The 50,573-nt window shown below is 39.9% G+C and overlaps 6 protein-coding genes across 16 annotated transcripts; 2 read left to right on the top strand and 4 right to left on the bottom strand.

Annotated features, from left to right (window-relative positions):
- Positions 1-2,163: 2,163 nt before the first annotated feature.
- Positions 2,164-12,309, bottom strand: cyst (rho guanine nucleotide exchange factor 18 cysts). Of its 7 annotated transcripts, XM_026819844.1 has the most exons (20): positions 12,154-12,309; positions 11,990-12,033; positions 11,719-11,812; positions 10,013-10,369; positions 9,520-9,908; positions 9,228-9,377; positions 8,947-9,140; positions 8,407-8,535; positions 8,053-8,128; positions 7,850-7,976; positions 7,575-7,764; positions 6,685-6,756; positions 5,827-5,880; positions 5,208-5,760; positions 4,899-5,128; positions 4,289-4,830; positions 4,025-4,230; positions 3,767-3,946; positions 2,988-3,694; positions 2,164-2,915 (listed from the first exon to the last, which is right to left on the bottom strand). In XM_026819844.1, exons 3-20 carry the CDS (start codon positions 11,756-11,758, stop codon positions 2,630-2,632), a joined length of 4,482 nt encoding a protein of 1,493 aa, XP_026675645.1. In that variant the 5' UTR covers positions 11,759-11,812; positions 11,990-12,033; positions 12,154-12,309; the 3' UTR covers positions 2,164-2,629. The 7 variants fall into 7 exon arrangements, with proteins under 7 accessions (XP_026675645.1, XP_017892881.1, XP_026675644.1 ...); XM_018037392.2 differs by lacking the exon at positions 11,990-12,033 and having other exon boundaries at positions 12,056-12,309; XM_026819843.1 differs by having other exon boundaries at positions 11,719-12,033.
- Positions 12,310-12,433: 124 nt separating this feature from the next.
- On the top strand, positions 12,434-16,254 carry Uvrag (UV-resistance associated gene). Of its 2 annotated transcripts, none has more exons than XM_018037398.2 (10): positions 12,434-12,675; positions 12,757-13,007; positions 13,072-13,267; positions 13,388-13,975; positions 14,051-14,223; positions 14,297-14,523; positions 14,592-14,762; positions 14,850-15,740; positions 15,811-15,862; positions 15,921-16,254. In XM_018037398.2, exons 2-10 carry the CDS (start codon positions 12,903-12,905, stop codon positions 16,104-16,106), a joined length of 2,589 nt encoding a protein of 862 aa, XP_017892887.1. In that variant the 5' UTR covers positions 12,434-12,675; positions 12,757-12,902; the 3' UTR covers positions 16,107-16,254. The 2 variants fall into 2 exon arrangements, with proteins under 2 accessions (XP_017892887.1, XP_017892885.1); XM_018037396.2 differs by having other exon boundaries at positions 12,754-13,007.
- Positions 16,255-16,559: 305 nt separating this feature from the next.
- On the bottom strand, positions 16,560-24,059 carry LOC108632698 (putative ATP-dependent RNA helicase DHX35). Of its 2 annotated transcripts, XM_018037424.2 has the most exons (12): positions 23,522-23,552; positions 23,072-23,286; positions 18,889-19,068; positions 18,676-18,816; positions 18,442-18,604; positions 18,209-18,370; positions 17,999-18,145; positions 17,775-17,916; positions 17,408-17,694; positions 17,023-17,331; positions 16,809-16,962; positions 16,607-16,733 (listed from the first exon to the last, which is right to left on the bottom strand). In XM_018037424.2, the coding sequence occupies exons 1-12, from the start codon at positions 23,550-23,552 to the stop codon at positions 16,607-16,609; spliced, it is 2,058 nt and encodes a 685-aa protein (XP_017892913.1). The 2 variants fall into 2 exon arrangements, with proteins under 2 accessions (XP_026675646.1, XP_017892913.1); XM_026819845.1 differs by having other exon boundaries at positions 16,560-16,962; positions 23,522-24,059.
- Positions 19,173-23,003, bottom strand: LOC108632699 (Ceramide phosphoethanolamine synthase). 2 transcript variants are annotated; one of them, XM_018037425.2, is made up of 2 exons: positions 21,349-23,003; positions 19,173-21,258 (listed from the first exon to the last, which is right to left on the bottom strand). In XM_018037425.2, exons 1-2 carry the CDS (start codon positions 21,630-21,632, stop codon positions 20,553-20,555), a joined length of 990 nt encoding a protein of 329 aa, XP_017892914.1. In that variant the 5' UTR covers positions 21,633-23,003; the 3' UTR covers positions 19,173-20,552. The 2 variants fall into 2 exon arrangements, with proteins under 2 accessions (XP_017892914.1, XP_026675647.1); XM_026819846.1 differs by having other exon boundaries at positions 19,173-21,534; positions 21,612-22,991.
- Positions 24,060-24,406: 347 nt separating the features above from the next.
- LOC108632658 (hepatoma-derived growth factor-related protein 2) lies at positions 24,407-27,300 on the bottom strand. 2 transcript variants are annotated; one of them, XM_018037350.2, is made up of 4 exons: positions 26,012-26,037; positions 25,736-25,795; positions 25,110-25,303; positions 24,407-25,032 (listed from the first exon to the last, which is right to left on the bottom strand). In XM_018037350.2, exons 1-4 carry the CDS (start codon positions 26,020-26,022, stop codon positions 24,866-24,868), a joined length of 432 nt encoding a protein of 143 aa, XP_017892839.1. In that variant the 5' UTR covers positions 26,023-26,037; the 3' UTR covers positions 24,407-24,865. The 2 variants fall into 2 exon arrangements, with proteins under 2 accessions (XP_017892839.1, XP_017892840.1); XM_018037351.2 differs by lacking the exons at positions 25,736-25,795; positions 26,012-26,037 and adding an exon at positions 26,980-27,300.
- A 3,071-nt stretch (positions 27,301-30,371) lies between these two features.
- Pka-C1 (Protein kinase, cAMP-dependent, catalytic subunit 1) lies at positions 30,372-34,466 on the top strand. The gene has a single exon (XM_018037399.2). The coding sequence runs from the start codon at positions 31,939-31,941 to the stop codon at positions 32,998-33,000; it is 1,062 nt and encodes a 353-aa protein (XP_017892888.1). The 5' UTR covers positions 30,372-31,938; the 3' UTR covers positions 33,001-34,466.
- The last annotated feature ends 16,107 nt before the right edge of the window (positions 34,467-50,573 follow it).

Raw genomic sequence — 50,573 nt, 5'->3', positions numbered from 1 at the left:
TAAATAGATATTATTTCTTTTATGCGGTTAATGATTTAACGGCGATTCCATGATTCGAAAAAAGGATGTAGCACATGTGTATACAAACGTTTCAGAAATGTAGATCACATATCAGCGTGTATTAGAATTGAAGTGGGGAAAAGAATGTTCTCTTTCTCTGGATCTGTTAAAATAGGAGCTTACGACGTGCATTTGTTATAAAATGGACCGCGTTCAGCGTACCGTGAATAAAAACCGCGAAATTTTTGAAAAGTAAGTAACGTAACGATCGATTATCATTGCCGATTCAAGTAACGGCTCTCAATTTTTAATCATTTAAACCCTAAAGAGAATTATTGTAAATGCCGGCGCATTCAACGCGGAACGCGTCTATAAAACAAACACGCGACCGCTTATTTAGACATATCATATAATTTTACATTAACGTTTTCCAAAGACGATCGCAGTAGCGAGTATCACAATGATAACAGTAGATATATTTATATAATATAGTTTTTAGAGTAAAATAGTATAGGTACAGAGTAAACGTACAAAAATACTTCCCGTGAGCATATCAGGGACGTAAAGATTCGCTAAAATATGGAAAACCGCGTCGCTAGTAATTCCATTAATAATCCCTCCTTAAATTTACGACGTCGAATTTAGAGACGTCCCGAAGACGCGTATAGGCCGACGCACTACTTCTTATATAAGTTGTTACGTATTTCCTTCAAATTTGATTATATGATTCGTGGTTTTTCTTTCTTTCACCTTGTAGATGGTGTGCGACTTCATTACACAAGGATTATAATATTTAGTAACTATAAATTTTTTTTAAAATTGTAACAAGCTACATTTGACATAGTGCAACGTTCTTAATGTATATAAAGAATATGTTCTTTAATATATATATCTATGTATATATATATATATATATTTATATACGTGTTTGCATTTAAATATCTATCTGGAATGATTCTTGGAATTACGTTCCAGCGTTAAAACTTATTTCTCTCGTATGTTTCATGTTTTCCTTATCGATAATGAGCATTATTATATGTATTAAAGAATGCATCTTTTCATAAAGTGTTCTTGAAATGAAGTCGAACACCCATCTGTAAAGGCTGCTAATAGATTGATATAATATGGTTTACGAGTTGACATACGCTGTGCATTAATTACTTCTCTTTTTCTTTCTGCCGCGTATCTTACGGAAATACTTTTGGAGAGCTATTGTCATCACGATTGATTGAGACGAGTCGATATATTGTACATACAATAACATTACTTGTTATCCTTATCAAGAAGAATTAATCGATTAGTCACGCGCTTAGTAGTCATCGTGCATCGACAACGCATTTTACGCCCTTGCGACATTTTCATCCTATCATTATTACTCGATCATATTGCACGTTGCAGCATCTTACGAAGCGAAAGGAGTCCGACACACGTTTTTACGTTACTACAGCCGTATTGTTAAAGGATAACGATTTAGACGTGCAGTATGATCATTCTTTGCGTACTTAATACTTTCTCTGGAAGAGCTTACATTACCGCGGAAAACCAGACGAGAAATATCAATAAATAAAACAGGTTGTAAATCGTTAAAAAGAAGAGGTGGCAGTGAATAATCTCTGAGAAGAAAAAAAATGATCGAATGTAAAATACATGTACGTTGGATCACGATCTAGATCCGAAAATATAATACAAACTGATTCGCACGTTCGTTTAAACGGAATGTTAATAGAAGGTGAACTTCGTGGCTTGGCACACGTAAAATAGCAATGCGTTATAGTTAATTAATGATAAATCTTACCATGTCGTTTTAGCACGTATTAAAATACTTTTAAAGTTACGGTGTGTTAAGAATAGTTACCACGATCATCCCTTCATTCACACGTAGCGCATGCATGCATGCACGCACGGGCGCATACACACAGTTTCCACGAGGTTTACGTATGCGCGATTTCGCACGTACGTAATGAAAAAGAGTAGTTTCTTTCTATACACGTACGTCCGTCGTGTATACGCAGTCTCAACGCGATCATATTTCCTTCAGCAAGCTAAAACATTTGTTTAAAAGATTCATCTAAAATCGTGTCTCTAAAACTGTTCAGTCGGCTTGATAACGGTAGCGAGTAAAAGATTTTTAAGATCGGCTGATCTATAACTAAAATCTAATTCTTTTTTTTTGTTCTTTATTTGTCTACGATATTCTTATATATTCCTCTATAATAGGTTCTGATCGATGAAATTTCGCGTAAAAATGATATATTATTGCCCTCGGTAGCAGTTAAAAAGTAACGTTATTCATTCAGTGATTTTTATCGATCGGCAACGTGTATGCATTCTTTCTTTTCTTACTTATAGTCACGTTTTTTATTGTTGACGACCTTGAAAATGAGCACGTATGGGAAAGTGAAAACAGAATATAATTTGGAGAGTACCTGGAAGTACGCAGTACTTGCTTAATCGCGTGGAAGCTGTTTCCTTATCGAGAGAACGTTGAAAGTCAAAACGACTTGACCCGACTTCTGGGTTGAGCATCTTTCGATTGAGTACGCGATGGGGTCAGCATGGAGTTTGGAGTGGCATCGCCGGTACTGGGACGAGAAGATCGCGAATGCTTCCGGCCGAAACGAAAGAAACGTCAGAAAAAAATGACTTCCTCTTCCAACGGTTGCTGCTGCTGCTGCTGTTGCTGCTGCTGTTGATGATGCTCAACACGTTGATGCTGCTGCTGCTGTTGCTGGTGCGAATACTCCGGTGGTGATCGCGTGATCCGTAAGGAACGGTTCGACGAATGAGTCTGACTCGTGCCAGCATGATTATTTCCCAATTCGGGTGAGGAATACGTGGAGCCGGTGGTCACGATCGCTGGGCTGCTTCCAGTTCGCGAATGTCGATCGGGACTGTTGTTACTCGTGCTTCCACTCCTTTTTTAAACGAGAAGGTTTTTCGGTTAATATCGACCACACGGCTATGAAATTACACTCTTTTACATTTACCTAGTATTATTGTTGCTTCCGCTAGCGAGTTTCAAAGGCAATTGCTGTTTCACCGGAAGGTTACTTTGCACTTTTCGCTGACTGGTAGCACTGATTACATTCAACGGTATTCTCTTGGCGTCTGGTTGCGATTTTCGCGCTTGCACCGTGTCAGTCCCAGTCTGTGTCATATGAGAAAGATGAATGGTAGTGGAAGTAGGGGCGGAACCCGTAACTAACGTGACTCCTTGACGCTCCAAAGCTTCCAATCGTCGGTACAATTGATCGCGTTGCTGCGCTATATCATTCTTCTCCGCTGCCAATTGCTCGCGTTGCTTCGCCAGTTCGGCGCGTTCCTCCTCTAGCTGCTTCTGTTCTTGCTGGGATTGAGCTCGAAACGCCGCCTTCTCTCGGCTTAATTGATCTTGTAAGTTTCGCAATTCTTCCAGCTGACGATTCGGATTCGGCCTGTTGTTAGATTTACCCATGCTACCTTCTTTGCACGCGGCTAATTGAGCTTGCAGGCTGTCGATCGTCGTCATCTGATTGCTGATTATACAGACCAGCCTGTAAATGTGATGAGACAAACGTATCGCGGCCCACTGTTGATCTTTATTCGTCTCTAACTCCTGGTTATCCTTTTCTTCGGGACTATCCTTTGTAAACTCGCCGACTTTCGGAAGGGATATCACGGAGTGCATCGTGGATTCTCGTAACGGATACTTCTCCTAAAAAAAAATCGCGATTAGTGTAATATAACAAGTGACGCGTATGACTCAACAAAACGACTATACACTTACTTTGTTGTGATCGAAACCGGCGAACGTTTCGGCTCTTCGCGGAACGCAGAGAGAAGGCGGAACATAGGCTTCGCTGTGTCGCTCTCCTGCGGAACTCAAACTTCTCGACAGCGTAGCACCACCCGCGGTGAACGACAGCGAACTTGCGAGTTTCGTAGCCTCTTGAATGACCGTGATCACCTGAAAACAAAAGATTATTTCGTTTCAATTGTTTTTAGTAATAATGTTCATGTAAAAGAAGAAAATAAAGATGCAGACCTCTTGCCGTAGTTGCGTAGTATCCGTTCCCTCATTATGAACCAATCTCGTGTAATCTGGAATCTCTTTATCGGTTTTTTCTACTCTCTCGTTGTCGCTGCTCTCGTTCCCGCTCCAAATGTTCGCGGCGTGCAAAAGCTGCATCTGCAGATTGATCTTCTCTTCCAAGAGCATCGCGTGTTCTGCATCCTTCTTACGTAGTTCACCTATAGCGTCAATACAATGAGCAAGATGGTATATGTAATTATAAAACGTTCTACGTACCGATTATCTTTAAAACGTGCGATTCTTTAGTCTTGATTAAACGTTGCCTCACTTCGACAGAAAGTAAAGATATGGAGGATGAACGCGTATCTCTCAGCTCGCTATTGTTGTTCTCTGTTAACGCATCCATCTCGTTCTCCGATTCCTGCGGACACGCTTCGACAGCCGATCGGATCGCCTGTATCCACAGATGTTTGTCCTTCGGTTTCTGGATCTTCAACTCGAACATCTCAGGCTCGGCCGGATTGCTGCTTATCAGATAGATTCCTCTAGACTCTTGACCGGCCTTCTCGCGTACCAGCAGCTTCTGCAGCGACACGATGCCGGCCTTATTGTCAGGAACGAAGAACGTATATTTCTGGTCTCTTTCGGCGAGGAAAAACAGTATGTCGGAGAGAACGACCACCACGATGGCAGTCATTTTTCCGCGACCCTGCATTAGATACGCGGTACCCTCGAATTTCAGGATCCTGTTGAACGCCATGATGTCGGATTTCTTGAATTTTACGCCACGATACGTTGCGAAAGACTTTGCATCGATTCTGAATCAAACGTTAGTCGTTATCAATAACTTTAAGAAGATAGAAATGAAAGATAAACGATTTCTTACTTGTGGTAGATTTCCAGCTTCCTATCTTCCCTTTCCTTGTCGGCCACGCACGCGTCCACGTCGGCCAAGATCTCTTTAACAAGTACCAAGGCTTTCCGTAGATCCTCGCTCTCGTCCTGCGCGATACCCGTTTTTATCAACGGCTCGACCAACAGTGGATACTTGGTTAAACGTTGAGTAACGAACAATATACACTCAGGTATTCCTTTTTTCTTGAGCAGAGGATGCGACTGTAGGAACATCGTCGATCGTTAGATCGATCAGGCAAAATTAAGAGGAAAGCACGAGACAGATAATCGATGTAGCTACCTGGCATTGACGAACGAACCGCGCGAATCGAGGATCGTGGCGCAGATAATATTTGTAAGCCTCGACGGCGTCGCGGTGACGACTGCAGAATTCCCCGTAGGCACTTTTCATGCGTTGCGCGTTCTCCCCGGCGAATTGATCGACGAGTATATCGGCGATCGTAGGAACAACGGGGTGCGCGTTCTGTCGCCTGCGCAGCTTTTGTAGAAATCGTAAGTGGATGTCGATGAGATCACGCAGCCTTGGAAACATCCGTTCCAAATCTGGTTGACCCAGACGAAAATGACGACGTAAACCTTCCGCGAAGATCCTTTCCATAGCGAGCAGCACCAGACAGTGGTGTTTCTCCGTAAGTACGAACTCGTATATGTGTTCCTGTCTTTTGACTTTCCGTTCGCAATTGTCGACGAGCCGCAATGCGATGCTGTGACCGATCGTGGCACTCCAGGAGTCCGGTTCCTCTTTGGCCAAGCCCAACTCGGGATCCAAACCTTCTAGATCACCGACGGTGAATTGATACGAGTCATCGCCGACATCGTACCCGTCCAGTCCGCTATAACGCCGTATTTCGATCAGAGTTTGCCTAATTTTGTCGAAAGAATCGCAAGCGTCCACGAACCTGGATATATCGCGATGCTGTCCGTCTCCGTCTTTCTCCTCGTTTATCGTTTGACTGAAAGAAAAAGATGATTTCGCTTTCAAAAAGAATTATCCTTTCCTATGAAAATCAACTTGTTTGCATATTCTTTTCGTATCGACCTTTAAGTCGTTACGATTGTTACCTTCAATATAAAAATGATCAGGAAAACAGCACCTATGTTCTGTTTATATAAGTATATGGCGATAATTACTTAGAATTCAGGTTCTTGTGATCGATGCTATCGATGAGTTTACAAATACAAATGATAAATACTTGATCGCTTGCAATGTAACAAAGAAGAGAATGGATACTCGACCCAAAATTCTCGAACAACAATCATGAGTGGTCTATAGCAGTATGAAAGCGAAAGAGAAAGAGAAAGACAAGGCTACGAGTTTATGTCGTGAACAGAGGAGAGTCAAAGATGAAAGAAGAATGTGGATCAATGATATTCAGTTTTGAATAAAATACTTAACAAAGTGGGTATTCGATCGTTTACGAGTATACAATGAAGTTTTGTGGTATGAAAGTGTAGACAAACAGTATATCGTCGAAAAAAGAGACAAAAATAGAAGCAGGCATGTCAGAAGCATAGGCAAGGGAAGGGCAAGAGGTCGATGTCTCCGTTGGTACACAAAGGAAGGCAATTTTGTCAATTGCCCTTTGTTTCAAACTCTTTTCTCAAACAATGTGCGTGATCAAAAGACAGACGCGGGCGACAACGTCCTACCATTCTGCGTAGAATTTAATTAATCGGATACAGACGAACGGAACGTTTCGACAGACAACTGATTCAGGAGGAACACATCAGAACACATTCTGTGATGGGCGACTTACTTGACTCCGAGCTTAGTGGCAACTCGCCGCCAAGGGCTGTATCTCGTCACCGCTTTCTTGCTGTTAATTTCCCTTTAATCATCGAACGGTTGCACGAGAGGGAATGCACGTAGGGAAAGGAAAAAGCACACACTGCATTAGGGCGACCCTCGTTCGTTTTTCACCGTTTTCTTTTCCTTTCCTTCTTCACTTTTCTTTAGTCTATTCACGTGTTTTCATTTTTAGTTCTTTACACCTCCTCATGTAATTCGATCGACCATTTTCAATTAAAAGTTCACGTAGATAAAGTGTTTGTAACTTTGATCGAAGATGTTTCAGCGCAGTATATTGTATGTTGAACAGCGGGGATACAGAGTATTCGCCTGTGCAGCCGAATATTCTGTTCTTTCTCTACTAGTTAGAAACGTGAGGATGAACACGCTAAAGCTTGCCATACTATTACCGGCTAAACCGCAAAATTAATTAGAAATAATAAGCCTTTCTTGAGCCAGCCAAAGCCGCCGTGTAACAAGCGAATACAATACCTCTTCTAGCTATCTCGTCCTTCTATATGTATCATAATATCAAAATAAAAACGTGAAACATAACAAATTATTTCAATCATTCTGTTTAACAATTGATCAGTATATTGTCAAATCTTTTCTCGTGAAGATCTAATAAGCCACTAAAAGAAATAGTTCGTTACTGTGCAAATTTCTCTAGAACTTGCGCTAACTGTAAGTATATGTATATAACTTGTGTTTCCTTTAGCAAACTTTCGAGTTGAAGTCAGTAAGGCCTAGCCATGCCGATTGCGTGCGAATCTTGAACCACAGACACGCAGATCCAATGCAGGAAAATTATATGAATAAAATAGGCTTCCGACTCTGATCGGAAAATAAATTATTTACCTTCCGCTTCCGGACGTCGACAGAGTCAGCGAGGCGGTGGATCCTCTCTTAATGTTGTAGCTGCTCGAAGTCGTGGATATACTCGACGCGCTTTTCACGACTACTTTCCCGGAGTGATGCTTTGACTTGACACACTCCAACACCAACTGATCCTTGCATCCTTGACTCTGATGCACTGACACTCCACAATCTATCAGATAAAATCACGTGCGATTAGTTAACGCGATCTATACAAAGACACAATTACAGTATTGTAAATTTAAGTTTGCGCTTACTATCGCAGTGTAGGAGCGGTTTGTTTGTTGACTGTTTCATGCAAACGTCGCACAGTAAGCTCCCCTGAGATCCAGCCATCGTTGACCATAGATGTTGTTGCTGACTAGTTTTCTTGCCACTTTTATCCTGAAATTTCATCGACTATTACTACGGACGTTCCTATAATACCGGGAAAATTATCAACTCTTAAGCGCTTAGGTACCTTTTTCTTACGAAAGAAAATTGAACCACGTTTTCTTCTAGTCTTCTCTGAATGATTATCGTCGTATGCAGTTCCACTAAAAAATGACATTCGCATAAATAGTATGCAAGTAAAACGATTCGCGTTGGGAAAGAATTTGGTAGCGGTCGAAGACAACTAAATAGCTATAAGCGTTACCAGGGTGTATTTACACTAAAAGAATTACTAAAAAATACGTACGCAACAGAGCATTTGTAAACGAATGAAATTCAAAGTAGTACAAACCGGGCGTTTTCCTTGCGTCTTGTTAGCGGAACGCGTGTTCGCGTAAGTGTGTGTTCGTGTACAAATGAGAAACTGAGAAAGAATACTCACTCGGTTAACAATTCATCGTGAACGTTAGGCGTTCCTTCTCGATCCTCATGAAACTCGTGGCTGTTAGGCGTGTGAAGATCCTCGGTCTCGGTCTCGCTTCCGCTACCCTTTTCATTTCTTTCGCGTCGGCTGCGTATCATGCACGAGGTGTATAATGGGAAATAGTCAAATACAAACATAAAGTATGCGACTATTTTATAAAAAATATGTATATACAAAAGGTGTATCTTTTTTCGAATTAGCCTTAGAAGAGTATGCCTTAAAAGATCGATAATTAAATGTAATGTAATAAATGGTGCGATCATGCTATTCGTCTACGAGTTGCAAGCAATTATCAAAATAGATGGAAACCTCTTGCGAATCATGCACGAACCGTTTGCGTTCGAAAAATGTTGTACATGTTTCGTTCTATGCTAACGGCTATAAAGATTGCAAGCTAGATCATAAAAGACGCATTTAAAATGCACTATATAGCTGTAATTAATCTATCTTTGTCCAGCGGTACAGTGTAAAAGTATTTTCGAGAAAAAAAAGACTTACGCTGCGAGAGACGGCGCGGTCCTGGTCACGGTCTCAGTCAAGTGAGTGTTTACTTGCGGTGTAACGATCGAGGGCGTCGATATAGATTTCTGGAGAGGTAGACGAGAGCCCGTCAGGTCGGGCATTAAACCACTACTGTCTGCTAATCGTTGACTACCTTTGAATCGTTTCGTAACTATCTTCTGATATTCGCTCTGCCGAAGAGAGAAATTTTCAATGAATATTTTACCGGGAACATCGCTTCTTTATTTGACTAACTGTTGAGCGAACTGTCGAGTTACCTGTACAAGATCGGCCTCGTTCAAGGAATGAGTACTCGCTTGGGATCTGCATGCTCGACTGCCAACCCCTACGGGTCTCGTACACGATTTCCCGTGTAACTCTATGTCCATTTCACTGTCTAGGCTACTTAAACTAATACTGCGTTGTCGCTGAAATCGTAATGAGAACACGTGTTGAATGAGTTACCGAACATGGAGAACGGAGTTCAATGGAAAGCGTTGATAAAGCGAAATGAAAAAAGCGAGGACGAAGCGGTCACGATTCATGCTACCAAGTGTATGCGATATTAACCATGTTTTGTGCTTGCAGATGATTTTGCCCGGAGTATCTTCGACGTCCGCACCGGGTGTCCTCAAGATCGGTCCAGCTGCGTCTTCTATCAATACCTTGACCGTTTTGTGAGACTCGCGGTCCTACCGACGATGGTGGGAAATGCGTCGGCGAGCTGTTCGTCGAACAGTTGGCCAAGAGGTCCGGATCGGAGCCCGTGTCGTTGTTATTAATGTTCGATCTCGCGATCTCAGATGAAGTTAAGGGGCACAGGGATGGACAAGACGACGTCAACCGTTGCGGTACGTCGTTATGAGCAGCGCGATGATTGTATCCCCAGCTGCTAAGCGTCAGATCTCTCATACGCTGTATGCAGTCGTGGATTTCATGCAACTGTTGCAGGTTGTCCTCTGCAACCGGGTGAATATAGTTAGCCACAGAAGCCACACACAAAACCTCCGCGATGTATCGTGAAACGTATAGTGCCCGAAGGTGAAGAATGAACAGGATTTACCCAGAACGGGGTAGTTCTTCGCGAGACCGGGGGAATGAGGAGTGACGCTGATAATCGGCACCAGAGGATTAGGCTGAGTTTGATTGTTAGTGCCAAGCGCCGCGAGCAGCGTTTGTTGCTGCTGCTGCTGCTGATGTTGCTGCTGCTGTTGCTGCTCGTCGTGAGAAGACATCGTGATAGCCGTTTTCTCTGTATTGTCTTTGGTGTAGTCTCTCCCGGTAATCAGATTCCCACGTAGATTCAAACTGGCGAGGTCTCCATTAATCAGAGGCACGCGATCGCAATCGGAATGCGACGACCCCAGGTAATCGGTTATTACATCCTCTTCGCTGTCTTCCCCGCTGTTTGGGCACTCATCTGTCGTAAATAATATAAAAAAATAATGTTAAGTATCGATTCTCACTCCTGGCGCAAACGGTGTCGCGTTTAAGAATAAATAATGGAAGAATCATAAGATCTTCTGTTTCCTAACAAAAGAGACGGTTCGTACTCGCGTTCGCATTTGGTAAACTGCATCGAGATATGGTGAAAACCGATATTCAAATGTCCTCGCGCCTATTGACTATGTAGAGAACAATTGTCTTGCTCTCAGGTCGACGTGAAGAGATATGTTCAATGAAAATCAGGTCAAATCGTCCTGCAACGCGCTGTCCGTGTTCCCGACGTTCGAACCATTAACGCGGAGAAGGTGAATCGTCGTTCCATCGAGAGGATTTAACGATTTTATCTCGCAGTTTTTAATATCGGTCACGGAGGATAATTCAAGGTCGCGTATCGGATATCACAATTCGGTGACAACAGCGTCCTACCGATTTAGCAGAACTGCAGCAAGCAAGAAGAAAAGGTCAAACGGTGTCGTTTAGATTTGTTCACCACCGCTCTCACGTTTAATCGAACAATTGTTAACAGGTCGACGTTCAACTCGGCAGGAAAATTTGACAGAAACCTCGTTTAGTTTAACGAGCTGCGACACTTATTTTAACGCGCAACGTTCCATTCCAATTTGTCCACGCCTCGTTTGTCATTATCCCGGGTAGAGAACGATAAATAGGGAAGAGAAAATTGTACCGAGCAGTTTTCCGGGAAGCGAGGGGCAGACAGACTGTTGCTTTTCCCCGTAGCTTCGAGGCAAGCGCGAATTGATCCGTTGGTCCGCGCGTGCCACCCCGCCTCCTCCAGGCACCCCCGATACTTAACCGACCTCCAACCTTCAATCTAATACCTTTACGGACGCGCTTTTCTACCCTCGATCCTCAACTCGTTTCGCTTCCGCGTTCAAACTCCCGTACGAACAATATTCTTCGTTTTAATCTCATCTAATTATCCTTATAATTAGATCTATCTTCATCGATCTCTGATCGAATAACATTTTCGATTTCTATTTTATGATCTAAACAACGAATCTTTGCTTTTCAACTAATTTCAAATATATTGTTCATTTGAAAACAGAAAAAAGGGTTGTGAGGTATACAACTGTTTCAGTCTAACTACGAATTTTACGCAAAAAGAAAAGTAGGAGTTAGTAAATAAAATACAGACAGGATGTTTAATTCTGAAGATGTTATATTAATTTTCTTCCAAACACTTTATTGCATACAGTGCCAGTGATAACGAGTATATGTATATAATAAGATTGACAGATAATAAAAAGGAGAAGCTGTTTAGTATACGTAGATATATGTACGTTTGTGTTAGTGGTAACTCACCCGATGAAAATGGTGCAAGTATTTCCTGTCGTTTTTCCATCTTTTCTATTTACGACGACTGGATGAATATTTTAATATTTTGCGAGGGCGTAAACTGAAACATTCCATTCCATAAGCTGTAAACGATGTTGAATGTCTACGAAAACATTTCTCAGGCGACGTGTAAACTTGGTGCATGTAGGTATATAAATTTCAACGCTCAGGTAAACTCGAATGTGAGCATCTACTTGCGAACATTACGTGAGAGGATGAAAATGCTTGATGTACGTACATCGTACAAACGGGTAACGCCAGTTATGCATGCAGTATTTTACACTGTAATAAGGGCGCGACGTACACACTTTACTGTAGCCAGAGGAAGCCGTATTGACAGGTGAACACTTGACTTGTTGTTCGAACAACGGGTGTTGTTTAAACACGTCGGAGAATACGTACCCGAAACCCGCTAATTTTTATAGATCCATTAATTTTGCCCGCGGTTTATCGTCCCTAGCTCCTTCATAGAGAAACGAAAATGTTTTAACCACCGATCCGTGTCGCGTACAGTCGACAGTCAAGGCACGTCAACCATTTTGTACTGGTCCTGGTCGAACGTCGAACTATACTATAGGCAGTGATCTGTACTTATAGATCACCAACGATCACTATAGGACAAGCTATAAAATATTTTTAAGAAATAAGAAGTATAGATCAAACAAAAGAAGATGACATTCCATAGTTTGTACGAATTTATTGTTGTGCTGCATATTGAAGATGATAATTATCACAGACACTTATTATATCAAACTCCACGTACACACATGCAAACATGTGTATATAATGTATGTATGTATATTGTCTACCACCACATAAGTCACACAAGTGTCGCTGCAAATGCAAAGAATCCAAGGAACGAAGGAACTGTCAAAACTCGAGAAATGACAACGTCTTGAAACACATTAACGTTCAATTAAAAACGTAATTATCGTTAATACTGAAAGCATTAATGGGATCCGAAGTTCGACAGTTTGTCATCGCTTATTTAAATATTATCAGCAGGTGGATGTACGCGTGTAACGTGTGCGTGAAACACGAGTGCGATCTCGATAATTAACAAACTTGCGTCGTATAATTCGAGTTTGTATCTCGTGAGACCACTGTGTCCTTTTAATGAAATTACTCGCCCGATATTATGAAGATATACAATGGAGGTTTCAGAGGCAAGAAACCTTGTTAGAGATTTGGATTTAACCCTGCAACCTCGCATCGTTCCACGATACAAGACCTGGCTTCCTCTTGCTACCCAACAAGTAATTACTGTCTAATTTTTCTGTAACATACAATTCCGATGATACTAATCCATACAACTTTCAGTTAAGGCTTAGAAATCTGATACAAGTCATAGGATGTAATCTAAAATCTAAAGAGGCTTGTTGGTACTATTACACTTTGCACAGAACAAGCATGTCCTCTCCCTTGTATACCAGTGAAATAATTGACAATGCAAATCCCAGGTGGTCAAGTCTGGAGGTACCTATTATTCATGCCACGGGTTATTCTACTGCCAGTGGTGAGCTTTATAATCTGTTAGTACCTTAAATGCGACCAAACCGATTAAATACAGCTTCCTTGTTGCATGTCATTTTCATTCCAATCGTACTTGTACTATATCAAATTTTTGTTTTAAAAGAGGTGATCGTAAGATTATGGAAAAGAACAATTGCGGAGAGTGTAACTACAGACGTGACAGTATTCACATGGGGAGTATCGTTCACTGGTTTGGTTTATATCGGACCAAAGCTGCCGAACAATGTAGACGTTGTTTTAAAGGAGAATTCTCTTGTGTTTAAATTTCCTGGTGGCTTCTTCGCGCCTCTGTACTGTTTTCTGGAACAACCCGATCTGAAAAGGTATCTGGGCATAAAGATAAACGCGTCCGAGATAAGGGACAGCTACACCGTGAGCAAACTGAGTAGCTTGAGAAATAAAATGCAAGCCCTGAAACAGCAAACGGAATCAGTGCAAGCGCTTAGGACTAGAATCGCGTCTGGTGATAATTTCAATGCACCGAAATATCCGCAATCCTCGTTGAATCGATTGTTCCAGCCTCGTAAAGTCAATAGAGAAAAAAGAACCGAGATATTGAAGATAAAAAAGGATTTGGAAATGGCCAAATTCCGAACGAAGTTGTTGGAACAAGAGAGAGCAAAGAAAATGGGAGAATTGAGGATTTTAAATCAGAAGCATTCCAATATCATGGAAGAGAATCAAGATTATGGTATTACATTGTTATATAGAATTATATGCAGCAATCAGGTGCCGATACAGCTTTGAAACATATTTCAAATGGTAGGTTCGGATTTGATGGAAATGTACCGGGAATTGAACAAGGATATCGAGAGGCTACACGAGTGGCGACAGAATCAATTGGATACGAGAGAAAATTATGTTCAATTGAGTAGCCAGCTTGCTCATAGAAGGCGACAATTAATTTCGGAGTTAAGTTTAATATACCCTATAACTCAGGTTCGTACACAGTTATCGAGTTAAATCGTTGAGTAAATAAGTAAATAAGTCAATCTGCTTATGTATGATACAGGATAGTAATGAGAAGTTTAGGATACACAACGTTCATTTACCGGACAGTGAGAATTTAGAATTATCAAACGATACCGAAGTAGCTGTAGCGTTAGGATTCGTGGCCCATACCACGCAGATGATCGCCAATTTTCTTAACATACCCGCCAGATATCCCATTGTACATTACGGATCGCGTAGCAAGGTCATAGATCATATTACAGAGAATTTACCGGATAACGAAAGACAGTAAGTAGCTTGTTTCTCGTTTCATCGTCCGATCTCTATACCTAATTGTATATTTTACAATATTTTAGATTCCCCTTGTTCGCTCGGAGTAAAGACAAGTTACAATTTCGTTATGCCGTTTATCTGTTAAATAAAAATATAGCTCAACTTAGATGGTACTGTGGCCTTCCTACAACGGATTTAAGGGCGACGCTTCCGAACCTTGCTGCGTTGATAAACATCAAACCGAATCAGTCACAGTTCGTAAAATAGTATTGATCGTAATCCGCGTAAATTATAATTTCCATTCTGTTTCTTTTGAACGAAAATCTATTAATTATTTCCAGTTTTGATAACTCGAAACGAACGTACTCCGCCTCTTCTTTGGATATCGAAGTGACCAACATCAAACAGAGCGTGACACCGCCGATACAGAAAATAATTTTTGAAAAGTGTCATCGACCTTCGCGATCTATGAGCCAACTAAAGAGTATAAAATCTACTCTGGGCTCCTCGTTGGATCAAGGATTGGACAAACCCGTTCAATCCCTCGTTTTAGGTAGTCAGTCTAAACGAATCTGCAAGTCGGAGGAAAGCGCTATAGATGATAAGACGCTGGCTCTACCGAAAGATAGATCGAGTAACAGTAGCAACGAAACTTTGAACAACGCTATTCTGTGCAATATAACCGGGCCGAGCGTCGAAGACGCCGCTCGGTTAAGTGATGAAAATGCCATAGACAGGAATATCGAGATTACGATACCGACGTCGGTGTCGAAATCGACGAACATTACGGACGGTTTGGAGGGCTCGGTCAGCGCGAGAGAGAGAAGCTCGAACTCTATAAGCAGCTGCGAAATGGCATTGAACAGTAGCCAAAACGGGGACGACAGTTTGAACGATAAGAAAGATGAAGCCGCGGAACTCACATCGGTTACAAACGATGTCGTGGATCATTTGCAAAATGGCAAGTCGTCTACCGATGACTGTGATAATTTTAAAACTACGGCTAGTGAACAAAGTGACAATGTCAGTGAACACACGGCGATAGGAACAAAGACTTTATATAATAAAGAACAGTTCGCGAAATCCTGTCTGTCTCTAGACGATATAATGTGTTGTACTTACGATGAAAATGAAAGAACAGAGAGGACAAGCTCCATTTGCAGTTATCCTGAAGGATTTTTGTCTAAGGACATTGACCTAGCATCTCGGACACGTTACAATTCCGATTCAAAGTAAGTGTGTACCACGTAAGTGTACTGTGCTAGTCACCGTTTCATCAATTGTATTTTTCGTAATATAAAGGCAAGAAATGGCGGATTCAAAAAATTGTCGCAACACTAGTAAGGAGTCAACGGTAAGATCTTTATCAAATACTATCCATTGTTCCAAGTCTGATTAGTCACTCTTTTCAGTTGGAAACAGAGCTGAAACCAAATCAGAAATCGGACTTGATATCCTACGAGGAGACGAGTAAACGCGATTTTCAAGCGTCGACCGAGTACATAGATATAATCAGACGGAGTTCCGAGAACGTTTACGCGCGGACCGAGGCGTTGGCTAACAAAAAGACCAGTTTCAAAGTCATGAAACCGCGATAGAAATGTTATCTTGTATTATTTTTAATTAATTATCCAGAGGTGCACTGATCAAATCACGTGCACGTATAGAATCATACTTACAACTAATTATGTTTCCTCGTTTCGTTGAACAGATTGTACTTTATTATGTTGAACATATTTAAACGAATTTATATCGCATTTTTCAATTCGATAAAAGAGAAGTACTATCGTTTGTATAAAATACACTTGTAGAATAAACATTAATTGCGCGTACGTACAACGTATAATTAATCGTTCAGTTAATTACCGATAACTACATTCTCTTATCAACCACGTAATTTTTAGCGTAAAAAAGATATCTACATGTACGTTAACTTGAAATGTATTTATATACATATTTTTTTATTATATCTTGCAAAAAATTGTTACGCGTAAGAGGATCAAAGAAATTGGTAAAAGGTTAAAAGGTATTCGAGTGAATTAAGTTTCAAGTTAGTCATTTTTCAGTCAACTTTATTAGAAATATATAGAAAGCATCGTTAAATAGAATCGAGCGCGGTTTTCTCGTAAAAGTGCGGTGCTAACTCTAACAACCATTCTGGTTGTATAACTGTGATATCCTTCATATACGTTTTATTCGTTTGCAAGACCTCGCAAAATAACACCCTTAGACAAAAATATAAACTTTTAATATACAGATAGTCGCCAGAGGTATTAATCGTTAAATGTGGATATACGAACCATTGAGGTTGCTGCAGAGTATATAAACAACTGTTTGGATGTACGTACAGATCCTTATTGCCTCTTACCGTTTTATATACCCCGGTATAATGTAAGTAAGCCGCTTTCGGGAAAAGTCCAGCAGTAATGCATTTCAAGATTTGTTCCACGTTTCCTGTAACCATATAATTCAGGTATCAATCGCGTTATTAAAAGAAGGTATAGCTTCACCTACCATTACAAGAAACAAGCGGTATCGCCAATCTCTTCATCATGGAGTGCATTTGAATACGAATCTCCGTAGTCCTCCTCAAAGCTTTGCTGTTTAAAAAATTTTGCTGACACCAACTGGTCGTCCTGCTGTTTTTCTCGTAAGCTGTGTAAACATTCAGTAGCGTTAACAGATCGCCTTCCTCGACCTCGAACTTCCTGTGTGCGATTCTGGCTTTTATCGAGGCTTGTCCGCCGGCTGGTCTGATAAAAACATTTTGAACTTGCAGCATGGCTAAGATCGTCGACAATTCTTCGGAACAGCTCATTTCACCTATGAGATAATCAAATAATTAAATATTCAGATAACTTGGTACCGTATCACCGGTTGTGGGCTAAAAAAATTTCACCTGACACTATCAATGATTTCGCAAAAACGGGCTCCAAAGGCATCTCGGCCATCGTTACGCCCAACGGCGTCGTCAATTCCCCATTGCTGTCGATAGCGCCAAGCGCATACAATAATTCCAGTCCAGCTAGTAGATTTTTACTTGGCGGAGCGGAAGGAAAATTAAACCGCAACACGTTATCGATTCCCAGAGCTTTCAGTTGTAAAATAGCTGGAGCTAGGTCTGATCGTTGCATCTCCGGCGGCGTTGCCTCGAACAAATCCGTATACGCTTCCTCCGTGTACAGTCTACGAGGAAACTGAATGAAAAGACATGAAAGTTTTCATCGAACGAAGTCCTGATTAAACGTAAACGCTTAGAGAGTTACCTGTAAGCTTCTCCGTTTCGAGTGCGACCAGCTCGACCGGCCCTTTGATTCGCGGAGGCTTTGGAAACGGGAACGATCACCAACGAATTTGTTTGGGTCTCTGTTTCGTACCAAGGAATCTTTACGAAGCCGCAATCAATTACTGGAAATTAAGTATCATCGAAATTCGATATATCGATCTTTAATTAAAGAATTTGAAAGCCTAATGGGAAAATTGGACCTACCATAAACGATGTTCGGTATAGTAATAGAGGTTTCCGCTATGTTGGTCGCTACGATAACTTTTCGAGTATCTTTAGCGGCTCGCCAGAATACTTTTAACTGTTCCGAATTAGGAAGGGATCCGTACATGGCCAGAGGCAAGAGTTTCACTGTTCAAAAAAGTAGCAAAGAAAATATTACACCGTTTACTTTTCGTTATCAATTCGACTCACATTTGCCTTCTTTTATTAACTTGGCATGCTCCGATAACAAAGAGACCGCCTGGTCTACCTCATCTAGGCCCGTCAGAAATGCAAGGATATCGCCGGGTTCTCCCTTTTCATGAATTTTCAATACGGTGTCGACGACACTGTTTACGTAATTAGCCACTGGTTCTGGAAATCGCATAATGAATCGATTAATAATTAATATATTTTCGTGATTCCAGAAATTCCAGCCGGAATACCTTGCACGTAAAAAATGTCCACGGGATAAAGTCTACCCTCGACCGTCAGTATAGTCGCCGTGTCCTTCGCCGAATCCTTCGTTACGTTCGTGTTAAAAAAGTCCCTTAACTGTTCGGCATCTACAGTCGCCGAACAAACAACTATTCGTAAACTTTTACGTTTCTGCAATATAAAGAAACGATCACTCACAATATCCTTATCGAACGATATCTTTCATCGGAAATGTAGATTACCCTAATAATCTTTTTCATAAGTCCCATGATAATATCTGTAAGAAGAGTTCTCTCATGTACTTCGTCCACGACGATTACAGAGTAACTCGTTAACAATGGATCATTCATCAACTCGCGAAGTAGAATACCCTCTGTCATATACTTGAAAATAATTAACAATTACTTATTGTTAGATAAATTAAAGTAGCGTCGATAATCTAAGTAACTTTATACCTTTATCTTTGTCGTCTCATCCGTAGAGTTATCGAAACGTATAGAATAACCGACTTCTGTTCCCAAGATGCAATTTCTTTCATCCGCGACACGATTAGCTAAAGAAGTCGCAGCGACCCTTCTCGGTTCTGTGATGCCGATCATTTTTCCATCCGAACACCATCCGGATTCGAGAAGATACTATAATCATTAGATTCATTCCTAATTTGTCTCTCGTCCAAAGGTGAAACAACTCGACAGAATTTTGGTATTAACTAGGTATCAGATATAAAAGTTCTAAGAAATTGTGTAGCTTATCGATTTATTAAGCTGATATGGGATGAAGGAAGCGATAACGGTAACAATCAAGTCAATTGAAGTTTTAGGATAGAATATGGGGAATAGATTCGATGCTACGTATATATGTAGATACGTTTTACGCAAAACTTTATTAGTAGGTACAGTGTTAAACAGCACTAATTCGTCTTTCAAGTTTGGTGCGAAGCCTCCACGTTGAGCTCTCCTTTCCCATTCGCTCTAGCCATCAGTTTCTAATCTTATCGGGCATAATCCATTTGGAAAGAATTTACGTCACACATGTGGATAATTCTCTTCACGTCGTATATAGTACTTTCATACATAATCGAGAAAAGCTCGTTACAACCATCGTTACAACCTCCTTCTTCCGTCCTTTTCTTAATAAATCTCTCTCACACAGAGATGACTTATAAGTACGCTTTACTGTTAATACGACAACCGGATTCACATCGTAGGTAAAAGGCAAGAATTTCAGCTGTTTATCGTTAATAAAATACGTAGAATTCAGTCACGCTCTTGGCAATAATTATTACATCGTCAACATGTTTTAAGCGTAAACAAATATGCCTTATATTCTTTACGAGATGTTCTCAAAGTTATTTTCCGTTCAAAACAAAATGAGATGAGACTTTAAATTGGAAGCGCTTCTTTTGAACCGAACAATTCAGTCGTGATATAAAAACGTGGTTAACACGTTGGATGCCACGGGGGTTACCGGTGACCGGCGCGCCCAGATTGATAAAAATATATATAATTTAAACAAATGACAATACTTCGCGAAATCGCACTCCAGCACCACGGGGGTCACCGGTGACCCCGTCGCAATTAACATGTCAAATATTGTTATCTTGTTTATTGCAGATAATATTTCAACATTATATGTATCGCATAATAGAAAATTCATCGTGGCGCCACGGACAATCCCTGTAAAATAAGCGTGGCATTCAACGCGTTAAACAAATTGATGTGAAACCAGCTACGACTTTATTAAATCATAGCTGATTGTATCCATGTTCACTATCTATATAAGCGATGATAACTTGAATCCCGCGAATGACAAAGTGGAAAACGAATAGATGGGCTATAAGGGGAGCGCAATATAATATTGCACAAAAAATAATGATTATTAATAAACAATTAATATTGTCAATATTATTTAACAACTAGCCTGACTAGAAAAACAAATATAGTTTATATCATTTAATGGGTGACGCAGAAATTCCGTCAGTCTGATGCGTCGTACAAAATACAGAAAAATAGAAAATACAAAAGACTTTATCACGACATTTTTTCAGTTCGAATGATTTGTCTTGTTATCACCGGCGACGAATAGACGTTGAAATGAAGTTATTCCAAGATTTACACTGTCATCCCTGGGTAAAAACGTCGGTCGAGGATATCTGTTCATCTATCAATGATGATACGTCCCTCACGTAAGTGTAGGCCCGTAGAAAATGAAACTCGGTGACATAGACGAGCAGCAACACGATAACGTACGAAGACCATCTCACCAATTTGACGTATTCCCTCATACGATCGAAGAATATCGCCAGAAGAAGATAGTCCATCATCGCGTGGAAATTGACGAATTTCCAGCAGAGGACTATTATCCAAAACGAGAGACTTCTGATGATAATGGTCTGACGGGCGTATAGACGCTCCCTGCTAATCGATGGAGTTCTGTAGTTAGTCTCGAGAAGATCTTGATACAGGTATATGTATCGGTTCCAGGTAGCACTGGTAAGGAACAAGTGGACGGTTATGAGCAGTATATTTCGGAGTGCTATGTTGGAATTTTTCTGGATTCCATTCCCGGGTTCTACAATCGAGGAGGATACCGGAAGTTGAAGGAGCTTGTCGTATCCTCCGCGTCTGCTTGAGTTACGGACAAGGAATTGATATAGGCCGATGATCAGGGCAAGACAACCGACAGCGTCGCAGACTCCGTCGACTATGTAACCGTTCGAGCCAACGTCCGACCTTTCTCCAGCGATATTTGCCCTCTTTCTAGCCACATGACCGTCCAGATCGTCCAGCCACGTTCTTGCTTGAAACAATATGACGCCCAATCTTCTGTAAGACAGAGAATCGCTAGAAACGCATTTACCGGCTAACACCGCTACCAGAATGTGGAAGTAGCTGATCGAATTTGGCGTCACCCACGTCCAAGAACTGCTTATATGCAACAAATTGTCCATGATGGCAGCAAGGGGACTTAGAAGGAAGTGATTTGGATGATCCAGCATTAATCCTTTTACGGTGACCGTGCACAGTGGATCGAAATCGCATGGTACGACTGATTTGTACTGCGTGCCATTCGTCGTTGGCCTCACGTCGTATCTCTGTATTCTAGAGTATAGTAGAAGGTCCATGGCCAAGAAGTATACTATCAACAGTATTAGAATCACTACAACCGACTTGCTCACCAGTGTCGTCGTACCAAACATCTTGGATTAACGATTTTTGGGCTCGTTACCGTGTTGTATGTCTTCGTTATCTAATCTTTAACCGAATTCGGATATGTATGAACACGTGTTTTCAGTATGATCAAATAAAAATAAAAGGTGAACACTCTTTCGTTATTTTAAAACATAATTACGATGTTCGATCGTCTGACAAATCAATTCGAATCACAGCCAGTGGATAAAGTCTTGAATCTCTTGAGCTCCTTACGTTGCTTCCTCTTTTCACGACACTATTCTTGTTCGAATATTTGGAGCAAGGTGCGATATTTACGATTAGCTTCTCGAGTAATATTATGCATCACTCCGTGGCAAATACATCTTCGTTGCTCCGTAATTATTTTCTCTTCGCCATTACTTGACAGTATCCATGAGGCAGCGGAAATAACGAGTGGAACGAAGCAGTTTTTGTAACATAATTATTTATTTTCGTCCGTTCGGGGTTAACTATTTGGATATACGGAAAAGCGGTACAATGATTTTTGTTCGCACCAAGCATCGTTCCGTTGAATTCGATCGAGACAACCTCGTGCCGATCCCCGTTTTACAAAAAATTTGTTCTTTGTATACGCATCGCGTTTCGAACACAGTATAGTTCAAAGTTTAGTCAACCGCTGAACATTCACCACTGACGGCTGAATGCTGAATACTGAATGCAACTGAATGCACAGCGCACAGCTCTATTTGTATGCTTCAGCGCAGAAACTCACGTACTGCTCAACTGCAGTCTACCTACAGTTTATGACGCGAAGCAACGCGGCCGCGGCGCATCCAATCAATGGCGAACGATAAAAATTTTCAGATCAATTAAGATTACAGATTAGATATTTCTATCGATTCGATATTTACTATCAATTAATGGCAGAAATAGAATCATTATCGCGTTTAGAATTCATCAGAATTTCAGACGCGATAAGAGTCTTTTTACAAGTGACTCATGAACTGTAAATGTTTCTTACGAAAAAAGATAATTATTTGTACTTGCAATCTCTGTTACTTAGATATGATTTTATGTTTGTTTTGAGTATAATTTTGTTAGTGGTTCGTGTTGTCATAGCGTCCAGTTCTTACCCACAGTAAATCGATTTTATATTATTCGTTGGGGTCAAAGGCAAGTTGGAATCAATTGAAAAAGCAATAGAATTTCCTCATGTACTAATTAACATGAAATAATCGTAAATCTTACCTACCACGTAATATAGCTTGTAAGTAACTGATATAAAAAAAGTCGTAACAAGTATTATTAAAATAAAATTATACATAAAGTAATATAACGACGATATAAGAAGTCCATTCTGAATCTAATAAATGTACAAACTGAATAACAAAGACGTAAGAATGAAATTTTGTATTCATTGTATGTAGCATGAATTACATTATTTTATATTAAAGAGTTATTGCTACTAAAGGATAAAGAAAGTTACCTGAGGTAATTGTGTACTCTTTCCACAACCAGTTTCACCAATCAGGACCAGCGTTTGATACTTCTCCAGTAAATAAATTATGTGACTTCTGTATTTGAACGTGGGTAACCTTTGGCGTTGCATATTCAATGCGAGTGAATGATTCGCATTGTAAACGAATTGTGTAGAGGAATGAGCTTCTATGTCCGGTTTATCCTCCTGCCACATGCTGTCTCCTGAAATTTTAAAGATTACGACAAATTAATAACTGGGATTGTATGAAAATTGAGGCAATAAACATCAGAAAATTTCGATACGTAGTGGAAGTTACGATACACCAATGTATGAAAATCTCTATTACAATATGCAACACAGGTGCATGTGTTTAAGGAAAAATGTAATATGTATTGCTGCAGTTAATAATTTTGCAAGATCGTATTCAGGGCAACTGTAAACAATTATCGTACGTACCGGGTTTTGAAAAGACTGGCTTTGTATTCATCCTGTCACACACTTGTTTTAATATATAAATGAACAAAATTAATTCCTCCTACACAGGCTTCACATTAATTAATGTTAAATTCGAATATTTAAGTAAATATCACATAATTCGAACGATGAAAACACAACTACACACTCCACGTGGTTTTCACTTGAAGTTGCATGCGATTCGAAACGTGCATACAACTTCACTTCATACTTCTCGACTTTGATCAAAAGTAGCTCTGTAAATTCCGTGAATCGCGAGTCATTTTAAAGTAGTTTGAAAACTATCTACAAGAATAAAATGATGAAAGTATTTAGCTTTAATTTAATTAAAATTTTTTTAGTATTATATATTTGGAATAAACTTTAATCTGTGCTTGAATACATTCCCGTTCTATCTGAACTCGGGCAATTACAATATTATTTTGTAAAAGTAAATGTTTGTCAATGAAAGAGATAGTTTATTTATATAAGTTTTATTGAACATATTATGAATTTTAATCACTTAAATTATTATTATTATTATTATTATTATTATTATTATTATTATTATTATTATTATTATTATTATTATTATTATTATGTGTGTATTGCATAAACGCACCTAAACGCTTGAAGATTTGTCAGTTTTCTTCAATCTCTTTTGCTCTCGTTACACGTTGAAACTGTACATAACTCGCACTGTATATAATTTTCGTGCACGCGAATTTTATATTACTTTTTTAAACATTAACGAACGGTGAATGAAATTTCAAGGTAAATAGGAATGTATTTCGATTCGCAACGAAAATATTGTTCCAATACGGTGATTAGTATTGCGTTTGTGTATCTGAAAGTATCGCTATTACATATTCAGAATTCCACGAGATCTAATCTTCTCAAGCACCACACCATCATCTAATTTTTTATTTATGTATCAGAAATATATTATTTATAATAATCTTTTCTTATTTCATAAATTTCAACACCACGTGCGTGTAATACATATGTAGGTAATTACAGAACATTGAAAACTTAGGAAACGTGGTGAACAGTACAATGTTACGATGATGCGTCGTAGAATTGATAATGCTATGTCTGAGTTCGGTAATTGGAGAAAGAGCGAGTGATTTCAATAAACACGCGTACAAATGTCTGAACACAAAAGAGAGTCGTTAATGTACGATGATGATTGAAAATTCTTTGTATTCTTCTGACGTTTTTCGTCGCATCGATAATGATAACAAATTGTCCTGGGAACTTTAAGTTAGCCGTGTTTCTTTTTTAAAAACATTTGCATCTATAGGATTAAGTTTTGCAGATAAATGTTAATAGTAAAAAATATTATTATTAGGCCGTGGCTTCTGCCTCCCCGTTGCTCTCCGTTTCAGCACACTTTTCTTCGAGTTTCGATTTTTTTTCAGGACTCGCCCCGTCGGTTGCTGAACCATCCTCCGACGTTGCATCGCTTAACGTTGTTGATTTCCTTTTTATACAACAACTGTCAACTGGAGCATCTGCGGCGAACAATTTTTCATTTAAATTAAAAACAACTGCAATTGTTGAAATGTATTCAGACAAGATCATTTCCTACCTGTTGAATCACCATTCTCTGTTGATTCTGGCTCCTTGCTCTCGGATTCTTCTTTCTCTTCGTTCGATCCATTTTCTTTGGTTTCTTGGGCATCACCATTTTCAGATGCTTTCGAATCTTCATCAACTTCTTGTACTACCTTCTTTTCTTCCTCTACCACTTTCTTCTCGGGAGTCGTAGCGACTTTGGTGTCTCTGAAAAAATTAGAATAGACAAATTCTTAATCATTTAGTACATGAACAACATAATATTTTATTTTCTCTTCAAAACTGTATGTACCATGTAATTCAGATTAATTTCAGTTCAAACGAAACAATCTGTTCTACTTTCTTTTTTATACAAAGAATACAAAGAAAGAAACGTTAAACAATAGAATCTTTGGAACGTGAATGACTTATTTTTTTTCTTCATAAACATACTTGTCCAACGTATTTTGAATGAACTAGAAGAGAGAGAGAAACAATCGTGAAACACAACAATGGGGATTCTCAAGGTACGAGCGTCGTTATCTTAGTTCTTTTTTTCTGGAGCGCGTTGCCGGTTAAAGTTTAAATATGAGGAAAAAGGATAGAACACAGGGAGAGAAGAGAAATAGAGATAGGGACGCCAACCGTAGCGGCACCTACCCATGTTTTAATATTATCCTACTCTTCCCTTCCTTCTCCGACGACCCTCTCCTTTCATCACTGCACACAGAGTCACACGCATTTATATTTAAGTGATACGTATGTATGTACGCTCGTTCGTAAGTTCGTACGTAAGAAACACACGCGCACCTATACGCACACTTTGATACACGCGAGCAGCAACGTATACATTCGTACGTAAACAACACGCATGCATTCGACTTAAGCTACATACACGCGCATACAAACGTTTCAGAAGCGCGGCAAATCGCGTACCGTAAATACATTGGACGTTATCCCTACATACGCAAGTAGATGCTCGTTCTCACAGCCTGAGAACATTAAATAAAGCTAAACAGCAATTTTTACTTATTATTGCGTTAAGAAAATTAAACGGTGGTACAATATATGGTCCTAAGCAGAAATATAAGTATTTAACAACGTGTTGGTAAGGGAGAAGAGATCGATACCGTTGTCCGTTTTCTTTTTTAATCTTCCACGCGCTACAACCGTCCGTTATAAACATAAACACATACTTAAAGAAACTAATAGTGAGTTAGAAATATTCGTAACCGTACAATCGTACGTGTAAAAGCAAAGATTGAATTTGTTAGAGTCAGAGAATATATTACGTACTCGGCCAACATTATGTTTTTATAAAATTATTAAAATAAATGAGCAGCAGATAGCGGTGTAGACAATACAAGGTAGATAAAAAAGAAATGAGTCGATTGGTAATTATAGGTATCAGTATGTTCGAAGGTAGGAAGCAAGAGACAACGATGCCGCCAGAAAAGCAGTGTACAGTTGCAAGTAGAGCACACGGTATCGGACAAGGCAAAGGCAGGCAGGTATAATGTATAATGTTGAGGGGAATAGGGGAACGTAACGTAGCGTCTTACGAATCGAGCTGAGAATATCACGTAAAAGAGTGGGTACATCCCCTCTTCTTCCCTCGCTTCTCCACTCATCTCTCTCACGCTACCCTCCGGTATCCTTTTCTCGCGAATACACGCAAACTACTAGCCGTACGCTTTCAAAAAGTATACGATGTAAACCCGCGATGCAAACAAAAATCTGTTACGGATCAACTTGAAACACGCGAGATCTGTACCGAATGAGACGGAAATTACGGGAGTCAGGGCCGATTACTTGTTGGATCTAATAGGGAAAGCGTCTAACGGAATACGATTTTTTGAAGCGGACAGAGATCGATATAAAAAAAATATAATCCATTAACTTACTTAGTCTCAGTATCCGCCATGGTGATCGATTAAGCGCGCGTGGTCGATAAACTGATTCGGGATATACTTATGTATAAAAAATACACGCACCACGATTTATCAGAACTCCGATCGTACTTCTACGCACCGGTAAGCAGAAACGAACGTTAAAAAGCGAACGAGGTAAAAGAATTCTGGTTGAACAGCACACTAGTTGCGTCGCGTAGTAGCCGCGTACCGACGCGCAAATGGCAGAGAGGCTCTTCGCACACTACACTGATTCGCCCCGTGTGTGACTCGCCGAGTATTGCTCCTCGACTCGGCCCGGCCGGCAGGCAGGCCGGCGGCCTTCAAACAATTTTCTTTCCCGCTCATTTACAGATGGCAGCCCAGTCCGTCCCTTCCTTAAAACCGTATTCCACAAATATTGTCTTTATATCATCAAAAACCAAAAATTCGTCATTTTACTACGGAAAGATAAACATCTACTTGACTACTTTTATTAAATCATTGTTGATCAAGCCAACTGCCCGAGCTTAGGTTAGTTTCCAACGGAAGTTGATCGACGATGCACAATGAAGTTGCCGCGAACCTTCAATTTTGTAGAGCTGAGAAGGCTGTTACGCAAAACTGTAACATAATTCGTAGAGATACAACGGTTAATTTGCTTCGTTTATCTCTGCTTCCTCGTTTGCTAAGAATGTCTCACATAAGATTGACAATTATTTTTATGGTTTAGGGATTCATGATGGGGTACAGCTTTGTTAATACCACCACTACTCGACAAATCGGCCAATCAGGTCGATTCTTACAAAACTCATAAAAAATTCCTGTGCTTCCGGCGCTGGCTTCACCGAACGCATTATTCGAGGGTGTTGCTATTATTCGTCCGGAATTGCGTCCGAACACGATGAACCATCGATAATGATGGACACATGATTAACGAAAGATGAATTCGAACGATATTCGATCCGCAATGCGGATAATTAATGGGAAGAGTCAACGGAAAGTTCTAGAAGTTTCGCGTATCCGGTGTCGTTTCCGGTGTATATTAAAAGGTGCGCGGCGCGACGATGCTTTCAGGTTGATTCGAGTTTCTCGTCCATGTTACAGGTTGCCTTTGATCGTCCGACCGGTGCAAAATATCAGTTATCTTTCTCGGTATGATACCTTTACATTTCGATCATCATAAGTATAAGTTTATTCCAAGAATCTTACGAACGATCAGCAATCTTGAGCATAGACACCACTCTGAACGTGTTTGCGATACCAAACGTTATTGCTTTTCAATATATTCTATTCTAATTCTGTACGCCGTACGCTATTTATAAATCAACATATCCGAGTACATAATGTATATATGTGCGTACATAGAACGTTCACGTGTGTAATGTACACATGTATTAAAGTAAAACTGTATCCTGCACAATAAGTAAATACGTGAATGTATGTAGTAAGAGAAAGTAGACGTTACATTCTCAGATTTATTACATCATTTTATAGAAAGTTCACGTACGATGAATTCATCTTGCGTCGCAAGAATATCAAAAATTAAGCAAAATTGATATTTTCCCTTATGAAAAAGAATCGTGCGGACGTATGCGGAATGTAATTTTTCTTTGCGCACGTGCCACGTGCCAAAGGTCTACGTAAGCACGAAGATAACACCGACCTGCGAAGCAGCTGCTGCAGGTGAAAAAGGCAGATGCTTCCTTTTCGAATACGAAACGTTCCAAACGTCGAGTACTTAATTACGTACGATGTACAATGTAGTACAATGTACTATGCGCAGTTAGAGTTTAGGTTCCTCAATGAAAACTTTCCACTGCGAAGGAAGAAAGGATGGAAGGTGATTATACGCTTTTCGCTCTACGGTTTACAGTTAGCTCTTATTTATAATGCTAACGTACGACGTGCATGAAGAAAACGGCTATAACGCGGATTTTTTTCTCTCTTACTTCGTTTCGTCGGACGTTCAAAGAGTATCAGCTTTCTTAATGAAGTTATATTTAGATGCAAGTTTTGAGGCAGAAAATATTTCTCGATAACTAATAAGTACGCAATGTACGTAATTCTTCTTAATATTCGTAAAGAGCTGTTATCGCTGTTACGTGATACGATGTATCGTGTAGAAAGAAAGAGAGAGAGAGAGAGAGAGAGAGTCAAGGAAGGGATAGGCATGTTTCTTTGATAAAATTAAATTTCGTTTTAGTGGGTCAGTGGAAGAGGAACACACACATACTACTCAAGCTAAGTATTTCGATGACAGTAACCTATATTTCTCGCTGGCTTTGGCAGTGTCAAACTAAACATAGTAACCACGGGCATAATCTAAATTTTCATTTCGCTGGACTAAATTCCTACGTTTTCCCTACCTTTGCTTCGTCACACGAATAAACGTGTACACATAGACTTTTGCGCATTAGAAAGTTATGGAGTGAAAACGAAACAAAACGTATTCCAACTTCTACATTTTAGATCCAGACCGTGACGCTGTATTTCAGGATGTTACTTTTTCGAATGCGTAAGATTTTATTTTTATCGTATTTATCAGTGATCTGAATAATTTAAGAAAGGGATCGATCCCACTTTTACTCGACAAATTGGCACAAGCCGACGAGCTTTCAAGCTTGTTCGGGTCGTGAAATCGATAGAAGTAGTGGTCGCGCGCATCATCCCGTAGGGTAGATACAAACTTCAAGTTAATATAATGAGGAAATTGGAGTGCGAGAAAAGGATTAATTTATTTTCGCGTGATAAATGTTCTCGGATCTCTTAACATGACATAACAACTATCTGCATCGAACGTTTACCATCGTAGATCGTAAAATACAACTTTCTACAATTATTCTGTTACAGTTTCATATATCAGTACACTATCTTTCAGACTGAGCAGTTACTTTCGAGACGAACGAATACGAATAGAGGAATAGCATTTTTGAATGAAATCCGAAATTGCAGCCAGTTAAAGCTGCATGTCAAAAACTGAATGGCCTAACATTTGTGTGTAACCGTACTCGAAAGGAAGACCTGACCTGCTCGTTGCCGTTGCCGGTACCTTTTTGACTCCGATAGCAACCGGTTCGTCCCCGATCAGACTCCGTCACTGTCTCTTTCTTTCTCTCCTCCGCCCCTTCTCTATAATTCTTTCTCTGTCTCTCGTTCACTCCCTTCTTTTCTCTAGGCCTCTAGGCTTTCTCCCAGTGCGGCGCTCTAAAATTGCGCCTATACCAGTCGAGAAAACTAATCGGCAAAGGGAATTATCGCACAGGTCAGTGAGTATTCAACCTTCCGTACCGCGCGCCGCGCAAAATCGGGTCGATTATTTATTAATAAACTCTATATCTACCCGAATTGATGGCTAAAAGACAATTGAAACCCCTCACAGGAGAGCTTAATCATCAAGTTTCCAAGAGAAACAACCTATTAAAATCATTAAACATTAACGAAACGTGCGAAGGAGGATGATCATAAATGAGATTAGGCTATACTGCGAATTGTTAAAAGATCTATCACTTCATGAATTATGGATCGTGTCGAGACCTTCTCCAAGATGTTTGTTCCCCTTCGATACAATCTGGTAACATTTCGGAAAGTTGTCAAGGTCCGATGACTGAAGAAGGTAGTCGGATTCAACAGTGATTCAATAGTGAACGAGGAAGCTTGCCTAAAGGACTCGGAGGAGATTCTTTAAATCTGTTACGTCGACGCTCGTGCGTGGTGGCAGCAGCTCCTGGTGGAACGGATCGGGAATGTCTTGTTGGGGCTACATCTGTCGGCGATGAGTCGAAATGATCGTCGACGAGCCCTGCGGCACAGTAGCTCTCGCGCTTCGTGGTGCGACACACCTCGTCGTTCTCGTTGTCGTCGTTATAGTTTTCGCACCCGTGCGAAACATCCATGCGAACATTGCGAACGCACAGAGAGAGCTGCCGCGTCCGTCGCCATCTTTAACCGACTCTGTGTCTCTGCTTGTTATTTCGTTTCCTCTTTTTCGTTTCCACGAACCGAAAAAAACAGTCATCACGTAATACGGTGTGCTCCGTGAAAAGCGAGCCCGATGTTCGTTTAACGAGAGATAGTTTAAAGTACACGTATAATCGACGGAGTGCGTGCGCGTGACGTGCGTAAAAATCGAGCAGACGACGTTCCGCGAGCCGGGGGCGACCGTATCGAAGGGTTGCGAGCGATCGAAATCGCATCGAAACCACCTATACATCGAGGTCTCGATACTTTCCGCTCGACTCCTCGGATTTTGCCCACTGTGAGAACGATCCTACAGTCTGGTAGTCGCGTTTTGTACCAGTGCATCTCATCGTTAGACGGGCTGCTCTACTCGCGATACGTCAAAACTCGGATCGAGAGCGCGTCAAGAACTGAAAAACGAAAAAAGCGAAGGAGAATAGTGTAGAGAGTGAGAAACTGAGACAGTGACAGAGGGAGAGAGAGGGGGCGAAAGAGAGAGAGAGAGAGACTGCGAAATCTAGTGGACGTCGACAATTGACAGGGAAAGATGGCGCGAGTCGCGGACGAGGATTAACGCTGACCCATTTTTCCGCGCGAAATCGTTCCGATCCTCGAAGTACGATCTTCCAAAACGGATTTGCTTTCTTACGAACGACTCCGCCGTTGTTCCCGGTTGCAGTGAGAATTCGAATAAAAAAAACAGAAGAGTTGCTACATCGTGTGGTGCGCGTGCGATCAGTTCTTGCGTAAGTGTGAGTGCCCTATCGACTGTTTGATCCTAGAGAGAGAGAGGGATAGGGAGAAGAGGAGAGAGGGAGAGAAAAAGAGTGCAGTAGGTGTCGGGTGAACGATTGGAAAAAGTTTGGTGGAAGATCGGGGTCTTGGCAGGCTCGAGGAGGAAAATAAGAAGAGGACGCAGGCTTCCGAAGCAGGTGTTGATCTCGGCGTGTACAGCCGTGTAGAAGAAGATTCGGGGTAGTAGGAGGCTGTTCGGCTGCGAGGAGCACCGCTAAGATGGGAAACAATGCGACGACCGCTAACAAAAAGGTCGACGCCGCCGAGAGCGTTAAGGAGTTCCTCGACAAGGCGAAGAAAGAGTTCGAGGACAAGTGGAAGAGAAATCCGACGAACACCGCGGCGCTCGACGACTTTGAGCGCATCAAAACCCTCGGAACCGGGTCGTTCGGTCGCGTCATGATCGTCCAGCACAAACCCACCGGCGAGTATTACGCGATGAAGATTTTAGACAAACAGAAGGTGGTGAAACTGAAGCAGGTCGAGCACACGTTGAACGAGAAGAGGATACTTCAGGCGATCAGTTTTCCGTTTCTGGTCTCGTTACGGTTTCATTTCAAGGACAACTCGTATCTGTACATGGTCCTCGAGTATGTGCCCGGCGGTGAGATGTTCAGCCACCTGCGTAAGGTCGGCCGTTTCTCGGAGCCGCACTCGCGTTTCTACGCGGCTCAAATCGTACTAGCTTTTGAATACCTGCACTACCTCGACCTGATCTACAGGGACCTCAAGCCGGAGAATCTGTTGATCGACTCGCAGGGTTACCTCAAGGTGACCGACTTCGGTTTCGCGAAGAGGGTGCAGGGTAGAACGTGGACCCTCTGCGGTACACCCGAGTACCTCGCCCCGGAAATAATCCTGAGCAAGGGTTACAACAAAGCTGTCGATTGGTGGGCACTGGGCGTTCTGGTTTACGAGATGGCAGCGGGTTATCCGCCGTTCTTCGCGGATCAACCGATTCAGATCTATGAAAAAATCGTCAGCGGGAAACCGAGATTCCCCACGCACTTCGGCTCCGACTTAAAGGATCTTCTTCGAAATCTGTTGCAAGTCGATCTGACGAAGAGGTACGGAAATCTGAAGGCCGGCGTGAACGACATCAAGGGTCATAAATGGTTCGCGAGTACCGACTGGATAGCCGTCTTCCAAAAGAAAATAGAGGCGCCGTTCATACCGAAGTGCAAGGGACCCGGGGATACCAGCAACTTCGACGAGTACGAGGAGGAGACATTGAGGATCTCATTAACGGAAAAGTGCGCCAAGGAGTTCGCCGAATTCTGAATTCAACCCATCCGGAAACATGGATCTCGAACACACGTATTCGTACGGATACAGTACCCGTGTCATCGCGTACACCATACCAATTCGTTCGCGCGACGATGGATTCGTCTCGTCGTCGTTCACTGAAAAGATGGATTGAGTAAAGTAAGAAATGGGAGAGAGTGCGTGTGTGAGAGAGGTGAGAAGCGCGCGAGTGTGTATTTACAGGGCAAAGTGTACAGAAAATGAAAGAGAGAGAGAGAGAGAGAGCGAGAGAGCGAGAGAGAGATACGAACTAGAAACGGAGAAGGGAGGATTGGATAACTACCTTTTGGTTGTCGTCGTAAACACGTAAAATTCGTTCGTTATCACCACCACATTACAACCACCTCCGCAACGACTTTTCAAGAAGGAAAAAGAGGTTTGTTTCCTTTTCATTGTCAGTCGAGTTCACTCAATTCAAATACAGTAACTGAGTAACTACTCACAACGAAAATCGTCCACTGCGTACTCCTTTTCCTAGATTCTGATTTTTTCTTTACGAACAGTATAATATAACATGCATATATCGAACTTTTAATTTTTAGAATAAACTATACGTTTCTCCGGATAGAAAGATCTTGATCTAGATGTGTGGATTCCTATGCTTTTATTTGGTACTCGATTATTAAGAATGGAGGGTTTCGAACAGTATTTCTTGATATTATCCGATAATTTTTAGACATTTATTTTCCTCAAATCGTTTTTAATTCGTTCCAGCACGAATCTTTTATCGTTTCTTCATTTTTTCTTCAGACAATTTTAAATTATTCATCGTTTACGATTGATAGGGCCTTAGTTTAGAATTTCTGGTCATTCGTTGCTGCGTTTCGGCGATGTAACATATCTTTTTATCGTTAAGTCATTAGGAAAGTAATGGTAGGTCTACCGAATTCGAAAATTAATGGTTTTCATTGTGATCGACGATTTTCATTGTGATTTTCACCGTGTATCCAGAATGACGAGGTATACATGTACAGGGTGAGCCATTAAAAGAACTAAACTTACCAATTTAAATAATTCATTATTTATTGATTACTGTTGAAGCTTGTTTTGTTAAAAAGGGAAGGGAACTCTTCGCTCTGTTAGAACACAATGAAATGAATTCACCTTCAACGTGCTTCATCGTATAATCAATCATATCTTTTTAATGAAACCGATAGATGACGAATTATTTAAGACGAATTCTTAACGAGTCACTCTGTATGTATGTGTATAGTATACAACTACCATAGAGACTAGAGATATATACATATACGTGTGTGTTCCCTAAAAATGGCTTCATCGTCCGAGGTTTACGGAGGAGGCGTGTGTAAAGAGTTCGAGCTCTCGATATAAAATTATTTAATTAAAGAAAGGCAGCGTCGTCGTAAACGTCATTTATTTTGTACATAAAATACTATATATTATTATAGTCTATATATATAAATATATAAATCTTGAATGTTCCCCCTTTACATTACGCCCCCTCTATTCTCCAGAAAAGAAAATAAAAAGGAATCGTATCCTGCCTCTTTAGAATAAAAATGACTCGCGAGAGGAAAGGTATCGTCGTCACACGCCACACGAGTATAAATAATGATATCGTTGTCCGTTTGTCCTTCGTTCTCGTGGAATCTATATTTTGCCATTAATTAATTATAATTACGCGATCTATGATAGCTAGTCGATCACATATATGCACACACACACGCGCGCAATTACGGGAGTAATTATTTATATAATAAAAAAGCACGACTCGTTTTACTTCATTGATCGATTCGCTGTGAAACCATCCGTAAAAGAGAGAGGAAGAGCGCGCGCGCGCGCGCGTGTGTGTGTATGTATATTATATATTTGTGTACTTGAGGGAGAGCGAAAGGGAAAGAGAGAAAGTGAGAAAAAGATAAAGAGAGATAGATAGAGAGAGAGAGAGTGGAACGGAGAGAAAGAGAACTAGATCTTTTATTATTATAAATAGTATATGAATACACTGTGAATCTAATTAAAGTGGATAAAAATGAAAAAAATACTCGTTATTATACTTGGCTACAGACGCTCGTTGTTGAATTATTGTACCTTAAGTTAACGAAGTAACAGGCAAAGCAAGAGAGAGAAAAAGATAGCGAGTGTCTATTATTTATGAGAAACTATCAGTGGACAAAATAGGAGAGAGAGCGAGAGAAAGAGAGAGAGAGAGAGAAAGAGAGCACGAGAAAAAGGGAGTAAAAGAAAAGTATAAAATGGATTCATTTTTGGAACGTTTTTAAAATAGAGGACCACCGGCGTTCGTACATATGTAGATTAACGATTGTAAGAAGATACATATATGTATATATATATATATATATATACATATATATATATTAATAATAATATTCGTACTATTGTAATAATCGCCTTAAGTTGCTAAAGCGCAAAAGAGAAAAATACATGAGAGCAACTATGTTATCTTTTATAATAGATATCGCTCGGCACTTTTTTAGTATGGGACAATCGTTTATTCTATGGGAAACTGAGGTTGAAAGAAAAGAAAAGTGGCCAAGGGAGAGAATTCCGAGTAAAATTGAAACGAAAATTTTCATTTTTCCAAAATGGATGCAACGGAGTCGAAGCAAATAAATGAGATCTGATGAAAACAGTAACAGCAGCAGTAGCTAGAAGCAGAAGTAATTTATTAACTAGAAGGTGCGTTTGTCAATTTCATTTTTCAGAATAATATTTCTATTTCAACGTAGAAAATCAGTTTCCTCTTTATCTTGACTGTGCAATGAAATTCGTATCGGCAACCGAAGTATAAAACACCAAATAATAAAGTAATTTCCAGGGTGATTTTATACAGTTATCTGAAATTGGTAGTGACGTTGATAAACTGGATGGATTTTTTAAAGAATAAATTAAGCGAGCTCTCTATGTCATATACCAAATTAATATATAAAGTTCCTTTCAGTAAAATAAATAAATAACGAGACGTTTCAGAGGATAATTGTTATCCGGTCACCCTGTATAAAAGATAATGCGTATTACCAGAGAGGTTTCCGCGAATGGTTTCGCTCCAGTGACATAACTATTCGTACCTTCCCGATGGAGGATAAAATACAGAAAGAGTATTTAATTCGATTTCGAATCGACTCGCCCTAATAAACGAGCTGTGTACGTCCGTGCGAGTGTAACAGACGTTACATATTTTCTAAGCTCGAGGAGCTTAGACGAGAATGTTTTTTGTAAATATTAGTCGTAAGCGAGCCGTTTTACAGCCGGATTAAGTATCTTATCGCTATTTAGATTATACGTATGTATAGGCAATTGTTTCACGCGTTTTCTTTCATTCAATTACCTAATTAGATCTTGAGTCACAGAATAAATGAACTTTCGAACCCTTATCATCATACACAGGGAGGTTCGAACAAACTTGAACTGAAATCGATTCAGGAAGATTCTGTTTTCCTACCGTTATGCGTGTAGAGTTTCATACCATAGTGAGTCATAGTTAAATAAGAGAGGTCGGAATGAAATTTTATTGAACGTAATTCCGGGTCAATTGCGTATAGATATTTTATATTATGTAACGATTCGCCTTCGAAGTTGGTTAAAGAATCACAGAAGAGAGAACGATTTTCGCTTCTATCTCGTTGCGATTATTACATGGGAATGTGAAATTTCTTCAATTTCTAATCTAATTCATTTTTACTTTTATTGCCTTTGTATCGATAATAACTTTTTAATACTATATTTGAATAAAAATGAAAGGTACGCTCGTCGAATTCGAGCAACTTGAACGTTTAAATATAGTCGCCCTCGATTATTAATATGTACTCGCAAGTATTCCAAAATTAACATTTACATCGCTTCGACCCGATTCTTCTAACAGATCTTAATACTTGTATTCTTTAAGCGTAGAGTTAGACAGTCGTATTCGATTTTTAATACTGTATCTCCTTCAGAATTTTTCTAGTCTGATTCTAGTTTACTCTTCGTACTACTTAAGTAGAACTGTGGTTCACGATTCTATTTAAGTACTATAATACTTAGGCTGAATCAACGATCAAAGTCTGCTCTTTTATCAATTTGTACCATTTGATTCTTAAAAATTATTAGTTTTATATCTCTGTATTACACTTCTATCTAGTAGAACTACATCCAAGAACGTAAATCCACTTTGCCAAGAAAATTTTCTCCTGTTATCAAAGTGTATGGGGATGATTTGATATCCCCAGAAAGCAATTCTCCGCTATATTTGATCCGCGAACGAAAGAAGGAGGTCCTCCGGTGAGAAAAAGTGAGAAAATTAATCGTCGTTCTTCTCCTTAAACGACGTTCTGCTCCTCATCCGTGGCTGTGCTCGCAGATACAAATAATTTTTCGTTTCTAAATCATTTCCAAATCGTTTCTGGCGATGTAGTGTAGTCGACCGTTTCATCAGTAAATTGTTATCCGCCAATGATCAATTTTGTTTATCCCGATTTAATTATTTTCTATTAGACCTCCCCCAGCACTCGAGATCACAGATTTATTTCATTCTACGAGTTTTGATAAGATTCGTCCGTAAGATCGGTTTAGCCGACGATAAGCATTATCAGTGCCTGGCACGTGCTACTATTTGTGCTAAAGAAAATCTCGTTATCAGTTCACCGTCGTCATTAGAGGAAATCTCTTGCTTTTCTGTGATCCGATTTATTTGTCTTTCTAATATCAAAATGTGTATAACGATCAAGTTGACTGACGTTACACAGGTATATGTATTACCACCCTGTTATCAGTACATTCACAATCTCCATAATGAAAAATATAGATGGTCGTGGGTTTTTATGTTCCCACGAACAAAACTTATCATCTTTACTTAAAATTACGCGTTGTACGTACATAGATTTTATTATAAATACATTAGATTATTGGGCAAGGTTCGATCGCTTTGCCTCTCCGTTAATTTTCGCGAAAATTAATTGGGTGGGCCACATGCGCTATCGATGGAAATTAATTAACTCGGACACGGATATACATATATCTATACATACTATATAGATACTGCTGTTGTAGCATGTGTCCCTATTTCTCTACAGTCTGCTGTATCCTTCGTCATTAGTTTATAATCTGTACAATCTGTAAAAATCCAATAAGTAGCGAACTCTGTCGAACGACGCGAGGCAGAATGCAGAAATTCTTACTTAATAGGATTTATCGTAACTCGTGACTCGTGTCCCAATGGTTGACGATGAATAACTTTCGTTTTGCGTTCTATCACCTTGTACGTACTTACACACAGATGAGTCAATAAGAAATATTACGATGTTTGGTCAATGATTCTATCATGCTGTGTACGAAATGATTATACGACGAAGTGCATTTCTTTCAAGCTTTATACCGAAATCAATGACCAGTGGATAATTTTCATAATATTTGCTACTGACTCGGCCTGTATATTATACATAGGACAAGTAATAGATACATACTGGAACGATAAGTCTCCGAACGAAGGCACGGCGACCGCGAGCGATGACTCTCGCCTCCGCGTTTTAATTGCTTTCTTAATACGCGAGTAGCTTTTGCCACGGTCGCGAGCTCGGAACGGGAACAAACGTCCTTCACCTTCCCCTCGAAGCTCGTTGGTATGCAGTATGCACCTATACGCGTATAACGTTAGTTTCTGAATTCGCGTCGACCAGCTTGGTCGCGCCGACTCGTTCCTATCTCCTACGCGATTCTCTACGAGATCGCTCACCGCTACATTCGTAATTCTATAATTCATCGTAACTCGGCGTGCGCGTGTCCGATTAATCGATTTCGCGTGCCGGATTAACCTCGTGACCTTACGTCTCCGTTCGATCAGTTTTGTTTCTCAGTCTCGAGCTCTTCTCGACTCGGTGCTCTCTCAACCCTTTCCACCGTGGAAACATTTCAACGTTTCCCTTTGCAATCTCTATCATAAATGTTATTGTAAAGCGACGATTCATTTTAACCAGTTTAACAACTGTTCCTTACGAGATGAATTGATGTACGTAGCGATTTATAAAATTGATAAATATCGTGCCAGCACGTTTACACATTCCACGCGTACAAAAGTTTTAATACGATTCCGCAGTTTGTCGCCCTACGTATTCTACTCGGCGGTTTAAGTAAATTGCGTAGATTATTCTACCGAAAGATGAGACATGCGTGAGATTCGATTTTCGTGCCGATATCGCGCTGGATCGAAAGGATCATTTTGTACGGTGAAAAGTTTGTTTTATTGGATCCAGCCAGCGCACGTTCATTGAATTCAATCAAATATCCAGGTATCCATCGCTCGTTTATAAAATTTTGATTAGGATTCATCGTGGCTCTCCCCAATCAATTTTTTCCTTTGCGATAACCATAAAAACTATTCCAGTCATTTTATCAAATTTTCTTTTCCGCAAATATTCTAGACCTCTAGCAAGTAATTAAACCTGACTAGTTATACATATCAAAGTACGTGTTACGAAGCGATTTAAGAGTAAGCGATTGACTGGTTCAGAAAACGAGTGAATCGTAGCTTAAAGGGTAGCGAAATCGATCAGTTCCGCTTTCACGCGATTTTAACAATTGTCAATCGGCACTTGATTGTTGAAACGAATAACAAACGACGTGGCAATAATTTTTGTACATAACAGTGTCTTTTTAAGAGGATTCCGTTCGATTTTCCATCGGCATTGCGGTCGTTCTCTAAAAACGCGTTTCCTGGCATCGCTTCTCGTCGTTACGTGAACAAAATCGTCTGCATTGCTGTTGAAATAGTTTTTCGAAAAAAGAATTATCAGTGGGAGAATTTGGCTCGCGCAAACCGAAAGCGATCTCCTTTATTAACAAGAGGATAATATATACGCGTCCCAGCCCAGAAGATTATATCTCTCGTATAATTCACCGTAAAACTTTTTACATTTATCGTTGATTTATCATTCTCCTGATTCCTTTTAATAGCCATGTTTGCTTTTAAAACTTCCAACTTAATCGCTTGAATTTATGCTAATGGGAAAATTAGGTAATACGAATATTTCTGAACGGAGGAATTAAAATTCTAATTACGAGACGTTTTTACTGCATCATTGGTAGAGTCCGGATAGTTGCGTTTTTGCGACTATTCCAAACGAAACAAGCTGGGAACATGTAGCGTAACAGGCTACGAAAATTGTTGTTAGAACGGAAATTTTCGTGAAATCCTCTAAATAGAATTGGCAGTAGTATACTTGTCGGGCTTGGCCTTGTGTATTCTCATACATCTATACATAGACCGTTTCTGCCCCGTTCGATGTTACAACACCGATACGTTTTTAAGTGTGCAGGCGAACAATCGTAATGTAACAATGGCAACGTCTACTCGATCGTATAACAATAATTGCAAAATGATATGTGGTCGAAAATTAGGTACGTTCAGTTTAGTTTTAAAGCTGATTTCCTCGTCTTCTACGATAGTTACATATTTATGCAGTTCTATTCATACAATCGACTGGCTAATTAATCACTTACGGTATTCGAATACATAGAATAATCAATTGCTTGCTACTTCTATTTCTATGAATTTCCGAGATCAGAGACAGTCCGTTCGATAAACGAGTTTTCGTTCCACTGATGAAAGTACGTTTAATACAATTTTTGTGCACGATAAATTGTCATACACACCTACACATGTACACACGAGTTTCTATCTACCTACATACATCTCACGCGATCTTTCAACATTAATTAACGTGAAAAGAACGAATGAAAGAAAGAGTGATGTACACCCGTCAGGATTGAAAGATTCTATGTTCGTCAATAGAGGATTCAAGCTGTCTAATAAGTTTTTATCGAACTCGAAACCGTGTATATTATATTTATAATAAAAGAGAAAGGTACATTTTTATGGGCTATTCTTTCTTATTCACTGCTGCTGTTACTGTTGAATAAAATTTCTGAAACGAAAAGGATCCGCGAAATGTCCGTTTTTTGTATGTTTAATACAACTAGACTGTGAATTTTTATTTGTTCGTAAAAAGGAATCACGCGATAATATAAACACGCGTGGAAAGCATTTAATACGAAAAACGTAGAAAATACCCGAAGTAACGCGTAATAATATACATTGTATACATTATACCTAATGTTTAAAGAGTACAGAGTAACGAGTGAAGGGAATATTTCTTTAAACAATCTTGTTTGTAACAATTTCATCGTCATCGTAAATTTATAAAGGAAGTTTGTAAGAAAGCGTGCGATACGATGGGTATTTCTTCATGTTTGAATAATATGAGAGACGACGCGAACGGCGTACCCTATTGTATAATATTTAATAGAAACAAATTTTGAAAGGGGCGGGATCATAAAAATAGTTTGCAACGACGAGAAGGGAGGCAGCCTTTAGCTTATACAATAATATAATTAAACTAGTTACAAAGCAATAATTAAAACGGAACGATTAGGGGGAGCTCGATTATTATCGTTAACGATTAAACGTCAGCTTTTCACATTTCGCCGTTTCTTTTCGATTTCGATCACCACTTTTCAATCGCCCGTAAGGAAGTACCTATGAATAAATAAATAAACTGATAAATACATGTATATGGATGAATATAAATATAAATAAATGAACATATTAAATATATTGTGAAGAGAAGTGAGTACGGATCGAAGTCGCCGAATTGTAAAACGAGAATACGAGGTTGCGAATTCGGCCTCTTTGACAATTCGAATGAACAAATAAATGATCCGCAGACAATACGGGTCAATTGTATATGTATAAATATAGTTGATAAATAAAAGTAATACTATAATTGCAAATCGTGGATAAAGTGGGTAAGCCTGTCTGTGAATAATAATAATAATAATAATAATAATAATAATAATAAAAATAAATAATAAATAATAATAATAATAACAATTAATATCAAGAGTATGTAAAAGTATATATAAAAAAATATGGAGATGTGTTTTAGGCTATTTGTATTTAAACTATTATATATTATCATAATTTGATGCTGATTGTTTACGTATGCCAATCCCCTGTCCATCGAACACCCCCCCCCCCAAAGCCCTTCAAACCTCCACCGGTACTTACGAGTGATTACGATAAATAAATTAATTAAATAGTTAATCAGCGTTGTTTGTTCATTTAATCGGTACACGTTACACCTCTGTTGTATGTTACTTTACAGGAGACCTCGATTTTTCTACGATCGTTCAAACACGTAATTCGTATCGAGGTAGGTGATCTGTTAATTACTACCCATTAAATATTCATCGCTTCGTGCTTGTACAATCATCGATAAGGGATGCAATTAAGGGATGCGCTAAGTGTCTCGGTGAACCAACCATTGTTCAAGCTATTACTATATACCACACTGTGTATGTACGCGTCACCTATTCGGTTGCCAGAGTTTCTCGAATCGAAGTCAACTCGAAATTGACTTGCCATGTTAGCCGGCGCGCTATAAAGGAGGAAACTACGTGCGGCCACGACTTTGAGCCGCGCGGGTGACACGATTTTCCAGATGTTATTAACAATCAGCAGGGGAACAATCGACAAGAAATGAGGCGCGGGAGGCACTAATCGTGTTAGATACAGCGTACTCGGTTCGCGAGAAATTAGACGTTGTACGCGCTTAACTATAGACTTCAACCGCGTCTAACAACTTTAGCTGTCGTCTCGTTTCAACGAGTGCATCTTATGGAAATAAAATATAACGCCAGGAATTTTTGAGTTAGGTAAAGAATAATGAACGGGCGCGAGGTTCTCGGGTTTGATCGTCATTTTCCTTGAGACACATATTATACGCGACTTGAAACGCGCTCACGCGATGAACTACATAACTCGTACCGGAGCTAATTCTTCAATTAAACCCAGTTCCCTCCGTCACCGCGTCGGAGACCACGAGATATCATTAATTGATTCGTAGACGACGTCGCCGTTGAGAGCGACGTCTTATCAGCGATTTCCTATGGAATTTCATGTCTCGCGTGTCGATAAATCTATCACGAATCGCATCAACTCGAAGGAGATTCGATCAATTTGCAATTTACAATGTCGCGCATGCACTTTCGCAAATTAATATCGGTTACCGTAGTAGTAAATCTCTTGTCGTTCGCCAGCCGTTGCAGCTCGTGTAATAACATTTTTACTGCAGTTCTTTTTTTATCAGCACTAGAGGCTCGTGTAACGCTGAATATAAATATTCAGTAACCTTGTCAGTCGGCTTGTAAATTGTATCTAACTGTTATCCGGAGTTACATAAGAGATGCGAAACTTTTGTGAGAACGAATGTTTTTCCTTTTCTGTTATGAAACCAAAACAGTCTGTCGAGCGATCTCTCGATAACTCGTAATTCCTATTCGGTTTTCAACCGAATGCGTTGCACCCGTCGTTATTCAAGCATCAGAGATTATTCTACCGCGCGGAATAAATTTGTAGGAAACGATTGCGAGGAGTGTCTTGGCTTTGGTAAACGGAGAATTAATTTTAGGAGCTTTACTCAACCGGTTGACGACTGATAGAGCATAGAGCAGCGCCTATTCTATTGTATACATAGTACATTGCGCAACAATGTAACTAACGTTACTATTACTCCTTCGGTTCCTCGTACGTACACAAGTGCATGCCATGTATATATATTTATGCATGTAATTATATAATGGCGCGAATGCCATTCCAAAGGCCGAACTTGGATCGATGTCTAAGCACTCCGCTCTGATCTCTCCTCTCGTCTTCTTACCGTCAGTCTCTCCTCTGTCAAAACGGTACAGATCCATCGATCGCGATCCATTAGTTTAGTTTCGCACGGTGTTCGCACGCCAGTTCATTTTTGCACAGTATACATCTCGGAGGGCAACGATCTTTATCGGCAGTTTAAAAGCATATCTGCGTACATCGAGTTTATAAATATTTTCAATCCATTTTTACCAAAGTGTAGGAAGGTGTGAAACGACGTGAACGAGTGTCCGTTCTCTGTGGTTCTTATCAATCACTTTGCGGGATTCAATACAATTTTTAACACTATTTCTACTGGCGTTCTTTTTTCTCAATTAAATGTTTGACTTTTCCTATACTGGTCGTTAAATTAATTAAACAAATCGAGGAAGATACTAACTAATGATAATAATTTTAGGCGACAATTTCAAAAGGTGTCTTTTTACACCGTTTGGTAAAAATAGTGTTAATTACGGTTATACTTAAATGCTACAAACAGTACCTAATATGACGAATAGACGTTTTTCGATGTACCGTTAATAAAGAAGTTTATTGCTACGCATACACGAGGAAATTGTTCTTGCTGATGTCTAAATTCCTCATTGTCAACGGGTTGTGAGACCGAGTAATTGATACATTCACATTGTTTCTATGATTGCTCGCATAATACCAGGATGACTCGCCGATGATCTCGCATCTTTTGTGCTAGAGGAGAATAGAGCAGAATGGAACGTGTAGAATCCGAGATACTATTTAAATTGTATCCCCTTTCTATCTTCATAAATTCGTTTAAGAGAATGAATGGAACGCGTCTACGGTTGAAAAGATTCCGCAGAACGTCGAATATCGAGCCGGTTCGATGAATTTATCCTTGATCCGTATCCTCGTTCTTGCGTAACGTTCGAATTCAACGTGATCGAAGCTTAAAACGTCCTTTCAGCCGTTTTATTCATCGTGAATGGTGAATAAGAATCGTCGCTCCAAAACACGCTTGACTGTTATTTGACGAAATTCTGTCAGCCGATTCTCTTAAGTAAACTTATGTCGCATCTTCCAATTGATTTTAATACCCTCGTCGCTTTCTTTGATATCGAACGAGCGCGTTTGGTTAAAAAGCTCGAGGGATACGGAATCTTTATAATTTTCAAAAGACCGACGGCAAAGAGGACGATAATAACGAGGGGATAAACATTAAGCGCAAGAATAAGCTTTAAAGGTCCCTTCGCACATACACTTAACTTAATAAATATGTTTATCGGTTCGCTGGCTCTAATTCTATATCGGGTGACCGGGTCTAGTGACGTCACTCACGATTCCTCCAACGTCACGTCGCGCGTCGTCGCCGACGAGAAAATAGTTAATTGGCCGTTAATCGACCTCCATAGCTTCTCCATTAACTCTGCTCAACGACTTGTTCCCATTTTTCCAAATCGGATTCCTTTTTCTCTCTCTCTCTCTCTCTCTCTCTCAACTAATTGCTAATAAATCTGTGATACCTGAGACAGTCAATCTCAGATACCATAAATTATATTCCACATTTTTATATTCTATGCTTGTTACTATAATCAATACCCATAGATTATACGTGTACGATTAAACAGTTATCGGTCTATCGATTCAGGAATAATCGCTGGCTGTCATCCGATACAGCTAGATGCATACACATATGTATGTGTATGTACGTAGCCACAAATATCCGGTAGACCGCAAAAACGAAACGTTTCGCATCGACTGTCACCGTGTTGAGGCTGGTATATAATAAGTGTTCCTGATAGATTCGACTGGGCATTGTCAACTTTCCCTTCGTTTTATATTCCTATCGAGCCGCGGGAACGAATTTAGATTAACGGGTACCGGGTCCGAAAATTCATTGAAAAAGTTCCTCTTACCAATCCACCTGAACAGAGAATGCCTGTCGATTCTCTCAGTTTTAAACATGGAAATCGAGGTGGAAAAATTTCGAATCAAATATGTAACAATGCAATATAAGCGAGATACGCGTTGCGTTATTATTATGCAACTACATGCCACGTTACATCGCGTTGAATATTTGAACCGGTTCGATTACGGTTATTAAATTTTTAATCGACCCTACCGTTTAATTATACGCTTCGCCATCAACAATATATACGTGATCTGGGGCTTCTATATGCATCGGCGTGCATCTGCACGCGTGTCCAATTCATAGTTAATCGTTACCGCGATCAGCGTTATCGATCGACGATCGGAAGAAAAATTAGGACCGGCTGGTATCTCGTTTATCTCGTTAACCGCTTATCGTGCTTAAGCATTTTCTCACCGTTTATCTCGAGTGTATCGCCGGCCAAGTAGCCAAGACACGATTCTTATTGATACAAGATTTCTTTTAACTCGGTTCTCGAGTGGATCAGTGTTTACTTATCGTGTTGCACTTGAGAACTTATCTGCTCTGCTATTAGTAGAAAACAGAGTCTCGTTTGTAGGAAGGGGAACGTCGTTCAACACACATACATGTAATTGGAGAAAATTACTTTGATATTCCGGATTTACGATTGAGAGAGGAACGTAAGTAAATAAGGGAATGATAGTAAGTAAATCCATTTTAAAGGAAAGAGTATTATCGTTCCTCAAAGGACTTTACAGCTGGGAATAGGGTGAGACAGGGAAACGTTTCGGCGGTATTGATTTCTCAAGCCCGGGACAGCTCTCTTGCTCATCTGAAAATTCCCGTTTCATCCCATTTCTCCCTTTACCAATTTTCCACCTGCTTCTTCTCTCACTGACGCTAATCGTCAATTCTAATATAGCGTAAGAGAAATTAGGAGCTGGCTCGTCCAAACAGAGTCGTACAACGCCAAGAGACAGTCTCTAATCTCTAATATTTAAGGAACCACTGAATTCCTTTTTAGAAAATTAAATGTATTGTAAAAAAAAATGACGGTGTAAGAATTACAGAAAATTTAATGTGAAAGTTCAGCTCCCATTTACCGCGATATAACACGAGCTGTGAGGCTTTGTTAGAAGGATACAAGCGTTTATTAATAAATAAGCGACGCGGTTTTCTTTGAGAGATGCGCGGGCATCGGCTTTTATAAATAAACACCGGTTTATTTGCCGTGGCGTGTCGCGGCTCCCAAGGAAAAAACCACGATCGTTAACGTGTTTAGTTTACTTTGAAAAAAAAGGGAGGGAATCGATTTTATGGGATTTTACAAAAACAAGAAAAGTTAACATTATTGTGAGAGTAAATGGAACGAAATTCGTAATATTTGTTCAACACCTCCATCAGTTTGACTTGTGCGATGAATTCCGTGTTGAATATTGCATTCGGTTATTTCGTCGATTAACAATGATGTTCGTTGGCCGTTAAAAACCCTCGTTGAGGATAAATCAGTGGAAAAATCGGAGTGTAATCGGTGTTAATTCGTCGTTTAAATTGTTGATTTAAAGTCAGCAGCATGTCAGTTTTAAAGGTAAACTCGGCTTAAAATAAGTGTCCCAAGGCGGGTAGGTAAAGCGAACACGTAACATAACGTGACGCGGTTCCATGAAAATCCTCGCCGCCTGGATTAAATGCTCTTTAAATTCGATTCTGATTAAATTCGAGGGGGTAATAAGATTGCAGCGCAGCGGTAATAACACGCGCGAGAAACACACGAGCGTTGCCGTGACGGGAATTGGAAGGGAACCGTGGAAGTGTATCGCGGAAGCTGAAACGACGTTAAACGATGAAATAATAAAGGGGGTTGAAGCTAGAGAATCCAGTCGCTAAGAATACGCGTACGTATAGAGACGGAACGGTTTACCGGGTCACGGTCCGTCTATTTTCTGATTCGACTACTTGCGTATTTTCGTCTACCGACCACCACCGCTGCGACCCGTTCGCTCTTTAATTTCCATTTAATAATTAATCTCCCAGTTGTTGTGTGCCTGACGTTAAGCAAAACGCGTTCCAGGATAATCAATGAATTTACGAATGCCTGTTAAATATTAAAGCTTATAATCAGAATTTTTAGGGAGATCGGTGGAAGGCGCTTTAGACTTCAGATATTCCTATCTCTACAAACAGAGGACGACGAGCGGGGATAAGAATCGATTTGCAATATATTTACCGTCTTTTGTGGCGAAAAAAAAAAAAAGAACGTAAGTTCGGTTCGCTTGGCGCTGCCCTTCCCTCAGCTTCGTGCACGCTCGAAATGCCATACGCTATCATTTAATTTTTTGACTGCTTGCAAACAGAGGTAAACATCGTTTGTAGGAAGTGGTCTGAAAAATATACATTAACGCCGATAGGATTCCTGTTCTGTCGGATCATAGACCGTTTGGAAATGCTTATTGACCTATTCAACGTTTAAACTGTTCTCGGGACGATGTAACATATCGTTTCAATACCCCGGAAAATTGTATTTGCCGTCTGTCACATCAATTCTGAGGCAACTTGCTCGTTCGTGAATTTTCATTTCTTTTCTAATCGTCTATTAATTATCCCTAATTATGCTGTACATTATGCTAATGCAATAGCGGGTCCATTTATCCGTCAATTGTTGCATTTTCTCTTTAGCCAACATGCTTTTTGTTCTGTGGATTCTGACGATCGCTTTGATTATCCACACGTTTTTGTCTTTATAAGCTCCATTTACCCACACAATTTTACCTTTAAGCGATCCAATTATCCACGCGTTTCGATCTACATAGTGCTTATAGGTTCCAATTACTAACACATTTTTGATCTTGCAGCCCCCGCTCGCCGATTAACCGTAGGTCTCTCACTTCGCAAGCTTCGCTTATCCGACGAGCATCGTAGTAGTCATAAAAATTAATATCCTCCCGTTAATTAGAATATGAATGATAAAAATTGATAAATGGTAGCAATACGGTTGCGTCTATTTCGCGCTTGCTATCGGTATCATCGACTTTATCTATTCACCCCACCTTCGCTTTTCCCATTCTGTCACACTTCCTGGCTTGCTCTCGCGCTCTTCAGATATCTCTGTCTATCATCGCGGCATGGCATCGATGGTTACTCTGCCTTCGTCGGTGGCATTGAAAAGGCAACGAAACGCGCAACGCAACAACCGGGCGAAGCGTTTATGTGTCTAAACGGGGATAGGTAGTGAATAAAAGCTCGAAGCCAGCGAAGTGAGTATACACACGTCGTTCCTCGTGTTGCCTCGTCACTTCTAATTTTAGCACAAAGGGTGCGCCGGGTCCTCTGTATACCATCTCTCCTCTCCTCCACCTCCTTCTTCTTTTCTATCGTTCTCCCGTGCAAATTCTGTCCCCGTAAGCTCCTCCAGTTCCATAAAAAAAATACACTCCTATCCCGTAAGTCTTTTCTAATCCCATAAAAAAAAAACACCCACAGGCTCCGTTCTATGATATAAGCCTCGACCGCTTCAAATTATAGTCATTTAATTAATGGTCAATTGAAATCCAATTTTTATTCCCGCTTCCAGCCAGCTTGACATATCGAATGTCGTATTCTTCTCTATGAAATTCAACTCCTATCTCTTCTCTTATATGTCGAACCTTCCCTATTTGAAAATAATCCTTTCCTTTTTCCGTCAACCCTTTGCCTATTACGTATCTATTATATTAATTTTCCTTTTGGTTAATCAGTATTTCTCTTGATTAAAATTAGCCCTTGACGCTACGATTATTTATAGCTGTCTGTACGTTACAAAATTCAAGATGTTCAGAATGATTATTCAACATGAATATTTATAGTTTGTATATCGATAGAAATAAAATATAAAGCGCTAGTCATTTATTCAATCAGATATTAATGATCAAGATTCCTAGAATTCCAAGTTTCATTCATTTAACCAGCGCGATTGCTGAGTGATTTATAAAATAAAATGCAATTTTTATGCGAAAACATCAAACAAGTATATCTGTTCGTTTTTAAATTAGCTGTATGGATTAAAGAAGGTACAAATACTGCTACCTATTAATGAAACAGAAAACGAGCATACGAGATTTTATCATTGGATGACGCCACTTTATGGAAAGCGAAATTAGGAATTTACCAGTAACGTCGTTTCTACTTGACCAACTGTAAGTTAAGAGATACCGATGACAGCATCCGTCACTTCCGCAGATGGAAACATGTTTTAATATCTCGATTTTTAAATTGAAATGGAAGGCTATGGAAATTGTATGACCGAGAAGTGTCCGTGTAATAATCGATGGGACAGCGAATGAGGCCCAATGGGACTTAAAACACTGATCGCACTTTTCGGTGTAGTTAGAAGGGAGTTGCATAGGATCTTTCTTGTATCTGGCAATTGGAGCTATAATTTTTGTCTGAAACATTTTTCACTTGGACGAAGAAATAGTTTTTGCAATAAACAGTTTTGTTTATTAAGTAATTATTGACGCTAGCCAAAAGATTTTTATACAGAAGTTCTAGGCACTAACGTTCTCTACAAGAAAGATTCTATCCATTTTTTCTTCTAACTCAAGTATTTGACGAGTTAAGTGCAGTTAATTGGCATTTTATTGATGTTGACAAAATCCGACCATTCCAGCGTCGAAACGACGAACTTTTGACAAAAGATTTCGTTTTCCCTCAATTACTCTTAAACCGTTCGAGATACGGGAAAATTGCATAGGACCTTTTTTGTAGAGGACGACGAGATCTACAATTTCTGTATAACAGTTTTTCCCTAGCGCCAATAGTTAACGAGTTATTTGCAAAAAACGAAAAAACAGTTTTTTGCAAATTACTCGTAAACTATAAACGTTAGCGCAAAAGTTTTATACGGAAATTGTAGATCTCGTCGTCCTCTACAAAAAAGATCTGATGCAATTTTCCCGTACATCCAGCGGTTTGGAAGTTATTGGCGAAAAACGAAAATTTCGCGAAATTTGAAGGGGTACCCCTTGGAAAAATCTCGAAAAAATTGAAAAATTTTTTTTT

The sequence above is a fragment of the Ceratina calcarata genome, unplaced genomic scaffold, assembly GCF_001652005.2.
Source record: "Ceratina calcarata isolate Rehan_Ccalc_2016 unplaced genomic scaffold, ASM165200v1 scaffold165.2, whole genome shotgun sequence".
Lineage (NCBI taxonomy): Eukaryota > Metazoa > Arthropoda > Insecta > Hymenoptera > Apidae > Ceratina > Ceratina calcarata.
Note: the sequence above shows the minus strand (reverse complement) of the source record. Positions and strands in the feature narration are given on the sequence as shown.

Excerpts from the sequence above, each read along its gene's own strand:
- cyst (XM_026819842.1), bottom strand. The coding sequence starts at position 11,758 with ATGGAAAAACGACAGGAAATACTTGCACCATTTTCATCGG. Across the intron at positions 5,761-5,826 it reads CAGCATCGCGATATATCCAG|CGGACTGGACGGGTACGATG; the intron begins GTTCGTGGACGC and ends ACGGCGTTATAG. Across the intron at positions 3,947-4,024 it reads CTACGCAACTACGGCAAGAG|GTGATCACGGTCATTCAAGA; the intron begins GTCTGCATCTTT and ends TTTTGTTTTCAG.
- Uvrag (XM_018037398.2), top strand. The coding sequence starts at position 12,903 with ATGGAGGTTTCAGAGGCAAGAAACCTTGTTAGAGATTTGGATTTAACC. Across the intron at positions 13,976-14,050 it reads GGAAGAGAATCAAGATTATG|GTTCGGATTTGATGGAAATG; the intron begins GTATTACATTGT and ends TTCAAATGGTAG. Across the intron at positions 15,863-15,920 it reads ACACTAGTAAGGAGTCAACG|TTGGAAACAGAGCTGAAACC; the intron begins GTAAGATCTTTA and ends CACTCTTTTCAG.
- LOC108632699 (XM_018037425.2), bottom strand. The coding sequence starts at position 21,632 with ATGTTTGGTACGACGACACTGGTGAGCAAGTCGGTTGTAGTGATTCTA. Across the intron at positions 21,259-21,348 it reads CATATAAGCAGTTCTTGGAC|AAGATTGGGCGTCATATTGT; the intron begins GTGGGTGACGCC and ends TCTGTCTTACAG.
- LOC108632698 (XM_026819845.1), bottom strand. The coding sequence starts at position 23,552 with ATGAATACAAAGCCAGTCTTTTCAAAACCCG. Across the intron at positions 23,287-23,521 it reads GCCAGTCTTTTCAAAACCCG|GAGACAGCATGTGGCAGGAG; the intron begins GTACGTACGATA and ends TTAAAATTTCAG. Across the intron at positions 18,146-18,208 it reads GTTAATAAAAGAAGGCAAAT|TGAAACTCTTGCCTCTGGCC; the intron begins GTGAGTCGAATT and ends TTTTTTGAACAG.
- LOC108632658 (XM_018037350.2), bottom strand. Across the intron at positions 25,304-25,735 it reads AGGATAATATTAAAACATGG|AGACACCAAAGTCGCTACGA; the intron begins GTAGGTGCCGCT and ends TAATTTTTTCAG. Across the intron at positions 25,033-25,109 it reads AGAGAATGGTGATTCAACAG|ATGCTCCAGTTGACAGTTGT; the intron begins GTAGGAAATGAT and ends TGTTCGCCGCAG.
- Pka-C1 (XM_018037399.2), top strand. The coding sequence starts at position 31,939 with ATGGGAAACAATGCGACGACCGCTAACAAAAAGGTCGACGCCGCCGAG.